General features: G+C 41.4%; 1 protein-coding gene across 1 annotated transcript; it reads left to right on the top strand.

The window, feature by feature from the left end:
• Positions 1-37,261: 37,261 nt before the first annotated feature.
• Positions 37,262-59,097, top strand: LOC117354894 (coiled-coil domain-containing protein 17-like). The gene is made up of 2 exons (XM_033932849.1): positions 37,262-37,356; positions 58,014-59,097. The coding sequence occupies exons 1-2, from the start codon at positions 37,262-37,264 to the stop codon at positions 59,077-59,079; spliced, it is 1,161 nt and encodes a 386-aa protein (XP_033788740.1). The 3' UTR covers positions 59,080-59,097.
• The last annotated feature ends 12,992 nt before the right edge of the window (positions 59,098-72,089 follow it).

The raw sequence follows: 72,089 nt of genomic DNA, 5'->3' as shown, positions 1-72,089 counted from the left end.
CCCCCCCCCATGTAAAAAAATTTTTTTATTTTTTTTTTGCAATAACCATGAAATGGAATAAATGGTCAGAATAGAAACAGGCAGTGAAAATTTTCTTTTATTGAACCTCATATATGTAACCATTATTCCAAACATAACATAACATAAATTATGTCTAAATTGTCATGACATTAGAAGTACATATGGAGTAGTTGCAGGTGATGCTTGGGACAGTTCTGATTGTGTTAGTTCGGTTTTATGTGTTTTTTGAATAGAAGGGTTTTTATTTCTTTTTGAAGGTTTTGCAGTCTGTGGTTGATATCAATTGGTTGTAGAGTTGGGGGTCGAGTGTTGCAGCTCGAATGGCTAGGAGGTTGTCGAACAGTTTTTTTCTTTTGACGTTTTTGGTTGGAGGGTGTGTGAATGGTGCACAAGTTCTCCTATGTCTGTTTGAAGTGGATTGAATTATTTAGCTGAAGAAATTAGTTACCCCCATTCCACACACATTAATTCTCTTCCATTTTTGTTCCCATTATAAAAAACACTGATAAGTTCCCAGAAAAAAAATACATTAAAATAAGAAGTGAAAACAAAGGCCCCTACAGATGAGAACATAACATAAGAATAGCCTAACTGGGTCAGACCAATGGTCCATCATGCCCAGTAGCCCATTCTCATGGTAGCCAATCCAGGACACTAATACCTGGTCAAAACCCAAAGAGTAGCAACATTCCATGCTACCGATCCAGGGCAAGCAGACACTTCCCCATGTCTTAATAACAGATTATGGACTTTTCCTCCAGGAATTTGTCCAAATCTTTCTTAAAACCAGCTACACTATCTGCTTTTACCATAACTTCTGGCCACTTCATTTTTAAGTTTAGATCTTTCCTTTCAAACAGAGACCTTGCTAGATGTCAAATACAGCACAAGGTAACTTCACATGGACTTAGCTGTGCAGGAAATGTGAATCTCCTCATACACCCACCATATAGTGCAAAAATGTGCAAAGGTCTGTTTTTTTCTTTCGATCACTACATAGCCTAATGCCACACAAGCAGCGCTGTTACAAACATATTCTGTAGGTCAATGCTAAGGATAACAAAGTTTCCTTCCTTGGACCAGAAGGAGATAAACCACTGGAAGAGATCCCAAAACAACACCCAAAGACCCACTCAGTGTGTGAATCAGTTGAGTGGAGTGGACTAACTGGGGGGTGGAAATGGGCCCAGAGTTTGCTCAGCAGAATTTCCCAGACCACCTCTTCCTCTCAACACATTGACACGCTGCCACCATCCCCACTAGGAACACCTCACTGGGTAGGCCAGCTATGCTATAAACTTTATAAAACACATTATTATATTTTCTTATAAAGCACATATTTTAACTGACCTCTCTGACATCCTCAGCCTTTCCATTCACAAAAATAGAAGGAAGAAAAGTTCCCATTTCCTGCTGTCTCATGTCCCCGGCCTATACAATATTTTTTTTCTGCAGACCCTTCAAAAGTGTGACCAAATCCTCGTTTCACTTGCATTATAAAGTACTGAGGATGCCATCTCTCCCCAATCCCAGGTCCTAAAGTCTAAGACAGTAGCACAAACTAATGCTGCCAGATACAGGAAAAAAAAATTTTGATTCGATTCAGCCCTATTGAATTGGTTTTTCAATTCGATTTTCCTGCCCAGTTGGGTGATTTTTTTCAAAACTCCTGGTGGGTTTTATAGCTTTTTCACCCCCTTTGGCTTCTCCTAACCACACTGGCGCTGTGGTGTAAATAAAATAAAGAAACAAAAAGGACTTTTCCTCTTTCTGTTAAATCCTAGCTCACGTTTGCAGTCCAACACCAGCTCTGGCAGGATACACATTTCAAATCTGACATGTTATAATCACAAAACAGAAAATAAAATTAATTTTTCTACCTTTTGTTGTCTGGTTATATTTCAAATCTTGTTGGTCCAAGGCTCTGGTTTTCTTCTGATAACTTGCTTGCCAGGGTCTCCTTCTTTCTGCATGCTAACCATCCATCTGCCAACTCTGTCCTCCCTTTCCATTTCCCTTCCCTTCCCAGGAAGTCTGGTATCTTTCCTTTTTTTCATCTCCCTCCACAGATCCACCTTTTCTTAAATACCCTTTCATCCGGCATCTCTCCCTCCTTCCCCACCATCCCAGAGTCCACCATCTCTCCGTTTCTTTTCCTAATTACCCTCCTATCCAGTATCTCTATCCCTCCTCCACACCATCCCTTGTGTCCAATTTCTCTCCCTTTCTGTTCCTTCCCTTCCTAAATCCCATGGTCCATCATCTCTCTCCCTCTCCTCTATTTTCAGACCCATTATTTCTTCCCCCCCCCAAAGTTTGGCATATGCATGTCTCTTTGAACACCCCCTTCCCTCCGTGTACTTCTAAATCATGGTCCCCCCCCAAAGGCCTGTCCCCCCCTTAAAGGTCTGCCTGTCCCACCTTGAAGGCCTGCACCCCCCTTGAAGGCCTGTCCCTTCCCCTTGTAGGCCTGTCCCCCCCTTGAAGGCCTGCCTGCCTGTCCCCCCCTTGAAGGTCTGCACCCCCCGAAGGCCTGCACCCCCCCGAAGGCCTGTCCCCCACTTGAAGGCCTGTCCCACCCCCTTGTAGCTCCTCCCCCCCTTGTAGGCCTGTCCCCCCCTTGAAGGCCTGCCTGCCTGCCTTTCCCCCCCTTGAAGGCCTGCACCCCCTTGAAGGACTGCACCCCCCCCCCCGAAGGCCTGCACTCCCTTGAAGGTCTGCACCCCCCCGAAGGCCTGTCCCCCCCTTGAAGGCCTGCACCCCCCTTGAAGGCCTGCCCCCCCCCTTGAAGGCCTGTCCCCCCCCTTGTAGGCCTGTCCCCCCCCTTGTAGGCCTGTCCCCCCCCTTGTAGGCCTGTCCCCCCCTTGAAGGCCTGCCTGCCTTTCCCCCCTTGAAGGCCTGTTCCCCCCCTTGAAGGCCTGCACCCCCTTGAAGGTCTGCACCCCCCCAAAGGCCTACACCCCCCCCCGAAGGCCTGCACCCCCCTGAAGGCCTGCCTGCCCCCCTTGAAGGCCTGCACCCCTTGAAGGTCTGCACCCCCCCCCCCCGAAGGCCTGTCCCCCCTTGAAGGCCTGCCTGCCTGCCTGTCACCCCCTCCCCCTTGAAAGCCTGCTTGCCTGCCCGCCCGCCCCACCCTGAAGGCCTGATGCCCCGACCCACCCCGAAGGACCGCTCGCCCCCCTGGCCTCCCCGCACCACCTATGAAGCAGCCGCAGCAGGATCGCGAAGTCAGCGTCAGCGATCCCTGCGCTGCTTCCTGCGCCACGGTCCCGCCCCTCCTCTGACGTCAGAGGAGGGGCGGGATCGCGGCGCAGGAAGCAGCGCAGGGATGCTGACGCTGACTTCGCGATCCTGCTGCGGGCTGCTTCACAGGTGGTGCAGGAAGGTCAGTGGGGCGAGCGGTCCTTCGGGGGTGGCGGGGGACTGAACGGCAAGGCCGGGAACACCCCCTTAGGGCTGGTACCCGGGGCGGCCCGCCCCCCCCGCCCCCCCCTAGGTACGCCACTGCATGTACCCCTTCTTCCATTCCCTTCTGCAGTCTAGGACTGGCCTAAATCTGTCAGGGGTGTTGGGTTATGTGTGTGGGGGGTGTTGCCAGTACTGTCAGGGGTGTCGAGTAATGTGGAGGATTGTTGCCAGTGCTGTCGGGGATGTCAGGTAATGTGAGGGGGTATTGCCAGTGCTGTCAGGGGTGTTAGATGATGTGTGTGTGTGTGTGTGTGTGTGTGGGGGGGGTGTTGCCAGTTCTGTCAAGGGGTGTTGAGGGATATTGGGGGAGGGGTATAGTGTGGGGGCTCTCTGTGGAGGAGTTGGGGGATCGGTATTTGTGAGGGGGGGGGAGAGAAGAATCTCCCTGCCAGTTCAGCTGATCATGGCAGAGGAATCCCCATCAGCTAAGCTGGCAGGAATCCTCTGCCCCAATCAGCTGATAGCAAGCTCTCAATATGCTGCTTCTCCCCCCTCCCCTGATCTCTGGGTAGTGGGAGGGGGTTAGTGACCACTGGTGGAGTAAGGAGGGATCATTCCTTAATCCCTCCAGTGGTCATTTGGTCAGTTTGGGCTGCTTTGGGGCACTTAGACACACCTAAAACAGGTCTAACTGCCAGCATCTAAGTGCCCTGTAGGAAAGCTTTGATTATCGCTGCAGTATATCCAGGTTTAAGCCCGCCTGATTCCCACCCATAACATACCTCCCAATATGCCCCTTTGAGCTCTGGACACACAGCAGCTTAGAAGTGCTGTTGCACGTCTGGTTTTGATTATTGGCACTTGGACATCCCTGCTATTAGGCTGCTTTTTGAATGTTTCAAAGTTTTGATTATTCGCCTCATAGGTTATAAAATATGAACCTACATGCGTACTTTAGCTGCATTTATTTACATCTGCTCCAAGTAGGTGTAAATGTAAGTATCTGCGATTCTGAGAGGTTTTGTGAGGGTGTTCTATAAATAAAGGTGGAGGGGCATTTTCAATATAATGTCTAAATCCAAGTTTAGACGTTTTGAAGAACACGGACATGACCATTTTCTGAACAATAAAGCATCCATCTTTTTATTTCAAAAATGGTCATTTCTCAGATGTCTTGTTCTCGGTGCATCTATCTTTTAGAACCATTTAAAAAAAAACAAAAAAAAACCCATTTTAAATAAAAGTGCACAAAATAAGCCATTGGGATGTAGGAAGAGCCAGCATTTTTAATAGACTGGCCAAACAGACATCCTTGCAGAAGAGTAGGGTACCTTAGGGGGCACTGCAGTGAACTTCACACAAAATGTCCCAGGTTCACCTCTCATATTGTATGGTGAACCCTCCAAAACCCACCCAAAACCTACTGGACCAAACTGTACACCACACCAATAGCCCATATGCCTGTAGATGTCACTTATACAGTATATGTAGGTACAGTGGGATTGGGGTGGATTTTGGAAGGCTCACATATTCTACCATAAGTGAGGTAGTTAGAGTGGGATATGGGCCTGAGTCCCTATCTCTAATGATCACTACAACAATCACCAGGCCACTCCAGGAACCTATTTGTTGCTCTAATAGGACATCTGAAGCTATCATACAGGCAGGTGTTTACCGTTTCTTTCACATCTTTGGGGATGTGTGAGAAGGGGGTCAATGACAACTGGGGAAATAAGGTGGGATCATGCCTTCATCCCTCCAGTGGTCATATGGTCAATTTGAGCAACCTTTTGGCACTTATTCATTATGAGACAGATCTAGCTTCAGACATCCAGATTTTGTCCTGGATATACTCTTCAATGTTCCATATTAACGTAGAACAAAATCTTTTTCAGAGAAAGGAAAATGGTAAAACCAGAGGACATAATTTGAGGTTGAGGGGTGGTAGATTCAAAGGCAATGTTAGGAAATTCTACTTTACGGAGAGGGTGATGGATGCCTGGAATGCGCTCCCGAGAGAGGTGGTGGAGAGGAAAACGGTGACTGAGTTCAAAGAAGCATGGGATGAACACAGAGGATCTAGAATCAGAAAATAAGATTAAATATTGAACGAAGGCCGGTACTGGGCAGACTTGCAAGGTCTGTGTCTGTATATGGCCGTTTGGTGGAAGATGGGCTGGGGAAGGCTTCAATGGCTGGGAGGGTGTAAATGGGCTGGAGTAAGTCTTAACAGAGATTTCAGCAGTTGGAACCCTAGCACAGTACTGGGTAAAGCTAAGAAGAAAAGATTAAAAAATTTAAATTGAATCAGGTTGGGCAGACTGGATGGACCATTCGGGTCTTTATCTGCCGTCATCTACTATGTTATTATAGCAGAAAAATGTCCAAATCATAAGCCCATCCTATTCTCAACCAAAAACACACTTCTGACATGCTCCCTTGAGATTAGACACACTGTGGATAAACAGCATAGATATCCATCTACAAGTTTGTCTTTTTTGAAAATGATCCCCCAAGGCACACATGTGTCTATAAAATACCTCAAAATAGGTACATATTGGGATTTGCTACCTGGGTGACCTACTATAAAATTATTTTTCATGTGGGCTAAATATCCCACTTGCAGTTTCTAGCAATGACTGGGACAGTTTAAGGCTCCTTTAAATGGTCTTCATCAATGTTAAACATTCACCATTGGTCCAACATAGAGTAAGAACATAAGAACATAAGAAATGCCTCTGCTGGGTCAGACCCGAGGTCCATCGTGCCCAGCAGTCCGCTCACGCGGCGGCCCAACAGGTCCAGGACCTGTGCAGTAATCTTCTATCTATACCCCTCTATCCCCATTTCCAGTAGGAATTTGTCCAATCCTTTCTTGAACCCCAGTACCATACTCTGCCTTATAACGTCCTCTGGAAGCGCATTCCAGGTGTCCACCACACGTTGGGTAAAGAAGAACTTCCTAGCATTTGTTTTGAATCTGTCCCCTTTCAACTTTTCCGAATGCCCTCTTGTTCTCTTATTTTTCGAAAGTTCGAAGAATCTGTCCCTCTCTACTCTCTCTATGCCCTTCATGATCTTGTAAGTCTCTATCATATCCCCTCTAAGTCTCCTCTTCTCCAGGGAAAAGAGACCCAGCTTCTCCAATCTCTCAGAATATGACAGGTTTTCCATACCTATTATCAGACGTGTTGCTCTCCTTTGAACCCTCTCGACTAATGCCATATCCTTCTTAAGATACGGCGACCAATATTGGACGCAGTACTCCAAATGCGGGCGCACCATCGCCCGATACAACGGCAGGATAACTTCTTTCGTTCTGGCTGTAATACCCTTTTTGATTATACCAAGCATTCTATTCGCTCTCTTAGCGGCCGCTGCACACTGTGCTGACGGCTTCATTGTCATATCCACCATTACCCCCAAGTCCCTTTCCTGGGTACTCTTATTCAATAACATCCCTCCCATTGTATAGTTGTACCTCGAGTTTCTGCTCCCCACATGTAATACTTTACATTTTTCAATGTTGAACTTCATCTGCCATTTCGCCGCCCATTCTTCTAATTTGTTCAAGTCCCTTTGCAACTTTTCGCAGTCCTCTGTAGTCCGAGCTCCATTAAATAGTTTGGTGTCGTCCGCAAATTTTATTATCTCGCACTTCGTTCCTGTTTCTAGATCATTTATGAAGATATTAAATAGCAGCGGCCCGAGCACCGAGCCCTGCGGGACACCACTCGTGACCCTCCTCCAGTCGGAGTAGTGACCCTTCACTCCTACCCTTTGTTTTCTACCCTCCAACCAGTTTCTGATCCATCTATGTACGTCTCCTTCCACCCCATGGTTCTTCAGTTTCCGGAGTAGACGTTCATGGGGCACCTTGTCAAAGGCTTTTTGGAAATCTAGATATATGATGTCTATGGGGTCTCCTTTGTCCATCCGTTTGTTGATCCCTTCGAAGAAGTGCAATAAGTTCGTTAGGCACGATCTTCCCTTGCAGAAACCATGCTGGCTGGTTATCAGAAGTTCATTTTTTTCAAAATGTTGATCGATGTTTTCTTTTATCAGTGCTTCTGCCATTTTCCCCGGAACCGAAGTCAGGCTCACCGGCCTGTAGTTTCCCGGGTCACCTCTTGATCCCTTTTTAAAGATGGGCGTAACGTTGGCTATCTTCCAATCTTCCGGGATCTCGCCTGTTTTCAGGGATAAGTTGCAAATTTGCTGCAGTAGTTCCGTTATCTCCTCCTTTAATTCCTTCAGAACCCTTGGATGTATCCCATCCGGACCCGGGGATTTGTCTGTTTTTAGTTTTTCTATCTGCCTACGAACGTCCTCAAGGCTCACTTCTATGGATGTTAATTTTTCTGCCTGACTTCCGTTGAAGAATTGCTCAGTAAATCCTTGTATATTATTTCCTCAGGATGCATTGATCATTGCTATTGTTTGGGAAGCATTGAGTGAGGTAGGAATGCCAGCATACCTGATCAAGTTAATCAGATCACTCTATTAGGATCAAAAAGCTACAGTATGAACCAGGTATGGATATGTGATGAGGGCGAATTCATTAGAAAAGGAGGTGCTATTCGGAATGGTCAGTGGTAAAACGAAGCAGGATAGACTAAAGGCCCATTGACTGGATACCATCAAGAATGACACGGGAATGAACATCAAGCAATTGAAAGAAACCATGGAAAATAGGGACGCATGGCGAGGACTGGCCTAGAATAGCTAAGGGTCAGTCATGACTGACTGGATAGTAAGAGTATAGTTTGACCACATCATTTCCTCTGTTACTGGCAAAAAATTCCAACTATTGCATCTGAATGAAATAAATACGTTACCTTTTGCAGATGGCTTGTTGGTGTGAAATATATGCTTAACTTGAGAGAAGTTTGTTGGATAAAGTAATAGTTTAAACTTATGGTTGGGGGGATTTAGGAAAACATGTGGGTCTGGCATAGAGTAAGTGAAAATGGATATTTTATTTTAAGATTTCTGGATTTAAGTGATTTACTTTTGTCTCTTATGGATGTTCTACTGCAGGGCTGCCCAAGTTCGGTCCTCAAGATCTACTGGCAGGCCAGGTTTTCAGGATATCCACAATGAACATGCATGAGAGAGATTTGCATACCAAGAAGGCAGTGCAGGCAAATCTCTCTCATGCATATTTATTGTGGATATCCTGAAAACCTGGCCTGCCAGTAGATCTCGAGGACCGGACTTGGGCAGCCCTGTTCTACTGTATCTCACCTAAATCACATAGATATATGTGATATATTAGGGCCTCTTTTACAAAGTCACAATAATCTCGTGGCAAATGCACAAAAGCCTATTCAATTCCTACGGGCTTCAGTGCATTTGCAATAGGGAATCACTACCATGGCTTTATAAAAGGGGCCCTTAATCTCAATACCCATTTATATGGTCTATGCAAATTTATTTATTTTTGGCATATTATCAAATGCTTTCAATAAAAAAAGTTATTTCTATTACTTTAACCCTCATCGTACTCCTCCTAAAAATACTTGAACTTGTTAGTGTTCTCTCTGATTTTAACAGAATGTCATGGTAGGTTTGTAATACCAACAGAATATAATAATCATACCAGCCAGCTTACAGAGACCCAACAGACCTATCATTGATTGCCTTTTATACAAATTTTCTAGCATTAATATCTGATTTATTTTATAGTTCTCAAATCCAGTGATTTTGTTTTACAAAGCTGTTTATAACACACATCTGTTTCCCACATGTACACGAGTTCTTGGGATGCTGTTGCACATCTGTTCTCTTTGGGGGAAAGCAGTCAATCTCCATATTTGTATTTATGAACAAAATTCCAGACAGAAACACTGGGCTTAATCATTAAAATTCCAGAGTTCACAGATATTAGTATGTTATTAAGAAATACTTAGCAGTACTGGCTATTGTCTTAACAACAAGCTACAGCTGTAAGTTGGATATTAGTGGAATGTCATTTTCCCTTGCAGCTCTTCATTTCTTTGCAAGAGGGGAAATTGTCAGCATAGATGCTCAGGCTGCTTTTTCATGATGTTCCAAAACTGTGTGATCACAGAAATGTTTATGTTTTCTTTATGCAATATTATGACTAATGAGTATGCAAATGATGTGGTAGAAGATTCAAATAAATGCTAACCACCTTTTGATCAGGCATAAAAAATTGTGTTTTAAAAAAATAATGTTCTACATAAGAACATAAGCATTGCCTCTGCCGGGTCAGACCAGGGGTCCATCGTGCCCAGCAGTCTGCTCTCACGGCGGCCCCCCAGGTCCATGACCTGTAAGTGATCCTTTACCTAAATCGTGTATTCCCTATTCATGTTAGTGTCCTGTATAGTTACCCTCTATCTGTATCCTTCAATCCCCTTCACCTTCAGGAAGTCATCCAATCCCTTTTTGAAACCCAATATTGTACTCTGTCCTATCACCTCTTCTGGGAGCGCATTCCAGGTGTCCACCACCCTCTGAATGAAGAAGAACTTCCTAGCATTCTCTCTGGGATTTAAATTGATATCGACAAAATGTGCAAAGCAGAAATTTTCCTCTTTCATTTCTTACAGCCATGGGTATTTATATATATATCTATATCTATATCTATATCTATATATATATATATTTTATTTTTTTTTTCAAAATACCCATGCAATTCAGATTTCATATAGTTCTGGTATTTTATAGATTTTTCAAATTCATAATGTCTTAGTCTTAACCTTTAACAGCCTGCCTTGGTCTCTGTGTCACATGCTGTTACATCTATATAAGATTCATCTTGAACTAGTTACAGTGAACAAAATGAATTGTTCCTCTAGTGAAATATATATAGACAGATGAGTTTACCAGGAGCAAAGAAGAAGTGGGGAACTGTACAGGTCAGTAAGTCTTACCTTTTTAGTAGGAACAATAATGGAGATGCAATTGAAGGAAAGGATGGTTAACTTTCTACCATCTAGTGGGATATAAGATCAAAGGCAATATGGCTTCCACCAAAGGTAGTCTGTGTCAAAAGAATCTTCTTTAATTGCCTAGTAGACAAAAGAACATGCGCTAAATATTTTTTTCTGTGAGTGTATCAATGCTTCAATTTTTAATAAAGTTGGGCATCTAGATTTTGTTTTTCTTAAACATTTTAACTGTATGAAGTGATTATTAGAAGGTTTAAAGGTAGAACCTTTGGCATGATCAGACCATTTTTTAAATTTATTTCTTACTTTATGACCATTTCTATTGTGTTCTGCCTGTTTTAGCTTCTGATAACTTTGTAGGGGAATAGTAAACTTGCTGGAAAGATCATATGGGGAAATTAAATATTTTTAAGGATAATGAATTTGATATACTTCAAAATGTCCAAAAACCTGCATAAGTCAGCACTTGAAGGGGAAAGCCATTATGAAGACGGGCCTATCATAGAAGGTTGATGTCGGGGTGGAGTGTCGGGGTGGAATGCTGGGTGTTCGTGGAGTGCCGCTAGTTTGGAGTAGAGACATGGTGCATACTACCAGGACATCCTCTTGACGCAGAAGCTGTTGCCAGTGATCCGTCGCATGTTGTGAGACTATTTTATCTTCAAACAGGACAATGCCCCAGCACATTGGGCAAAGGATACCATAGAACTACTACTTCAGGAGACCCCAGACTTCATTGGTCCAGATCTCTAGCCTGCGAATTCACCAGACCTAAACCCAGTTGACTACTGGATCTGGGGGCTGATACCGGAACATGTCTACCAGACAGCAATATCTGACATTGAAGACCTTAAACAGTTTCTCATCTCTGGGATAAGCTGAAGCAGAGTGCCATTAACAAGTCCATAGATCAGTGGCAGCCAAGACTGAGGGCATGCCTTCTTGCAAAGGGAGCACACTTTGAACATCTGCTTAACTGAAACATTATTTTTTGACCTTACATTTTTCTGCAAGATACGCCATAAAATGTTTTGATGTGTCTTTATTCAGTTGACAATTCATTTTCACAAGGTAGTGTTGTGGTGCGGTAGGAAATATTTTTAACATTTTACCTCAACTTCATTCAGGACACAATACATTACCCCCCCCCCCTTATATAAAAGCATTGCATTGTTTTAGCGCCAGCCATGGCGGTAACAGCTCCGACGCTCATAGAATTCCTATGAGCATAGGAGCTTTTACCACCGTGGCTGGCACTAAAACCCATGCTACACTTTTGTAAATGGGGGTGTAAATTTGTTAAGAATCTGTTATGTTCTGTGGAAGATACAACCAAAAACATTTTTGTGGGTTTTTTTTTTTTTGGTTCACAGTATACAGATCAAGGTGGTGTTCAGAATAATTTAAAAGAAAAAGAAAAGGAATGCTGACATATCAATAAAGTAATCACATATGTTTAGACATTCATGTTCTAATTTTTTTTTAAAAAAAGCATAAGAAGATGATAAATCAGCTGAACTTTTTATTATTGCTAGTTCTTAGAAAGATCCTCCATAGAGCCTCTATTTAAAACAGCTTACAGACAGGAAGTAAAGAGGTCACCGCAAATATCATTGCCTCTTATTTTGTTAGAAAAATACAATAACAAACAGACCTTAAAAGAAGTAGGACAAAATTTAGAGGTTACCACACAAAATCAGTGAGAATCGGTTTTAAATGGTATCAGATCAATGGAGGATAGAGGATTAGCAATTGTAACATCAGAGCAAGTGACATTTAATTCTTTGTCAAATTTCCAATTAGTTCTAAGTGCAGTCCTGCCAATGTGGTTCCAGTTTATGTAGTTAAAAAGCATGGGGATCTCTGGTTCTACTTATTTCACCATTAATAATCTCCTTTCTTTGAGAGGAATTTTTTCTCTGGAGCTTTTAAGATGGCAGTGGTTTGTCCATTTTTTTTTTTTTCTGTAAAAATGGATTTTCTGATTTAAGGCTAAGATTCATTTCACATTTCACAAATTTGAGTACATGAGTGGAACAGGTAGCACCAAAGAACCAATGGGAGCATTTTTCAGATAATGGCTCCCTAGCTGTGGATCAAGCAGGCTTCCATGAAAGGCACCACACAGAATCTGCTCTAGCATTGATAGATGCCTTATGGTGGCAACTGAATGCTGCTCTTGACATGGAGCTGCTTTCGGTAGAGTAGACCTCAATATTTTATTCATGCAAATTGAGGGCCTGCGGTATTGAAGGCAGGACGTAAAAGTAATTGGTGCTCTTGTTACCAGAAAGATTTCATGTTTCTATGGAAAAATGAAGCATCAGATAACAACATTATTTTTAAAAAAATCAGGTATTTCTCTCCGTTCATCACTTTCACCTAATATAGTTATCATGCATATGAACTAAGGATGTGTGTTCATTTTGTACCATCTTTAACCCAAAACAACTGGGGAGAAAAAAGCAAACTGTAGGATTTTTTCCCCCCATGTCATCACTAGTTTGCCCTGTTAAACCCCATTGACCCCCTCTTTTACTAAGGTGCACTAGATTACTGTAATTCCATCTACCTAAGTCTAACTAAAAAGAGTCTTCAAAGACTTCAACTAATTCAGAACACTGCGGCCAAGTTGATCTTCGCAAAACGTAAATTTGACCATGTTTCCTCACTTTTGTCCAAACTCCACTGGCTCCCAATAATCGTCAGGATTCATTTTAAATGTTCCTGTCTAGCTTTTAAAATCCTACACGGCATCCTCCCTCCCCTAATCCCTCTATCTTTGAACTCCCCGAATCCCAACAACACCAGGCCCACCCAAAAACTTAAACTATCTTTTCCCTCACTAAAAGGTATCCTCCATGCGGGAAAATTGGGAAAATCTCTCTTCTTCAGAATCACAGGGCTTTGGAATAACCTTACTACCCCATTGCGGAATCAGGTCTCCTTCCAACTATTCCGTAAGCACCTGAAAACTAGGCTTTTCACAAAAACCTAATGCTCTCCTCCCCCCTTTACTCAACCACCAAACTTAATGTGTTATACTTTCCTTTATTAAGCTCTTGTAAACCGTGCCGAGCTCTATATTCATGGAGAGGATGCGGTATATAAACCTAAGGTTTAGTTTAATATATAATGGATGCGTTAGCATTTAGTGCGCGCTAATATTTAGAGCACACTAAATCAGCTAGCGCACCTTAGTAAAAGGACCCCTGAGTGAGCTGGCTGCTTATAGGCAGCAGCATTTAACTGGTTATTGCCACTAAATATTTCTGCTAATCAGCCATCCCCTAACTTGTTAGGTTAGGGATGGACTGGAGGCAGAGGTGGGGCAGAGTGCTAGCCTTAGCCAGTGGGCAGCAATATTCAGTCAGCTAACCAGCAAAACAGCTGTCTTAACTTTATGTAGTGAATTAGCAGGGCACCAGCCTGAATATTGGCCAGTGCCTGGTTAATTTCCTGGTCAGTGGATATATCTGGGTATTCAGTACCAGGAGCCCTGGCATTAAATATCCAGAGTTATGTCAGACTGATGCTGGAAGCAGCTTATAAAGTGCTCATTGCTGTGCACTAAGGCCCACAGGTTAGGTGGTGGTTAGGGACGCCTATGGGTGCCTAAGGCTGGTGGGGGCGTGGTTTGTGCTGGAAATGGCCTTAGGCATCCATAGGCATCCCTGCGCGCCTCCATAGGCATGAGACCAGCACCTTAAATGTAGGCCTTTAAAATGCTGACCTACATTTAAAACGCCTGTTTTACAAAACAGCTGTGATTCTATAAATGGTGCCAGTGCGTGATTGACATGTGACTGGCGGCCATTTCTTAGGCAGCTGCCAATACTGGCGCCGTCCATAGATTCTTGCCCTAAATATCAACCCATACAAAGAAACAAACATTAATGTTGCCATAGCTAAATTTGAGGTACGCCTTTAACCCCAATCCTAATTGGGCTGGAACTAGACCTCCCCAGTTTAATTCTATTAATATGTTAGCATAATCAGAAATCACAGCACTCTGGAACTTAACTTAATATTGTTATTAAAAGAAACACTTTGAAAATGAGAAGATAATCAACGTACGAGAATGTTTCATGAGAAGAATTGAAAAAAAAAAATACATGAATCTTTTCCAGATTAAAGTTTTAGTAGGCTTATCCTTTTAACAAGAAAATTGGCATAAATCACAATTCATTAAAATCACCCTCTACAATGCTACTTTATGAGTTGGGATTGGAAAAACTCCAGAGAACCTAGTGAAAGATTGCTGACTATAAATTACCTATCACTTCCTCCTTTTTACTAAGCTGCGATAGCGGTTATTAGCACAGGGAACCACGTGGAGCATTAAGCGTGGCTCCCTGCACTGTTAGGATTTTACAAACCTATGCTGCTGTTAAATGCCAAGCCGCCCCTAGGAATAGAACAAATGGTTCAATATTTGGCATGCACTGCTTGGCAGTTCAGCTTGTTAAAAGGAACTGGCTGTCTCTTCTCTAGCTTGGGTTACCATTCCATGGATTCATCTATACTCACTTTGACACTAGAGAAACTAAGCACGGTAGAGTTTCTTCCCGCAGGCCCGCAAGGTAAATGCTCTGACACTTACTCAATTCATCTGAGCATCGGATCATTTACCTCGCCAGCCTGCAGTAAGAAGCTCTACCGTGGTTTAGTAAAAGCCAGGTTAAATAACCTAAAGGGATTTTTTATTATTATTTTTTTTAATAAACATGGTCATGCCTATCTAATAGAGGAAAGAAAGTGCATTTAATCAGCAATCCCTCTCCAGTTTCAAGAATTCTTTACACGAAAGGTGAATTTCTTACAAAAATACCACATTAGGCTTTAACTTATTTAAATAGCTTAGAATCTTCTCTTGACTACAGCCTTATATTTAACAAACTCTGAATTCATAGCTCAAGAATACGAACACCAGAATTCCAGTTGCAAGGTCTTAAAAGTTTTAACACAACACAATTTCACTTTGGAATGGTATTCTGTATATCAAATAATTTTATTAATAACCCAGACTAAACATGTGGATCACTAAAAGGATAAATGGCACTTTTCGGCTTAGTAAACTTCACAGAAATCACGTAACAGAATTTCTAAACATATCTCTGCCATATATTTATCATCTTAAATCCCCCAAATACAAGCACCACATATCAATCTGTGTTTCTAACCTCACTTACAATTGGGCCTTAACAATTTTTTAAACTGTATATAAAATTAATATTATAAGCTATACAGCTGGCCTAATTTTATAACTTGGCACTTAATATTAGATTGAAAAATGCTGTGAACTGATGAGGAAAAAGAAATGTGCTAAACAAATAGTCCATTCTCGTTATTCGCAGTAGTATGGTTTACAAAAATGTTTGCAAACTGCAAAATTGTGAATAACAAAACGCTGAGGGGCTCATAATTGAAAGAGAGATACGTCTAAAAACCTGCCTAAGTCGGCACTTAGACGAACATTTCTCAAAAACATCCAAGGGCCGATACTAAAAATGGGTTTTGGATGTATTTCTAAACGACCTAGGCTTTCATAGTGCCGCTGAACGACCAAAGCTAAACGGGGCGTTTTGGGAGGAATGTCGAGGGCGGGAGTTGGGTGGGACGTGGACCGGCTTAGACTTAGTCGTACAGCATGTATAACCAAAAGTTATAAAGCCCACAATCGACGGAACTTGGACGTTGTAAAACATGGTCTAAGTCACAAAAATCCACCTAAACTCACCAGATATGCACTGAAAACACGTAACACAGACCCCTCCCTCACAATACCCCAGTGATCACCGATCCCCTCACCCCCCATGAAAATATTAATCACACCTTTAAAATTCAGCCTCCAGACCATCATCACCTGGCCGCCTGGCATAGGAAAGCCTAGTTGTCCAGCACAGAGGCAACTTAAGTCATCTTAGGGGTAGGTTAGGGATTCATAGAGAGGAGGACCCATGCCCATAAGCCCCTGTAATCACTGCATTGATACTTAAACATGTGCACTCCCCTATTCACCCCCCAAACCCTTTTTTACTGGCATATAAGTTGCTCCTGTAGCCATAAGGGCTATTGGGGTGGTAGATAAGTGGGTCTAGGGGATTCTGGAGGTGGTCTGGGGGGCTCACCATAATCTATAAGGGAGCTGTAGGGAGGAGAAGACATGGCACCCTTTTTGTGAAGTTCACAGGAGTGTTCTGTAAGGTACCCCACTATTTTGGTGGCATGTCTGTGTGTGCAGTCCATCACTTTGCAGACCCCTCCCACGTCCAACAGGGCTTGTTCTAGGCATTTTGGACTTGGACGAAAAGTTGGATGAAAATGTGGTATAAAGATGGACGATTTAGTGGTTTGGACGATCAGATTGGCAGGACCTATAATTAGATGATTTTCGAAACAAAAAAAATTTTGGACGTATTTTTCAAAAATGTGTTTTATGCTCTTTTTTACTTTGGACGACTTGAGAGTTGGACGTAAATGGACTTAGACGTCCCTTTTGATTATGCCCCTCCACATCTATGGGAAAATAGAGGTTAGGTTCCAGCAGTATACCCTGTGCCTCAAAACCAGCTTCCTGCATGAGAAAGCACTTGAAGTACCTGTAATTCACTCTCTGGTCACTTGGGGACTAAATCAGGAAGCAAAGCTTGACCATGAGGTAAAAGTGAAAGCAAAAAAAGCTGGTTTTGTGAACATCAGTCTGCAAATACGTGAACACAGCAGTGCAAATGTGGAATATTGGATGCAATTGATGCAACCGTGAATATGTAAATTCACGCATTATGAAAACATGGACTGTACTGTGTTCACAGAAGAAAATCCTGGAGAAGAACCATGATTGGCTGGCAAAGGTACATATGACATTCATGGAAGAAAGTGTTTATGAACAACTTGAAAAGCTAAAGTTGGACAAAGCCATGGGATCTGATGGGATCCATCCAAGGAAAGGTTCCATACGATTGGAGAAGATATAAATAGAAATACAGAGAGAGAGGCTGTCACATGAAGTCTCATGAGGCTGCCACATGAAACCATTTTGAAAATCTTCAGACCAGTGACTGTAGTGGCTCTAGCAGGGGCAGAATACAGTTGGGCTCCCTCCCTCCCTCTCTCCCCTGTCAGGCACTGAACTCAGCCCTCTTCCCTCCCTACGTCCCTTATCAGGCACATCACCCAGCCCTCTTCCCTCCCTCCCAGACTCTGCACCCAGCTCCCCTCCCTCCCAGGCTCTGTACCCTGTCCCCCCTCCCTCACTGTCCTCGTACCTCCTCTGTTGATCTCTGGTGGTTCGAAAGTGCAGCAGGCAGGATCGAGCTTTCCACGCTCCTGCCCCGCTGCTAACCTGGTCAGTGGTGGCTGCCGCGAGATCGTGTTTCTTCAGCTGCTGAGTGGAGCAGGAGCACACTTTCGCACTGCTGCTCGGCGCTGAGCGGCTTTCTGACTGGCCAATCAGTGACTTCCTTAGGTTCCGGGGAGGGGCCTAAAGCCCACTGTCATCATCAAGGGAGGACTCAGAGGAGCAGGAGGTTTTTTGGTACCTCCTGCTCCCAACTTTTAAGGTACGAGGCAGGTGAGCCTGGAGGGGAAGTGGGCACCTTCATAGCAGGAGGGAGTGGGCATTCCTCCTGGCTTTTTTGGGAGGGAGTGGGTGCCTTCATGGCAGGAGGGAGTTGGCATTCCTCCTGCCATATGTTTCAGGCAGGGGGAAAGGGCTTCTTTGTGGCAGAAGGGAGTGGACATCCCTCCTGCCTTTTTTTCGGGGGTGGAGGTCCATCATGGCAGGAGGGAGTGAGCTTCCCTCCTGTCATTTGTTTTAGGTTGGGGGGTCACTGCGATTGTCGGGGGCCATTGAAAAAGCAATGAAAAACAAAACCAAGCAGACCACTCGATAACACAGTTACCGACAGGTCTAGAGCAATCAGGTTTTTGATTGGCTAAGTTCTAATAAATTAGCATTAAACATTCAAAAATCTAAAACTATGTTCTTCACCTGGAAAAAAGACTTAATACCAAGGTCTTCGTTCATCTTAGATAATATTCCCTTAGAGTTAGTACCTACGCTAAAAATTCTAGGAGTAGTGGTTGATGTTGACTTATCATTTCATAATCACATCAGTCAAATATTTAAATCTTGTTTCCATAAACTACCTCTGATACATTCAATCTCTACATTTCTAGACCCTAATTCTGTTAATATACTAATCCATTCTATGATCATAGCTAAAATCGATTACTACAACTCCCTTCTAATCAACATAACACAAAAAGAAAAAAGATGGCTTCAGATAATCCAAAATACGGCAGTAAAACTTATTCATAAAGCGAAAAAATACGATCATGTTACACCATTAATGATTAAATCACACTGGCTTCCTATTAACCACCGTATTAACTTTAAGATATTATTTCTAGTATTTAAAGTTCTAACCTTCAATGAACCGCAATTTATGACAAGAATGATTATTCCTTACAATGCCCCTCGCTCTCTTCGGTCGTCTTCTTTAAACTTATTAAATGTCCCCTCTCTGAAAATCGTGAGCACAAGAAGAAGTGACATATTTTCTGTTATGGCTCCTAAACTGTGGAATTCATTGCCACATTATATCAGAAATGAAAAAGATCTTACCTCTTTTAAAAAACTTTTGAAAACTTTTTTGTTTCAAGATGCTTTTAATACTTAATATTTTTTATTTTGGATTCTTCATACTTTGTTTCAGAAATCAACTCTTTTCCCTCCCTCTTGTTTTTTTCCCTTTTATGTATTTTTCAATATAGAATGAATTGTAACTTTACCCCCCTTTACTTCTTTGATCATGTCTGTCTTTAATCTGACTGCAAGAAAAATTGTTAGTTGTTATATTTATTATGTACGTTGTCTTTTGTAACCTATTATTTGTTGGATCACTAACTAGTGGCTTTTTAAGTTGTTCATCGCTTAGAAAGTTTGTATAAGCGATTCATCAAGTGGTAATAAAACTTGAACTTGAAACTTAAAACCTGATGCTAAATAGCCAAGCAATGTTTGTGGGCTATTTTGCATGGGGTTTTACTAATTTGCATGGGTCGGATCGGATCAGATTGGGTCATTAAATTGTTGATCGGGGGGGGGGGGGGGGACACTCAGTTCAAGTTAAACCAAGGGATTGTAGCCCTGAGGAAACCCCCAAAGGGTGAAGCATGTTGGCGAACTTGTCCTTTGCTGTTTACCACATAAGTACAACATATTTCTTTAACTAAGAAAAGTTGATGGTTTAATCTAATCTATTTGGAGTTAATATAATGTTTCATAAAGTGACCCGATGAAGATTTGGATGCATAAAGCCAAGTGTTATGAAATTTTATTGAACATTTGGTGGCATTTCAAAGGGCCTGAAGAATTATAAATAGAAGGCATTTCAGGGGTGGCTAAAGATACCCTCCCCTAAAATAAAGATCTTGGTCAGACCTTCTATTCAGAACTTACTGTCCAAGCCTAATACAGAATTTATTATTGAGCACACATGAAAGAAACATATGAAAACATAGAACTGCTATTAAAGCATAACCAGTACACAGAGTACAACTGGATTATATGCGGTGATCTTAAAGTAGTAGCTCTGCTACTTGGAATGCAGCTTGGATATACCAAGTACTGTTTTATTTGTGAATGGGACAGCCGTGCTAAGGAGTTGCATTACATTCAAAAGAACTGGCCATTCTGTAAGGATTTGGTTCCAGGACTTAAATATGTGATACATGAACCACTTGTTGACCCGAAAAAGATATTTTTGCCTCCTCTTCACATAAAACCTGGACTGATGAAAATTTTTGAAAAAGCAAAGAACAAGGAAAGCAAAGGTTTTCTTTATCTAAGACAGATGTTTCCAAGAATAGCTGATGCCAAGATTAAGGAAGACATTTTTGTCGGTCCACAGATCAGACACGTCATCAATGACGAGAAATTTGAAGATCTGTTAGTTGGGCCAGAGAAAATTGCCTGGAAAGCATTCAAGGATGTCATTGGGAATTTTCTTGGCAGTTAAAGAGCACCAAACTATATTCAACTCGTTGACAAACTTCTTAGAGCATACAAAACTATGAAGTGCAACATAACATCGGATTTCTAGACCACATAGCTGTTAAGTTCAATGCGTTTTACAAAAGATTAATAAAAAGAAACACAAAGTGAGAGGACATCATATAGGTAGAGTCTGGTTAGCTATAAACCTAGAAAAAAGAAATGTTTTTTTTTTCAGTTCAAAAAGTTTTTTATTGAAAATTTTTTTACAAAACACAAAAATGAAATATTCAGTACAAATTTGTTGCGCAGTGATACAACAGTCAAAAGGTCAGTGGGATAAAAAAATATGGAGAAATGATCAAAAACAGATACACTTATTAAAGTTAAAGCAACATCTGTATGCTATGTAATACAACATTATAGATGTGTACAAATATGCCAGCCAATAACAGAGAGCGCAGCCTGACAGCTATAATATGCAAAGAATCATATAATACTACATGGATATTGTGTATGCAAGAAACTCATAGGGTTGTGCCAAGTGATAGGCCAGTGGAATCAATGAGAGGAGCCCACATCCGTTCAAAACGAATCAGAGATCCAGTTCTTTCAGTGTATATACGTTCAAATTTAGCAGTTAAACATACTTGGTTGTTATTGGTGATAATGGCTTTAATCTATCTCTAACTAAGGAACAAGACTGTATGCTGCACTTACTAATCCTCATAGCCATTAAACATATTCTTTCCAATTGGAAAACGTTAGAGAATGTGAATTATCAAAATAAATGTTTTTAATTGTTTTCTAAAGTGTGGGTAAGAATGGTACGAAGGGTGGGGAGAGGGGAATGCATTATTGTTTGCTATACTTAATTATCTATATTATTGAAATTAAATATATACTTCTTCTATTAATTATGGTGAGGAGGGGGGAAAAATGACAGTTTTTTAAATTATTTGTGTATTTAAAGTGCGTCCTGTGTAGTGTTTATGTTTAAATTCATTGTATGGCACTGTTAACATTTGAAAATGAATAAAGATTTATTTTAAAAAAAAAAAAGTTGTTTAAAGTTTTATCATAAAAAGCTGCCTGAAAGGCAAGAGTGTGATTGTGGTATTTTCTTTTTAACTTTTGAAGCCCTTATCAGATGGAAATTTTAAAAGGGCATTCACACTTGGACTTCTTCCCTGCAAATCTTGGTGCAGTCAGTGACGAATATGGCAAAAGGTTTCATCAGGACATTGCCACTATGGAAAAAAGATATCAGGGCAACTGGAATCCATCAATGCTTGATGACTATTGTTGGACACTGTAACGAGATGCACCAGACACAGTACAAACAAAAATCAGCAGGAAAACACTAAGTATCACAGCGTATCAGGAACTTTGTGCAATAAAACATGTTTTAGTCAATTAAAGATACTATCATGTTTCTCAAAATTCCTACATGATACAGTCAGTGGGAAATTATATTTGTGTTTGTTTTGAAGGGTCTATCATAATCACCAGTTTGTTTTAAGGAAGCAAAACTTTTGGAAAAATTTGTTGGTCCGAGTCTCTTTAGACCTCTGCTATGGTTTTCTTAAAAAAAAAAAAAGTTTTTAGATTTTTATGAAACAATGATCACTGTTACCAAGGTGGGCACACATGTGGACACTAGACACACATTTTTCATTTGTGAGCATCAGATCCAATGTTGTGGGTCCCATCACCATTTGTCTGAGCAGAGCACTTTGAAGGGCATCCATAATCTCTATGCTTATTTCTGATTCTGCAGTTGAGACATTCCAGTCCGCATCATGAATGTTGAAATCTTCAAGTAGGAGCACCTCCCCTTTCAGATTCAGTTTTTGGATAGCTGCTACCAGCTCTTTGTCCAGCTTCTCCGTTTGCGCTGGAGGCCTTCAGATGACTCCTGTGTATATAGGTGTTTCAGCCTCTCTCTTCAAGCTGATCTATAACTAACGTGGCCATTTATTTTTTTCATCAAAACTGAACATCTATTAATATTCAGACCCGCCCCCAATCCCACCCTAGACATGCCCCAATCCCGCCCTAGCCCCGCCCCCAATTTCTTCCATTCATTTTTCATGTACACACAATATCTTATTAATTCATAATGGTAAACATAAAATTAAAAAAAAAAAATACAAAGCACACAACGCAGAGAAAATGTTAATTATCATTTATGAGTTTCAGATTTTTTTCAAAGATGTCAAGGCAGATGAATTTAAAATATGCAATGTCACCTCAGTAACTATAGAAAAACAGACAAATATAGTGCAAAATAGACAGCAGATATAAATTCTCAAAACAGACACATTTTGATCACTAAATTTAAAATAAAATCATTTTTCCTACCTTTGTTGTCTGGTGATTTCATGAGTCTCTGGTTGCACTTCCTTCTGACTGTGCATCCATAGTAACATAGTAGATGACGGCAGATAAAGACCCGAATGGTCCATCCAGTCTGCCCAACCTGATTCAATTAAAATTTTTTTTTTTTCTTCTTAGCTATTTCTGGGCGAGAATCCAAAGCTTTACCCGGTACTGTGCTTGAGTTCCAACTGCCAAAATCTCTGTTAAGACTTACTCCAGCCCATCCTCCTCCAAACGGCCATGCACAGACACAGACCGTACAAGTCTGCCCAGTAACTGGCCTAGTTCAATCTTTAATATTATTTTCTGATTCTAAATCTTCTGTGTTCATCCCAATCTTTCTTTCTTTCGCATCCAACATTTCTTTCACAATCCAGCCCCATCTCCTTTGGGTCCAGGTTTCTCTCTCTTTTCCCTCTTACCCTCCCCAGATCCAGTGTCAGTTCTCATTTGTACCTTTGTTCCAGGTCTCCCTCTCTCTCCCTCCTCTGTTATTATCTTAAATCTCCCTGTTCTTCCCCAGGGTCTCTCCCTCTCTGTCTGAACTTCCCATCTGCTTCCTGTCTTTCCCTTGTGGTCCAGGCCTTTCTCTGTCTAGTCTTTCTAATCTGCTTACAACCCCCCCCACCACCACACTTTCTCTGCCTCTTTCTCACCTTTCTCCCTCCCTTCTTCCCTCTCAGCAGATTTTAGCTTATCTCTCTCCTCCTTTTCTCCTCTCAGATCTGGTATCTGTCTCCTTCCTCTTTTCCTCCTCCCAGGTCTGGTATCTGTCTCCTCCCTTTCCCCCCTGCTCAGGCATCTCTCTCTCCACTCCCTTTCTCCTGTTCTTCCTTCTCAATTTATTTTCTGCCTATGTCTAAATTCTTTCTTACTATTCAGTCCTCAATTTCTCTCTTTCATTGTGTCTACCTATAGCTTGTCACCTCTTTCCCTCACCCCTTCCAGTATCTAACTCTTTCCTCTTCCATCAATCCAGCATGTGCCCTTTTTTCTTTCTCCTCCCCACTTCCTTCCAGCGTCTGATCCCCCTCTCTCCCACTTCCATTCAGTCTTCCCCCCTCTCCCCCACACTTCCATTCAATGTCTGTCCCTCCTCTCCCCACACTTCCATTCAGCATCTGTCCCTCCTCTCCCCTACACTTCCATTCAGCATCTGTCCCTTCTCTCTTCCACACTTCCATTCAGTGTCTTTCCCCCTCTCTCTACCCCTTCCATCTACTGTCTCGCCCCTTCCATTCTCTGCCCTCTCTGCCCTTTCCATCCAGTGCCCGCCCTCTCTCTCTCTTCCATATGGTATCTTCCCTCTTTCTACATGATTCATTTCAGCTTCCCCCCTCTCCATTTTTCTGTCTCCCTATGCTCTGGAATCTCTCTCTTCTCCTTTCCTTCCTTCCTTCCCACTCCACCCCATGGTCTGACGTCTCTATCTCCTTCCCTTCCCTCCCCTCCCCCATGCCCTGGCATCTATCTCCCTCCTTTCCCTCTGGTCTGGTATTTGTTTCCGCTCTCTCCCCCCATGCTCTGGCATCTCTCCCTCCCCCTCCATGATCTGGTATCTCCTTTCCTTTCCCTCCCTCCCATGGACTTGGCATCTCTCGTTCCTCTCCCTTTTCCTTCTCTCTCATTTTGTGTCCAGCATCTCCCACCTGCCTTCTTACTCCTCATGTCTGTTTTTGTTCCTTCACCCTAAAACCTTCATGTCCAGCATCTTCCTGTGTTCCTTTTTTTCTTCCTTATCTGATTTAGCAGCTTTCTCCCCTTTCCTGAGCCAGCCAACCCACTATTTTCCCACATCCCATTCCAGTATTTCTCCTCTTTACCCACAGGGAATAAGCCCTTAGCTTAATTTAGAGGCAAGTGTTCTAGTGCTGCTGCGAGACTGGAGGCAATTCTTAGCTGCCATCAACCCTGCCTTCGGCTGCACCGGTAATGCTAAACTGCATGGTAAAACCAAAGAGAGAAGCTGCGGGACTTTCCCACTTGCCTGCATTGCTCGAAGTTCTGCCGCTCTGGATCCGGCCCTCAAAAACAGGAAGTCACTTCAGAGGGGGGAGGGATCAAGAGCGGCAGAACTTCAAGCGATGCAGGCAAGTGGGAAAGTCCCGCGACTTCTCTCTTTGGTTTTACCGTGCAGTTAGCATCACCAGTGCAGCCGAAGGCAGGGCTGATGGCAGCTATGTGAGCTGCCTGGATTGCAGGACCCCTTGCCATCTCCTAATGCCGGCCCTGATAATAGGGAGGGTGATTTCGAACCTGGCAGGCCCCCCCTGACCATTTCGGAGCTGTAGGGAGGGAAGGAGGGAGGCAGGTTTTAGCGCAGGAGGGGAAGTGATCACCGGTCCGTTGTCCCCGTGCACAGCTTCAGGACGCTGTCCCTGAAAATGGGACATTTCGGCATCCCGAAGCGGTGGGTCGGGACAACTGGACGGTCGGTCCCGTAATGGGACTGTCCTGTTGAAAACGGGACGTATGGTCACCTTATCTATAACGCCTCTATTCCCCAAGACCCCTGTATTTCTACTGATTTAATATCATTTTTCACATATAGTGCCACACCCCTACCCTTTCAGCCATATCTATCCTTTCTAAAAAGGTTATAACTAGGTATGGGTATATCCCACTCATGGGAATCATTGAACCAGGTTTCTATGATAGAAATAATATTCAAGTCTGCTTCTAACATCAGGACTTCAAAACTTCAACTTTATTAGCTAAACTACAAGTGTTTGTACTCATTGTTTTCCAGCAACATTTTATTGGTATTCTTTGTAATTATTGTGGCTGTCTGGAAATTTCCATGTCTGAGTAAGCGTAACCAAAGATTCAACCATTGCACTTTGGCTTTCTGCAGGGTATCCTGTGAGGTCTACAGTTTGACTTTATATAGTGGGTTCTCAAACCAAATTAGTTGGGATTTGAGGTAGGTGGTTTCCTTAGGAAGGTGGGCAATTTTGGTGGTGAAATTGAGGTGGGAATGTCCATTGGTCACAAATTGGAATTCTGGCAAAAAAGTTTGGTTGTCACAGCATACCCTGAAGAAAGCCACAGTGTAATGACTAAAACATCAATTCCACTTGCTTGGACGTGGCAAGACATGGAAAACTACAACAATCACGATGTCAGCTGTCAGCCTAAGAGAACACACAATAATAAAATGTTACTTTTTTATTGGACTAACCTAATACATTCCTTGAGTAGGTTTACTCTGTTCCCCAGACCAGAAAAGAATGACTAAGAGATTCATTCTGTTCTGACCTGAGAAAAATGCTTTTAACATAGAAACATGATGGCAGATAAAGGCCAAATGGTCCATTTAGTCTGCCCATCTGCAGTAACCATTATCTCTTTCTCTCTCCGAGAGATCCGGGTGCCTATCCCTGATGAATACTCAAAAGATGCATTGCCAGACTAATATAAAGATACCACCTGATTTTTGGTTTGTGTTTTCTTTTTCTTTTGTACTTTTTTCTAATCTTTTTTCTATGCCTATAAATAGACTAGTACAACAATTATACAACTTTATTCAAGACTGAATATTTTGGGCTTCACCTCATGTCCAATTGTTCTGGACCTCTGTTTTCTCCCACATGGAGCTCATGTGGCAGATCTGATGGCACTGCAATTGCTACAGTCTGTTCTGGATTTTTGATCTGCAATATCCCATAGTTCTGAGTTTAGGACTTTCTGGACTCTCTTTAAGTATTCTGATTATGTTTTATCTTTAACTAAATTAACTAAACTAAACCTTAAGTTTGTATACCGCATCATCTCCATAAAGATAGAGCTCTGCACGGTGTACAGGTAAATTCAATAAATGAGGGAAGGACATAATAAGAAATTAGAGGTTATGAAGAGGATAGCTAGCTTTACATTTTAAATAGATAGCTTTACATTTTGGAGAAAAACCAGGTTTTCAGATTCTTTCGGAATAATTGGAATGAGCCTAGGTTCAGCAGCGGGGCAGGGAGGTTATTCCAAATCTCAGTGAATTTCAAGAAAAGGGATTTCCCTAATTTATCTGCATACATGATGCCTTTTAACGAGGGGAAAGATAGTTTGAGTTTGTGGGTGGATCTGGTAGTGTCAGGTCTCGAAGAATTCCAGGATAGTGGAATTAGGGGAAGAAGAATGCCATGTAGGATCTTGAATATTAGGCAGGTACATTTAAAGTGAATCCTAGAAATCACTGGAAGCCAGTGAAGTTTTGACAGAAGCGGGGAAACATGGTCAAATTTGCTTTTTGCGAAGATCAACCTAGCCGCAGTGTTCTGGATCCGCTGAAGTCTTTGAAGATTTTTATTGGTTAGATGGAATTACAATAGTCCAGTCTGGAAAGAATGATTGATTGTACAAGGACAGCAAAATGTTGGCGAAAACAGGTTCTCACTTTCCTCAACATTTTTTTACCAGAGAGCTGAGATGATCATTAAAGGAAAGTGTAGAATCAATAATGATGCCCAAAACTTTGCTTGAGAATTCAGTCTGCAGTGTGGGACCAGAAGGTAGTGGAATGAGCAATATTAAAATTCAAAAAATAGGCGCCCCTTTAGCTCGTCACTGTATTGAAAAAAACCATGGATTTTTTTCATTAAAAGCAATCATCATTGAGGTTGTTATTCAGAGTTATAGAGGGGGTGACTTCAAACGTTATTTAGCCCAGCACGAACAACGCTGGATAAATCGTTTAGGCACTTTAGAACCTGAAGGCCTGAATGTAAATATAGAATGGCAACATTTCTATTAAAGATCAGGTTCTTACTGTCCAAGTTACGAATACTTGTTATCTGTGAGTTTCACCGTGTGTTGTCTTTTTAAAAAATGTGACTACGTAGCAAGAGGAAATCATGTGACTCAAAAGGTTGCCAGTTGTATAAAACGAACGCTGTCGCCATTTTACCTTTACCTTTGTTCGAGTAAATTGGCAGGTCTAAAAGCACGCTGTAAGTATTTGGTTGTGCTGTACTATAACATACTATTACTTTAATAACGTATATTTTATTCTATCGTAGATGCCTTAATGCCTGTGGCTAGTGGCCCTGACGCAGTGGAGTACAATTGATTTCCACGAAACGCTGGCCGCGTCGGCTCAGATAGACGAAGGCTAAGGCTTTAACATTCAAGTCTCTATTAAGATAAGTGATCTGTCTGCTTGTTAAAAATTCGGATGCTTTGTATTTCACTTGAAGATATATTTAGTATAAATATTTTAGAATGCACCTAGAAAATTTTTAGAGTATAAGAGTAGTGCTGTTTTGAAAATAAGTAAAGAAAATAAGAGAAAAAGATAAAAAGTACAAGAAAAAAGACTTTTTGATAAATTAGAAGTTAATAAACTAGTGCAGTTAGGAGGCCTATGACTGGAGTGTGGAGCTTGGAATACGCTGATCGTTTAGTCCATGATAGGACTTCGCGTATGCTCCGAATCTGAGGCCTCAGTGTGATACAGAGTATACTATTAAGTGGTTATTATTAGATACACGAGATAATATCAAAGGCCATAAATAGATCGAATTGTAGTAGGATAGCAAACTTATTATGAGATTGAAGTTGTTGGATCTTTGAGATTATAGAGGCCAGCAGGGATTCAGTGCTGAAATTGGATCTAAAGTCATATTGGCAAGGTAATAGAATAGAGAATCTCTCCAAGTAAGATGAGAGCTGAGTGGATATAATAGCTTCGAGCATTTTGGTCAGGAGAGGAATATTTGCTATAGGACGATAGCTGGAAGGGGAGGATGGGTCTAGATCAGCTTTTTTCAGAAGTGGGGTCAGGGCAATGTGTCCCATATATAACTTAACTGTATGATATAACATAACATATAACATAATATAATATATAACATAACTATATGATTTAACTGTTTCATACAAGATGTTATATGATTTCCTCAAATTTCTAGGTACTTTTAACTGTTGTCTGTGGGCAAAACATTTTACCAGTTTTCCCTTTCAAATTGTACCCCTTCTGTTTCCTCGATTTTGACTTTCTTTATACTGATTAGTGCATACTTTTCAAACACAAAATCCATCTTTATGTCTTTACTGTAAATTCTTACTGTTCTTAGCAGTGATTCAATATCAACTCAACTTTTTTGGAGATCAATGGTATCCATCATGCGGTCCCTAAAATCTTCCATTGCAATCTGCAAATCTTGTGTGCATTTCCTGAGGATTATGAAGAAGGGATTCATCTTTTAAGTTCTTATTTGTCTGCTATTGATGTATGGGTGACTACGAATTGTTTATGTCTTAATATGGAAAACCCCCAAAAATCCTTTGGCTCTCTGCCTCTGGTATGCTGGGTGCTCCAACATTATTTGTGTACAGTGGACTACAGATACCTATTGAATTAGTGGTTAAGAGTTTGGGTGTGTTGCTAGACTCATCTTTGTCATTTCACCATCAAACTGCAGCTGTTGTGAAAACTGTGTTTTTTAAGATGAGACAGGTGGTGAGGCTGTGTTGTTTGTTGTCTGAGTCAAATCTTCAACAGGTGATGCAATGGTTTGTGTTGCCGCATTTGGACTATCGCAATGCTTTGTTTTGTGGACTTCCTCAAAAGACACTGAAGGTGTTGCTAGTGGCCCAGAACGCTGTGGCACAGGTTACTGGGGGCCTACCACAAACGGCCCACATTTTCCCTTTGCTGGTAGAGCTCCATTGGTTTCCAGTGTTCAGATTAAACTGCTGCTATTGGCTTCCAAGTTTCAGATTAAACTGCTAGTATTGCTATATAGGGCAATTTTCCCTCCTGTGTTGTCCGATCTTTTGTCTCATATCAGTGTTTTCCCAAGTTGGTCCTGGAGTAACACCTTGCCAGTCAGGTTTTCAGGATATCTACAATGAATATGCATGAAGAAGATTCATACAACTGCCTCCACTGTGTGCAAATCTCTTTCATGCATATTCATTGTGGATATCCATAAAACCTGACTGGTAAGGTGGTACTCCAGTACTGACTTAAGAAAAACTGCCTTATATGCCTGCAAGGAATTTACACGGGATCAGCAACTGTTAGTTGTACCTTTGATTCGTCAGGTATGACTGTCATCCAAAAGGTTGAGGATATTATGGGAGGCAGGATCATGGTTGTGAAATGATTTGCTAGAGTTGGTTTGACGTGTATCTCCTCTTGCAAAGTTTTGTAGGTTTTTAAAGGCCCATTTGTTTCAAAGGGCCTTTCCTTCTCTGGATAATAGATGAGTGTATTTTTGTAAGAGTCTGTAGTAATGTATGTTTTGTTTTAATTTTCTATATATGACTTTTTTGCATTTGTATAGATGTGTGATATAAACTCTTTAAATAAAATAAATAAATAACTTATGGCCCTGAAGTACTCTTCAAATCCTGTAAATGTCTTAATTTTAAACTTGCCCATTTGATGCCGCAAACAATCTTTTTAGTGTATTACTCAGGTGTCTCATTTATGGAATTTGTTACTGTTGGACAATCCAAATAAGGTTTTTAAAATATATCCTTGAACTGTTGTAGAATCAATATTAGTATTAATTTTTAATGTTTAATACCCAGTCTGAACAAGCAGGTCAAGGCAATTTACAAAATTGAAATATTTTGGTGGTCCTTCAGAGCTTTCTCGTATTCACATTGTGGCCCTTTACATGAAAAAGGCTGGAGACCACTGCTTAGATCATGTATATACAATAAGTGGGATATTTTTCCACTCTGTTTTGATACTTTCTAGCCTAATTTTGTCATATGTAGGATGCAATCAAATGGACAAAAGCAATACCAAATAGCAAATGTGCTTTGTAGTATTCTAAGAACATAACATAAGAATAACTTACTAGGTCAAACCAATGGTCTATTTAGCCTAGGGTTACTAGACGTCCATATTTACCCGGTCATGTCCTCTTTTTAGAGCATGTCTGGGTGTCTGGATGGCTTTTCAAAACCCAACACGGGTTTTGAAAAGCTTCCCACTCAAGACCACGTCAGGAGGGCATCTGCGCATGCATGGATGCAACATGTTGACATCAAGCACATGTACACATACATGTGACATCATCACGTCATGCCTGCACATGTGCAAATGCCCCTCCGACGCAGCTCCAAGCACGAGAACAGGTTGAGTGGACAAGGCTGGGTTTTTGCCAGGAGTTTTGCCAGGTACTTGTGACCTCGATTGGCCACTGTAAAGATGGAATACTGGGCTAGAAGGGGTGGTGGGGCAAGGCTGATGCAGAATAGGGTGTGACTTGAGTGGAATGGGATGGGGCTGGGTAGAATTGGGCGGGCCTTGGGGCAGGGCAATGGGTCCAGATTTTACAATAATAAAATCTGGTAACCCTAATCTAGCCCAGAATCTTATTTCCACAGTGGCCAATCCAAGTCAGAAGTGCCTGGCAGAAACCCAGATAGTAGCAACATTCCACCCTATCAATCCCAGGACAAACAGTGGCTTCCCCCATGTCTCAAAAGCAGACTATGGATATTTCCTCTAGGAACTTGTCCAAACCACATTTCTCAATTATTATCCATTTACTAACAAAATTGTGTTCCATGTTCCATGGATTTTTCCAGCATATTCTGACTGTTTTCCCTAATTCTAAGCATTCTCAAACACCAGTATCCAGATATGAGGTAGTAAGTTAAAAGCCTTCTTGTAGTCTAAACAGGGCTTTTGTAGATTTGTTCATCATCTCCTATAATTTTTCAGTGTCATTTTGTTGTTAAGCAACTGGTTCTTCATTCCACATGAATCTCAACAAGAGAGCACAAAGAATTTCCAGACATATGATTCAACATTGTGATAGCTAAAATTCCAGATAGCAATTGCAATATCTTCTGCAAGCATATATTTGTCTGTAATTGCTTGCTAAAGGACCTTTGGGGCAGATTCTGTAAGTGGTGCCTGACACAGCAGGTGCCTACAAAATGGACAGTTGCCACTTCCAGAACCATGGCTTGACGGGACCCTAGGCACCAGAAATGTAGGCCAGGAATTCACAGGCCTACATTTCCGGCACAAGTTCAAGTTCAAGTTCAAGTTCAAGTTCACTTTATTTTTGATGAATCGCCTATTTAAAACATTCTAAGCGATGTACATTTAAAAACAGATTATAAGAGAACATTCAATCATATTAGTAAAACATTAAAAACAACAAAACAAATATTTGTTAAATAGTTAAATAATACATTAAAAACAGACATGAAAAGGGGGGAAAGGGGGGAAAAGTTACATATTTTTCTAATGGTGAAGGAAAAAACATATATTAGGAAAAAAACATAAAGTGGGGATAAAAAACAAAAAAGAGAAGAAATTATTCATTAAAAGCATCATTAAATAAAAAAGTTTTTAAGAGTTTTTTAAAAGAGATAATATCTCTATCCTTTCTAATAAAAAGAGGCAGAGTCCAGTCCAGTCAGAATCCAGTCAGAATCTCAGCCAGTGGTGCACAGTGATGCCAAAGTCCAGCACCACCCCTAACCCTGACTACTTCTGGGCTTCGGTGTCACTATCCCCCTCTTTTACTAAGGTGCGCTAACCGATTAGTGCACGCTAATCAAATTAGCAAACACTAAATGCTAACACATCCATAGACTAAAATGCATGCGTTAGCATTTAGCGCATGCTAAATCGATTAGCACGCGCTAATCGGTTAGCGTACCTTAGTAAAAGAGGGCCTATGTGCTACTAGCCGCCAGGGACCTAGACATCAGTCTCGGAGGCCAAGTAGCTGTGCCTTTTTTGTAATTACTTTTTAATTTGATTTAAACAATGCGGTCAATTACCATGTTCTTTAGCATCAATTAAAATAATTAAGTTAGGCCTAACATTTGGCGTCCTAACAAGAATCCGGGCCTTTGTCTTTATCTTTCATGATCAGTTTCTGCCAGGTGTCAATAATTTCTCTTCTTCCAAAGCATAATATTTTGTTAAACTACAAAGCTGTCATCTCATGGAGATTGATCAGATGTTTAAGCCAGAATCTATGCACTTTGTCTATGCACTGGCTCATTTCAGTTCTTAACCCTTTCAGGACCAAGGGACATATTTGTCCCATAACTTTAAAATCCTATAAATTTTGATTGGGATAGTCTACAGTTCTAAATTTGATATGTACGGATTCCATATGATACTGCCTTTATGTAAACAAACTGGTTCCGACATTCATTCATTAGCGTCGTTGCTAGATTGACGAGAAGATTCACTTGCCACACTGTCCATAAGCCAGAAGTGTGATTTTTTTAAATAAAAATAATGATATTTCACAAAAAAAATCAATTTTTTGGCATCTGCAAGCCCTTTTTACCATAAAAATGTCGTCAAAACCACAAAAATTGGCCTACGATCCTTATGGTCCTGAAAGGGTTAACCTTCCTTGCTTTGTTTCCTCATCACCTCAGCTGTTATCACAAAATTGTTCATTTTGATAGGCTCACACTTTCTTCAACTTGTTGGATTCATGCAGTTGCTACATTATGTTCTTGTGTGTTATCCCAGATGTCTTTCCTGAATATCAAGATTTCATCTTTGTCAGGGCAAGCATTGACACTTCCTCAATCCCCCAGCAGTCTCATGTAGAATAAATACTGTTTTCTTCAAAATTGCTGATTTTATCAAAATTAGTCAATTTAGTATGGACATAGCACCATGAATCAATGAAAGATTTATGAGTGAATAAAAAGGTTTAAAGTGGGAAGAACAGGTGAAACTGATCAAGGTTGTTCTGATTGCCCATCAACATCATACACAAGAGCACATTGACTACGGCAGCGACAGAAGAGACAATGCTTGGGTTCGAACGTCTTCTACATCCTCCTCCTGGATCTGGTGCCTACAGGGCAGGATTAACCAATAGGCCAAGTAGGCATGTGCCTAGGGCCCGAAATGGTCAGGGGGGCCCAATGAAGGAAGGCATCAACATTGTTTTTTCCAAATGGTGATGGGTCCCTCCAGCATCGAACGGCAATGTGGGGCCCCCTCCCCAATAGGCAAAGCGGGCCCCACCCCGATCGGCAACGCTGCCTCCCATCGACGGAAAGTAAGACAAGCAAGCAACGTGGGTAAGAAAGGCAACGGGAACTGTAATTGTGCAAGCGGTGCTGCTTGCCCAAAGCTTCCCTCTGACGCAGCTTCCTGTTTCTGCCTGGGTGCATGGTGGGGTGGGGCAGGGCAGGGGGGCCCAGGGTACTTGTTTGCCTAGGGGCCCTCGACAATTTAATCCTGCCCTGGGTGCCTAGCAATTATCATATCTTTGGTCTACTGAAGGAGATACTGAAAGGTCACAGATTCACCTCTGATGATAAAGTAAAGGAAGTGGTGCTCACCTAGCTTTGGGAGTAGCTGAAAGACTCTGCATGAATGCAGAAACTAGTTGAATGATATAACAAATGCGTCTTCTTGCATGAGGACTATGTGAAAAATGATATGTTCAGTTGCTCAAAGTTACTTCTATTAAAGTCATTAAATGCATTTTGCCTTTACTTTTTGATTTACCCTCACATCAACATCGGTTGCACATGGAATAAGTACTGGAGTTGTTTCACCAATAAAATTATCATACAGCAAAGTTCTTTCATATATATTCAGTTTGGCTGATATTCAGAAGTATTTAATTGACCAGAAATGCCTCCTGGTTAGTTAAATAAAATTTTAGCGCTTAATTGTGGATATTCAGTGAAAGAAAGCTGGTTATCTCTCGCTCAATATCTGTGGTTACCAGCTAGCTGCTAACCGGCTATATCGTACAATTTATCCAATTAGGCACTGATATTCAGCACCTAACCTGGATAAATTTAGCATAAATACCATGTTTCCCTGAAAATAAAACACTGTCTTATATTAATTTTGGGCCCATAAAAGGCACTATGTCTTATTTTCAGGGATGTCTTATTTATTTTCATGTATAATGATCATCTCTTCCTTCCTCTCCTTCACCCCAATTCTTCCTATTTTCTTTCTCTCCCCAACATGTGCAATTTATTTCCTCCCCTCTCACCCATGCCCTTGTGCAGCTTCTATGTCTCCCTCTCTCCCATCCCTTGTACAGCAGAACCCTTGCAACTTCTATCCCTCCCTTTCATCCCTTGCAGCTTCTATTCCTCCCTCCTTAATCCCTTGTGCAGCAGAATCTTTGCAGCTTCTATCCCTCCCTCCCATCCCTTTCAGCTTCTATCCCTCCCTTCCTCCCATCCCCCGTGTAGCATCTTTCTATCCCCCCCCCCCGCCACTGCTGCATCCCCCGCTGACCCATCTCTCCCTCCCATCCGAACCGCAAAACAGAAATAAATACCTTATAACAAACTGGCAGCATTAGCAGCAATCTAGACAGGCTGCTTCACGGCCTTCTATCGCCTGGGCATTCCTCTGCTGCGTTGCTGATGACGTCATGTAGATAGAATAGAATTGCTAATCAGTGCGATGGATGTATTTGTTTTTGAGTGCAAATTAACTCAAAACACGGCTCGACAGTCGACAAGCAAACACACATTTCATCACTCACCATTTACAGTCATTTTCATTTTTTAAAATTTAATTTCTGTCAGAGCTGAAAATCCAAGTTCGCAAAGATAAGAATGCTCACATTTAGATAAAAAATATGCAACTAAAATTATTTGCTGTTAGTTTTCAAGGCCCAATCACGTCAAAGAATAATGCTTGTCTGGGAAGTTGTTTCCTTGCACACATAGACACACTTAATATTGACAGACTCTTGTATACTTATGAAGTGAATTTTTAAAAATAAAATAAAATTTTGGAATCTCTCCTGGCACACCCAGAATCTCTTCAGGGCATACCACTGTGCCATGGTACACAGTTTGAGTGACACTGGTTTAGAGAATCATTCCAGATGAGATAATCAGTTTGGATAAGCAGTTCTGAAAAATTTATTCTCTTCCTAAATGTCAACTTTCCCTCCATCTTTATGGGTTTTGCCAGGTTCATGTTTATTACTATATCCTAGAGGCATGATCCTGGCAGCTTGGGAGTCCCATATTTCAGAATATATACTTGTTTATATTCTGAGAAAATACTCACCCACCCAACTCCCCTAGTTAGCTTCTTAGCTTTCTTATTGAATTGCAGGTTCCATGAGCTGACATCAGGTGGGAAGGCACCAGCATGCACATAGTAGTAGTGGTCCTTAAAATTTAAAGTGACAGTATACTTTTTGATTGTCTGTTCCAGATTCCATGGATTATGTCACACATATGTGAGAATATATACCGCCTGTCCTTGGAGAGCACATGCTACAGGTGAGAAATTTTGCTATACCTACTATGTTCAGATATTTTTATTGATCTTTCAGTATTGCTTCAAGGGTGCAATTTACTACACAATTGCAAATTTACCCCACAGTCGTTCAACTCAGTTTTGAAGTCCTGGTATTTTGTCATCTTCTCCACCAGTTTATGTTCAACATGGCTGTCTGCTAGTATTCCACATACAATCAACACTTGCTTCTCATCAACCACAGTGATATCGAGAATATTGTTTAGCAAGTGGTTACCAGTCTATATACTGAAGTTCCAGAGAATTTTACCTTGTTTATTTTCTACCATGATTTCAATTTTGAGGTCCCACCAACTTGTGGTCACAGGAAAATGATACGTTAGACGGATTTTTCCACTATTTATGGTACCTGCAGCTGGCATTGGTAATGGAAATTTAGGTGACCTAAAGCATATGATTTATGACTGCCCAAATATTTAACAATTTGGGAGATCAGTATGGAAAACCATAAGCACTATACTTCCTATTTCTTCACAGTTATCTTTTGTTCTTTTGCTTTGCCTGATGTACTTGGCAAATGGCATTCTAAGTTACTCAATATTCTTATGGCTCTTACTCTACAAATGATTCTCTCACACTGGAAGTCAGCTAAATTATTAAACACCTCTTTTTGGTGGGCTACGGTCATGATGATTCATAAATATGAATGCAAAGCAAATTTCCTTACTAATAGGAGCTTTAAAACTAACAAAATATGGTTTCTAATAACAAATGTCTCTTCTTATTTTTGAGGTAATTGTTAAATTTCAGCTGGTAACTTTGAGTATAATTTCTTATTATAATGTTTTACTTATTGCTTGGGATGCATAATTTACTAAAATGAGTTCTAATCAAATCTTATCTTTGGTCTTTACCTAATCGTATGGTTACATATGTATATTTAAAATTGTCTACTGTGACAGGGATCTGGCTAGTCCTGCTGAATCCAAGGGGAAAGTCCCTGTAAGCTCCAGTAAAAACCCAGTGACCAGGTCTAGGAAACATCCTGAGCGAGGGGAAAATCCTGTGAACAGCTTTAGGAAAGTGCCTGCCCCTTTAAGAGCATCCAAAGCTCAGGCTGTTACTGAAAGGACATGGCTCTTTAAGAATTTGGCTAACCCTGCTAGGAGGGGGCATGGCTTGTTGCCGAGGCTCCCATTTACAGAGCTTTCCTCGTCAGATAGGGAGGAGAGGCAGCTGGGACAGGAAGCTGAAGAGAAGCTGGGAAGGAAGCCAGTCCTTCCAATTGAACCACGGCCAGCACAAGAAAGTTTCCCTGCAGATTGAGAAATGGAGGAACCAGAAGTCCAGCCTGAGGAACAAGACATGGAATGCCAGGTGGACTATGACCTGCCTAACTGGGAGGAACACTTAATGGAGTGTGAGTAGGCTATTAAGCCCAGAAGTTTTCCTTGTTTTTTTGAACTTTTGAATTTTTTATGTTTTGGAGCAGCTTGTGCGCTGCTCTGACTGGTGCTGGGAGTGCAAAAGTTACACCAGAGCTTGTCTATTGGGAGGGCAGCAACACCTGTGGTGAACAGGCTCCTCTTCTCCCAATCTGTTAGGGTTTTGGCTCCACCCAACAGGGACACAGTCAGAGCCAGAGCCAGAGAGAACATTTTACAAGGAAGTGGTGCTTGGTGCTTGGACTGTTTTGTTAAGCCATGAGTATGGCCAGAAGACTAAATTAAGGATTTTTGTATTGATAGCCAGGACTAACTCTGGAAGCACGGTTTGTGCTGGAGCGGGACTTATTTGCTTCCTTAAGAAGAGTGAAGGAAATTCTTGAAAGTTTGTTTTTCCACTCGTGCCAAAATTCTGACATATTTTTGGTGTTTGAAGTTTTATGTTACATTAAAATGTTTTGTTTTGACCAACCAAGTCCTTTCCAGTGTGCAATTCTTGGGAGACACTGGGAAACTGTGTTCCACTATCTTGATTTTAAACTCAGGACTAGGATTCAGCAAAGCCATTTGGCCTAGCCAGGATCCTTATCCCACACTACAAAGATGCTTTTAGTCTTCTCTGCATCTATGTTTTACATTTATAAATCATTTGTTCTTTAAAATCTCATTATATTTTATTTAATCACATGTTATATGTTAAACTTCAATTAAAAAAATCTTTTAAATGAAAAATGTGGTACAAAGATAGATATCCTGGTGGTCTGGATGAACAGTAGTCTGGATGTCCAGATTGACGATTTTCAGAAAAAAAAATCTAGACGTATTTTTCGAGAATGGGAATTTCCCCGCTGCCGACTTTGGGTGTCTAGTGCCATACAACCAAATTAGACTTTGATGTATGTTTTGATTATGCCCAATATAATTTTGGTGGTCATGATCTTTGTGTTTTTCAATCCGAAGTGTTAGGCTCTGCATGAGTCAAAATTCACAATTCCCACACTATATCCAATGACAACTATGATCCAGATGGTGATGGCCTTGATGGTATTTCTTTAATTAAATTTAGCCTTTAAAATTATTCTAACCATTCTGATTTTATTTTTATGTATTTTCAAAACTTAGATCTTGCCTACATAATTCTAAGTGGCTTACATAAAAACATACATAATAAAAACAAATTCACAGGAAGAGAGGACAATAGCCTTTCCTATGAAGATTGAATTTGAAATAACAGTGATGTGCTTGATGTTTTGTGTGTTTGATTTGTTGCATTGTAACTCTTACAGATTTGTTGGTTTTCCATATTTATGAATGTGGATATTGTAACCTGCTTGGTATATAAGCGGGATAAAATTTTTTTTAAATAAATAAATAATCAAACAGTCAATACATAGGGCTCCTTTTACTAAGCTGTGATAGGGCTTTAATGCGTGGAATAGCGCATGCTACAGTTCCGCGCACGCTAGACGCTAACACCAGCATTGAGCTGGCGTTAGTTATAGCTGCGTAGCGTGGGATTATCGCGTGCTAATCTTCTGCGTGCGCTAAAAATGCTAGTGCACCTTAGTAAAAAGAGCCCATAATATAACATCAGCATAAATCAAACATCTACTTAAAGAGAATTTACCACCTGCTAAGACCTACATTATCATAAAAATTTTGATATGAAAGATCTGTTAATAATACATACTCTTACACATTGCAGAAAGTCTGAAAAAAAAAATTCTTTTTCAATGCTTTCTTAAATTGCATAAAAGATGAACCTGCATGCAGTGAACCTGGTAAAGGATTCCACAATAATGGCCTGATAATCAAATACTACACTTGCCTCACATTGAAAACTTGTACTCTCCAAGTAACATCAGATTGTAAAGATGCATCAGAAAGATAAATTGCACCATTTTTTTCTAAATATTTTGGAGCAATGGCCCACAAACTCTGAAACATCAGGGTCAAGATCTTATATTGAATTCTTTAGCTCACAGGGAGCCAGTGCAATTGCTTCATCTTCCAGGAAACATGTTCAGATTTATCCAACCAAAAATAATCCTAAACTAAACTAAACCCTTAAGTTTATATACCGCATCCTCTCCATGAATATAGAGCTCGGCACGGTTTACAAAAGTTTAATAAAGGAAAAGAATAGCACATTGAGTTTGGTGGATTGAGAATAGGGGGGGAGGGGAGCGTTACGTTTTTGTGGAAAGACTGGTTTTCAGATGCTTACGGAATAGTTGGAAGGAGACCTGAGTCCGCAGTGGGGTAGTAAGGTTATTCCAAAGCCCTGTAATTCTGAAAGAGAGAGATTTTCCCAATTTTCCCGCATAGAGGATACCTTTAAGTGAGGGGAAGGAAAGTTTAAGTTTTTGGGTGGGCCTGGTGTTGTCGGGACTCGGGGAGTTCCAAGATAGAGGGATTAGAGGAGGGAGGATGCCGTGTAGGATTTTAAAAGCTAGGCAGGAGCACATTCTGAATTACCTGCAAAGTATGGATCTTACATTGCAGCATTACTTAAGTCTAATCTCTGCATTACAAGATATTGCACAACCATATAAAAATCAAACAACTTCAGCATGGGTTTCTGATAATATTCTTTGGTCACTGTGTTCTTTACCTCAGTACTGTATGCTTGATGTTATTCACCTGTAGGATGTCCAGATATTTATAGATTCCTCCACTGTCCAATCCCGTGATGATTTTATATAGAACATTTTAATGCTTTCTACATCAACCAGTTTTCCCTTTTTAATAGCAAAAATGGCATCTTTCTTTAATCCAAATTCCATTGCAATATCCTCACTGAATGTTTAAATGGTATACAGCATTAATTTGATTTACAGTTTGATATTTTATAGAGCTTCAAATCATCCATGTACAAGGGATGTGAAATTTTTGGAGATGTCTTTCCAGCCTGGGAGACCTATGAACATCATTGTAAATTTAATAAGTCTTTTGTACTTTTTATGCCAGCAAAATGTTTTGTTACATAACATTCAGACAAGTGTCTCCTTAATGTTTCTTAGTCATCACAAAACATAACCTACTGTTGCATGTTCTACCTGCCAGCAAAATTTGTATTCTCCCTTAGTTACTAATTAACCATTATTGGAATTTTTGAATATAATTACTCATTGTGGGAGTGAACATCTTTTTTTTTTCAACAGCCAAACCAAATCAGTGTTGTCTTGATACACACATACTTTGCCAGAAATATTGAGTGATTATCAAGATGATTGTGTTATTATGTGCCTAAAATATTTAAAACTTTGAGGTTGTTTGAATCCAAACTTTACTTCAAGCTGAAGTTTTCCAAGGTTTGATATTGCCACACCAAGGCCACGACATCTGTAGAAATATAAAATTGCAAATATTTTGTATTTGAATGGCAGTTTTAAAGATCTAAAAAGTAGTTGCTTTTCAAGAGCAGAAATGAGGGAAGACATTTTTTAAAGTCTTTTACATACCCAATACAACCTACACTAAAATTGCTAGGAATCACAATTGACAGAGGCTGCACCATGCAACCCCAAATTAACAAAATAATAAAGGCATCGTTCATAACCATGAAAAATCTAAGAAAAATCTGAACATTCTTCGAAAAGAAGCAATTCCTACTATTGGTACAATCTCTTATCCTTGGGATGATAGACTACTGCAACATACTATACCTACCTTGTCCCGCGACCATGATGAAGCAATTGCAGACAATACAGAATACAGCCCTGAGACTTGTATGTTTCCTAAAAAATATGACCATATCACAGAGGCATACCATGACTCGCACTGGCTTCCAATAGAAGCGAGAGTACACTTCAAATTCTACTGCTTACTTTACAAGGCTCTCAATGGAGAGGACCCAGGTGACAGGAAGTATCAAAAAGAATGTCACCGTGTGGTTCGAAAAGCTAAAAGAGAGTATGAAGAGAAGTTAGCCAGGGAGACTCGTAATTTCAAACCGTTCTTCAGATATGTTAAAGGGAAACAGCCAGCTAGGGAGGAGGTGGGACCGCTGAATGATGGAGTCAGGAAGGGAGTAGTGAAGGAGGAGAAAGAAGTCGCGGAAAGACTGAACATGTTCTTTTCGTCTGTATTTACAAACGAAGACACAACCAACATACCGGAACCTGAGCAATTCTTCAATGGAAATCAAGCAGAAAAATTAACATTCATGGAAGTGAGCCTTGAAGATGTGCGCAGGCAGATAGATAAACTAAAAATAGACAAATCTCCAGGTCCGGACGGAATCCATCCAAGGGTTCTGAAGGAACTAAAGGAGGAGATAGCAGAACTACTGCAGCAAATATGCAATCTATCCCTGAAAACAGGTGTGATCCCGGAGGATTGGAAGACGGCCAACATCACGCCCATCTTTAAAAAGGGATCAAGAGGTGACCCGGGAAACTACAGACCAGTGAGTCTGACCTCGGTTCCCGGAAAAATGGCGGAAGCACTGATAAAAGAAAGCATCGATGATCACTTGGAAAGAAACAAACTTCTTATAACCAGCCAACATGGTTTCTGCAGGGGGAGATCGTGCCTAACCAACTTACTACACTTCTTCGAAGGAATTAACAAACAGAGGGACAGAGGTGACCCCATAGACATCATATACCTTGATTTCCAAAAAGCTTTTGACAAGGTGCCCCATGAACGATTACTCCGGAAACTGAAGAACCATGGGGTGGACGGAGACGTACATAGATGGATCAGAAACTGGTTGGCAGGTAGGAAACAAAGGGTAGGGTTGAAGGGACACTACTCTGACTGGAGGAGGGTCACGAGTGGTGTTCCGCAGGGCTCGGTGCTCGGGCCGCTGTTATTTAATATATTCATAAATGATCTAGAAACAGGGACGAAGTGTGAGATAATAAAATTTGCAGATGACACCAAATTATTTAGGGAAGCTCGGACTAAAGAGGACTGTGAGGAATTGCAAAGGGACTTGAACAAACTAGGAGAATGGGCGACAAAATGGCAAATGAAGTTCAACGTTGAGAAATGTAAAGTATTGCATGTGGGAAGCAGAAACCCGAGGTACAACTATACGATGGGAGGGATGTCATTGAATGAGAGTACCCAAGAGAGGGACTTGGGGGTAATGGTGGACAGGTCAATGAAGCCGACTGCACAGTGCGCAGCGGCCGCTAAGAGAGCGAATAGAATGCTAGGTATAATCAAGAAGGGTATTACAGCCAGGACAAAAGAAGTTATCCTGCCGCTGTATAGGGCGATGGTGCGCCCACACCTGGAATACTGTGTCCAGTTTTGGTCGCCATACCTTAAGAAGGATATGGCGTTACTCGAGAGAGTTCAGAGAAGAGCGACACGTCTGATAAAAGGGATGGAAAACCTTTCATACGCTGAGAGATTGGAGAAACTGGGTCTCTTTTCCCTGGAGAAGAGGAGACTTAGAGGGGATATGATAGAGACTTATAAGATCATGAGGGGCATAGAGAGAGTAGAGAGGGACAGATTCTTCAAAATTTCAAAAAATAAAAGAACAAGAGGCCATTCGGAAAAGTTGAAAGGGGACAGATTCAATACAAATGCCAGGAAGTTCTTCTTTACCCAACGTGTGGTGGACACTTGGAATGCGCTTCCAGAGGACGTTATAGGGCAGAATACAGTACTGGGATTTAAGAGAGGATTGGACATTTTCCTGCTGGAAAAGGGAATAGAAAGGTATAAATAGAGGATTACTGCTCAGGTCCTGGACCTGTTGGGCCGCCGCGTGAGCGGACTGCTGGGCAAGATGGACCTCAGGTCTGACCCAGCAGAGGCATTGCTTATGTTCTTATGTTCTTATGACCCAACCTACTGGAATAGCCGACTAAATCAATCTTCCTCAATCAGACACAGAAGATCCCACTCACTTTTCTCTCACCCATCATCCAAAGATGTCAAACGAAAAAAACTTTATGACAACCTAATAGCCTCTAAAGCAGCTAAACTGGACAGACAAATCACTACTCTGTTATCTTCGACTTCAGACTACAAAGCCTTCAGAAGAGATATTAAAACTATACTCTTCAAAAAACACATAAAACCTATCCAGCACAACCAATCTCAACCAAATATCTAACACTCTATTTACCCTTAGATCTCTCTAATACTCTTTTATCTATCAAATGTTATCTAAAACCCATAATTTCACCCTATTCTTATCTCCTAAAGACCTCCACTTCCCTTTGGTAACTCTTTATCCAATATTTATTACCTTAAAAAATTATATGTCATCGCTTATTCTATTCCTTTTAATTTGAATGTAATTCTTGTTTTTAGTTTGAATGTAATCCGCCTTGAACTGCAAGGTAATGGCGGAATAGAAATCACTAATGTAATGTAATAAGTGGTTATTGTGGTAGGTCTAAGTCCTGTAAGGCTGTAAAAAGGGTGCCTTGTCACTAAGATGCCACAAGAGGGAGCTCCAAGTTACAGGCAATTGAAATAAAAGAAACTGATACTTTTCATTAAAGTAGTAGGGGAGGAGGAATTAGGGAAAACAAGCTCAGCAGAAGGAAGATTCTAAAAGAGTGGGGGCAGGGAAGTCCTACTAGCTCCACAAGAAATATTTCCTATATTGGGAAGGTGGTGGGAGGAGCCCGGTGAGAGACTAATAGGACAGAATGGAGATTAGCCTATGAAGTGGTGAAGATTCCCATGAGAACGGTGGGGTATAGTCCCAAAGCCCAGAAATAATAAAGGAAGAGAAGCCCGGAAAAGAAGATACAAAGGAAGATTCCACAGCTGAGGAAGAGAAGAGACTGCATGGCCTGAGCAACTCCAGTTCTGAAAGCCTGTAGGGGAAAGGTCCACAGAGACACCAAAATGATAAGGTGCTTACCTTAAAAGGGGGGAAGAGGTTCTTTCTTTGAACATTTGATTTTGAAAGTATTTATTGGGGGGTATGGGAAGGACCATTAGGTCATGTTGAGTGTTATCCTGTCCAGAGTATGGTGACTGTTTAGCTGCACTCCTGAATACGGTGCAAAAAAATAGTCAGTCTGATTTCTGAGAAGTGAGATAAACTGGCTAAAGAAATCCCCCATGAGAAAGTGCCAGTGTTTGCTGAGAATGAGTTCATTTGCATAATTGGTGGAGTTAACTGGGCTATTTTGCATATTCCACAAACTCCCTAATCCAGTTTGGACCTGATGGGAGGAGATGTATAAGGGTTGGTCTTCTGAACTCAATTCAGTGTTACAGTATGTGCTGAGTCTATTGAGAGACTTTAAACCTGGGGCTGCTGGTTATCAAGAATTGACTCCAATCCTTAATCCAGTTGATGAAAAGATAAAACAAATAATCACTTACAGTTACATTGAGACGGATTAGAATTCTATATATATTGTAGCGTGGCCGGCTCTTGGGCCTAGCGATAACCAGCACACACCAACAATATCGCCCTGGCGTGCTTCCCCAAGAAGGAGAAAGCCCTGTTGGGAGTACCTTACTCTGTGTACCAAAAGTCAGAATGACACAGTTCACGTAAGTATCCAAAATAAAGAAATTACATTTATTGATGATCCAGATAGGGCAAAACCAAAAATGCAAGAAAACAAAAGTCCAAAAGCAACTATTATGTGCCCCAAAATAATATGGTTTTCACCAGCCTGGTCTGGTTCATGCTTCAGTGTTTTACTTATGTTCCAGGTAAGTCCTACTTTGAAGTAGTGGGAACAGCACAAAGTATAAATGAGTCTCAGGCAGTCTTTAGTCCAAACATAAACTCTGAACTGTATAATGTTCCAGTGCTTCTCCCTTCCCTCCAAGCATTAAGGAGCGGAAGGTTATGGGATTTGTCAATTCAACTCCTTGGCAAAGCAAAGCACACACAAAAAAAATATATTCCACAAACCTCACTATCTGGATGTCTGGGCAAACCAGCACCCAACCTTCATGGTTTTCACCGCGCTCAAAACAATGCCTTATCAATGTGGCTTAACTGCTTCTAAGCATTGTTCACACAGCAAGCCAGCCAGCACGTCAAAATTAAAAAGAAAAAACAGCTCTGTAAGGCAAACACACAGTCAGATCAGCTCACTTCTATGGCTTCTGGACAAGCAAACTCTGGTAGAGAACTCCATTCCATGTCTTCCAATACCTGGTTCTCCTGTGTTTGCTCCTCTGCCTCTGAGTCAATCATTTCCACATCCGTGGATTCCTGGGCTGGTGGAGGTTCCTTCTACCTGGGAACTTCCCTCGCCTTACTCTCTCCCTGGGACAGCCAGCTTTCTAACTGTTCCAAAGCTGCTGTGCCACACCTAGCTCTACTCGGGGGCAGGGCTTTCTTCTGCTGAGTCTGCCTCCTGCCCTCTTTGGCCAGCCCTTTACAAAATGGTGGATTTAAAGGGGCAATGCCTGTTTTCACAGGGCTATGGTCTAAGCTCTGTTCAAACACAGCCTGCGCTTCCTGATCCAATTCCTGTTTTGCAGGCACATAGTGATCAGCCCTGACTAATTTCACCGGGCGTTTTTTAAGGTTCTTCACTGGCACAAAGCCATCACTGGGATCGGGCTTGTGACAATATAGAGTAAGTCTGTGCCTGTAATCAGCCTCTCTTTCAGAGAGGAAGAACTGTCAGTATCTGGTAATTTGAATACTGGCATACAGGACTAACAGTGTCTGCACAGCAGCCGCATAGGTAAAAAATCACTATGAATTACTACCTTGAGAGGAAAAAACAAGCAGCAATTTTCTGTTTCAACATGGAGAGTTCAAGCCCTCTACATATTGGATCTATGAACTAGGTACAGCTACCTTATCTCTCTTAAATTTACTCAGTCAGAGTGAGGAATTCTATTCTTCCCAGCATGCTTTGAGGCAGGCAGCAATGACAAAGTTCAAAAAGGCCTTGAGAGCAGAAAATAGATGTTCATAAAGGCTAATCACAGAGGACCACAGAAATGCAGGTTTCTGGTTCATATATATAACTTAATCACACTCAGACAGCACAATCTTCCCCCAACTGGTTTCTTACACAAAAAAGAGGATGTCAGACAGAAAGAGGTCCAACTAAAGAATGCTGTGAATTCACCCTGAGTATACAGGGGACAGGCAAAGAGTTCTACTTCTGTTAAACCATGTTGAAGTTCTACTTCTGTTAAACCATGTTGACTATCTCTGAGCTTTTTGACTTAGAGACAAAGACCCACACTGTTACTCTGAAGGATTGCTGACTGGAACCTTGTCACACTTTGGTGGTAGGGATCACTGTTGGACAAAGAGTCATATCATACTACTTATGCATCTAAATCGTGCCTACTGTCCTTGTAGCTAAATACATGTGCATTATTCCACATCGAGGTAATCATTCTGTATAAAAGGTAGAGGCTAACTGAATTTTTGGTTCAGCACCAAAATGACTGCATTTTCAACTAAAACTGAAACTCCCCATTCCGTGATCACTCTTTGCCTCCCCCCCTTGGGCCACCAGACCACCTCCCAGTACAGCTGCTGCCATCCCCCCAACACAGCACTTCTACCCTCTTACTACCAAAAGACCCTGTCCAGGCTGTCAATTGGTGCTGCCCCCTTGGCATTCCTGGGCCTACCTTTTAAATCTGCTAGTGATCTAGTGGCCCAGTCGCTCTTGTCTTTGTCAGTTCCTTAGTCAAAATGGTTGCCAGAACTTCCCTTGGCAGCCTTGCAAGACTGCCGTGGGAGGTTCTGTAGCCATTTCAAGATTGGAACAAGCATACATTGGAACGGGAATGACTAGAGATGATCCTAAATATTTAATTTCCTTTAACCATATCATTTGTACTTTATTCCAGGTATGTGGAAATTTTATACTGTAATCCATCTCAAATTTTAATGGACTATAAATAAAAGAATAGACTAGAACAAACCCTTTGATCACTCAACAGACCTTCCAATGACATTATACAACCCCCCCTAATCATCTGACAAACTCCCTATCATATAACCCCCCATGATTACCTGACTAAACTCTGATCATAGAACACAAGCTCCCCAATCACATAACAGACCCCTGATCATAGCACACAAGTCCCTGATCAACCAACCACCTGACAGACCCCCAAATGATGTGATCCAACCCCTCCAGATAAAAGCACCACCCTCCACTCAAGTTGGTGCTATCCTCCAAAATGGCATGCCCCCCCCCCTAGCTGTAGTCTTGTAGTACTACTGCTAAGGAGTCAGCATTATTTTGAAGGGGAGTGCCAACCTAGGTAGCAGCAGAGAAGGATCCCTGCCCCCAGGGACCACTGCCCCACCAATGATACAATACATTGCAATATAAATATTTATTGTCTGCATCTTACTGTAAGGTTTAGTGTGGATTATAAAAGAATATCACAGAAAAAAATCAATGAAATATACAAGTTCAACAAAATAAAAATTACTTTTGAGCAGTTAAAAACTTCTTAAACAAAAAATATTTCAGTAATTTCATAAACCTCAGGTAAGACCATTCCAGTCTTTTCAGAAGGCAAAGAGTTCTAAATTTTTATGTCCTGATATACAAAAGAGGTAGTATAGTCCCTTACGTATCTCACATGTCTGACTAACATCTATCTCAGTTTGGACCCAAACTTCCTGATTGAGACAGTAGGCAGGAAGAGTAAATACTGTCAGAGAAGGGTTCTAGAATGACACACCTATCTACTAGAAAAGGTATTAACAAGGTAAGAACCTGATTTTTTTTTCTAATGCAATAGGTGTGTCATTCTGGACAGTAGGGATGTACAAAAGCAGTCCCAGAGATCTAGAGTGGGACCTCTATGCCTGTTCATAACACTGAGGATGCACAGACTGTGTCCTTCCGTGCTGCTATGTCCACTCTGTAGATCATCTCAAAAAATTATATGCAAAAGACATGTGCAGCATATAGCTAGGGGCAAAGTCAAGCAAAATCACAGATATCATTGTAAAAAAGATTTTTTAAAAATGAGCATGAACAGCTAACTGATGAAGTTTAATTAAGAGATGAGTTACCTTCTCCAAGAGAATTGCTTGAAAAGTAGTCTAGTTGCAGCATTTTGCAAAATTTGTAAGCACGCTGTAACATATAAAAAGTTGCAGTAGTCTAAAGTGGACAAACAATAGGTTGATCTAATACTTTCAAATGATCAAAATCTAATCTTAGATTTATATAACAAATCATCCCTAAAAAAATAGGGCTCGATTCAGTTTACAATTTTATAAAAATGATAACATTACAGACCTTAAAAATTATTGTTTAAGAAATGTTGAAACAACAAGGTTTTTAAGATTTTTCAGAAGACCTGAAACAAAATATAAGATCTTATTTGAGAAGGTAGATCATTCCACAATGCAGTTAATAAAAATGAAAAAGAATGAGTAATTTTACTGACTGATCTGATACCTTTAACAGAGGGAAAGGAGTGTTTGTATATATGAATGGTTCTTCAACCCAAAAATCTTGACACATTTAAAGACAAAGGAATCAAAGAGTGCATGTATAATTTTAAATACTATACAGGCACATTTGAACTGGACTCTAAAACAAAATGGAAGCCAATGTAGGATCTTTAGCAAATGTGACACATGATTGAATTTTAATTTCCCAAAAATCATCCTTGCAGCTATATTTGAATTAACTGCAACCTTTTATCACTTCCTTTACTTAAACTAACATAGATGGAATTGCAATAGTCTGGTTAGGATAATCACTTTTAGTTTATAAAAGTCTCCCTGGGTCAATTTATTTATATGATCTCTTATTGTCAAAACAACCCCTAAAACTAACAGAGAAGATTCAATAGTAAAATATGATTTTATCAGTTGGTAATGATAAGTTGTCATTAGGTGCCATCGACTCGTGTTTGAGTCCTAGCAACTTGATGAACATCATCAAGTTTTCATGACAGAATACAACAGTAGTTGCCGGACCTTTCTTCTGCAAAGTATAAATTCAGTGTTGTCACCATTGTCGCATCAAACATGATCCTCTATCTCCAACACTACCCATCTGCTTCCCAGATGGGTTATACATCTTTAGTCTGACATCTCCACTGAAACCTTTCAGCTTCTCAGATGCGCACAAGCCCCAGTGGCATGACAAGCTCATGTCCTATGAATGGAGGAACGATGTACTATGATAGGTAAAAAGGGCCAAACCAGATATACAGTGCTTATTTTTACTGATATTCAGCTTTAGACAAATAAAGTTTGCCCAATCTTCTCCAATTTTAAAACTTTTGAATTTCAGATATTATTTCTTTATAAGAGTAGAAGAATTAAAAAAAAGAGTAATAAGGTTATTTTATCTGCATATGTAAAGAAAAATACATTTAAATTTCTCAGCTCTTGCCCAAAGGTTGCAATCATGATGTTGAAAAGGATGAGAGACTGGGGAATCCTAAGGAACACCTTATTTCACTGTCCATGGCCAAGAGAACTCATTTGTCCTTTTGTCCTTCTAAGTGTTAAAGGTTTAAAAATCATTTAAAATTTGCAGGCTCACCTGGACTGGAGGACTATAGTGGCCCTGTTATAAAGCTAAGATGACTGGGGACTTATTCCAAGTCTGGTGAGGCTGGCCAGTTGGGACACAGGTAAACCATGGTGATCTTCATGCTGCTGCGCAATGATGTGACTGACAATGGGTTTGGGGGCTACTTTGGAGCTTGACAGGGTTTGGGGAGGTATTGGGCACATTATTCCTGCTGAGGAGATGTTGTAAACATGGCCATGAGGTGGTGGGTTCAAACCCCACACAGCAGTCACTTCCCCCCTCTTCTACTAAACTGCGCTAGCGGTTTTAGCATGGGGAGCCGCGCTGAATGGCCCACGCTGCTCCCGACGTTCATAGAGTCCTTATGAGCGTCGGGAGCAGCGTGGCTCCTGGCACTAAAACTGCTAGTGCGGTTTAGTAGAAGAGGCCCATAATCCTCCACTGCCCCAGGTACATTAGATAGACTGTGAGCCCACCAGGACAGATAGGGAAAATGCTTGAAGTAGCTGTAAGTAAACTGTTTTGAATGTGGTTGCAAAACTACAAAAAGATGATGTACAAATACCAATAGAAATATTTATTTACATTTATTGACTACACGATCCAAAAGTATTTGGTGGTGTACAAATTGAGTTAAAAATAACACATAAATAAAAAAAAGTAAATCAATTAGTTGATAGATAGATAGATCCATCAAATATGCTGCTGCTTTCAGTACAAAATCTTATCCCTTCTGAATGAGAAATACTTTGGGCTCCTTTTACAACGTTGCGGTATGAATTCTATGAGCATCGGAGCATTTACCTCATCGGCCCTTGGTAGGAAACCTCTACCGCAGCTTTGTAAAAGCCAGCGTTTATTACTGAACTTGCACTGGCTTTTACAAAGCTGCAGTACAGGTTTCTACAGTGGGTGGGTGAGGTAAATGCTCAGATGCTCAAAGAATTTAGACGAGCACTGGAGCATTTCCCTCACTGGCCCACAGTAGAAACCTTTACCATGACTTTGTAAAAGAAGCCCTTGATTTCCAAATGCCTGTTGAAATTTTTTTTAAAAATGTTTCTTAAATTCTGCACTGCTTTGCAGACCACGCAAATTAGATAGCTATCCAGTCCAGAGTTTTGGACCTGCAACTTTGGAATATAGAATGATATTCATTTAAGTTGATGGATTTGCAAGATTGTATTTCAAGTAGGTTCCGATTAGAAGATGGTCTGAGCATTCTCACTGGCTGATGAGTTTATAATGTTGTAGCGAAGATAGGTGAGACCAGGTTGTTTAGAACTTTGAACACCAACAGTAGGGGGTTTAAATAAATTGTTTTGTCAGAAGCCAGTGCAATGACTTCAAAACAGGCAGAGAGAGGGGAGACCTGATTGAGACGTTCAAATATGTCACGGGCCGTATTGAAGTAGAAGAAGATATCTATTTCCTTAAAGGACCTACGGCAACAAGAGGGCACCAGTTGAAAATCAGGGGTGGGAGATTTCATAGTGATACCAGGAAGTATTTCTTCACCGAAAGGGTGGTTGATCATTAGAATGATCTTCCACTGCAGGTAATTGAAGCCAGCAGCGTGCTAGATTTTAAGAAAAAATGGGATAAGCATGTGGGATCACTTCAAGGAAGAACTTAGGGGGGGAGGGTCATTAGAGTGGGCAGATTTGATGGGCCGTGGCCCTTTTCTGCCGTCATATTCTATGTTTCTATGTTTCTAATATGGCAGAACCTAGGGAAATCACAAACAATCCTGGCTGCTGCATTCTATGCAACTTGTGCTATAACCAATTTGTTATTGACATCAATGAGTAAACTGTTACAAGAATCAAGGTAAGGCAGTACTTTGTACCATCAGTCTAAAGGATTAGGAGGACCACACAATCACCTTATCAATTTTAATTAGCAAAAAATGTATCTAACAATTTTGTTAATTTGTGGCTTCATTGATATTGATGAGTCAAAAGTAACTCCTAAATTACACATAGAACAATAGGGACTGTTGAATCATTGATTGAAAACTCCTTTGGTACATCATCGATACGATGGCTTATTAAAAATATTTCATATTTTTTTGCAATGTTCAATTTCAGGTGATTTCCATTTAGCCATTTGTTGACATATGAAAGGCAACATATGAAAAAAAAAATGCCCCAAAAGGAAAAAATCAGGTACCGGTGCTTGAAATTCACAATGATATGAACAGGGTATGTCCTAGGGCATTGCAGGCAGTACGATTCCCTGACCTCCACACTTAAGAACAACATATAAGCTTCCTAAGTTAAAATTGTAAATTGAAGCTTATATGTTGTTCTTAAGTGTGGAGGCCTTTTTAACATACAATAGACAGTCCCTGCTCAGAAGAGCTTACAATCTAATTTAGACAGGACATTTCAGGGTTGGGAAGATTATAGTGGGTATAGGCATCTGACAGAAGGAGTGGGGCTCAAGGGATGAAATCCAAATCAAATTTGAATAATATATTATTTTAATAATAATAATCTGACAATTTTTTAACAATAATAATTATATATCTGATACTTCTTCCCAAACAATTTTTAGATCAATATCTTGACTTTTTTTCTCCAAATGTGCTCTAACCATCTACATTCCCTTTTCAAGTGAAGTAAATTATCTGTAAACTAAGGGTTGATAGTTTGTTTTGGGATTGGGCGTTGTGTCAAAGGAGCTATTTTGTCCAAACAAGTTTAGGCAGAAATATTCCAAGCCTGAAGAGATTCAAAATCATTGTTAGAACATGTAGAGTTAAAAAAAAATGATGTTAACCCAGACCAAAATAAGTCAGGAGAAAACATGTCTCTAGGCACACAGAGATTTTGGTTTTCTCTAATCCATTCTCATCTTAATTGCCAATTTATATTAAACTCTAACAAATTATGTTCAGTTCAAATGAAAGGGGATCAACAAATTCCTGTTGGATGAAGATTAGATGAGGGTAGTATAGCGGAAGCAAAAAAGTCCAACTGATTGCCTTTAACATGACTACATGTAGAATGTATTAATATAGCAAAACAACATAAAAGTCAAATGGTAATCTATTAGCAAAATAAACAAATATTAAAGACCATTTGCAAAAAATAAAAAATGAACACTGATTCTATATTTAACTTTTAATTTAATTAATTTAATTTAAATATTAACCTTTTGAACAACTCAATTTAAATTCTACGAGGACACGCCTCAGATTTAGGAGTACATCTTTCCCAAACTGGGACTTCTTCAAGAGAAAAATGAATTGTTCTCTTGCCTCCTTATAACATCACTGGCTTATTCCCCATCTCCCTACCAACTTATTAATTTATTAAGAACATAAGAACATAAGCAGTGCCTCCGCCGGGTCAGACCATAGGTCCATCCTGCCCAGCAGTCCGCTCCTGCGGCGGCCCAAACAGGTCACGACCTGTCTAAATCACCAGAAGGGGCCCCCATGCCGCCTTGGTTTCCCTTCCTAGCCCTCCGGTCTTGCACATGCACGACCTGGGTTTCTATACTTATTTTCTGGTTAGCTTTCTCAATATCCCATGATCCCTTTATCCTTCAGGAATCCGTCCAGTCTCTGTTTGAATCCTTGTACCGTACTCTGCCTGATCACTTCCTCCGGTAGCGCATTCCAAGTGTCCACGACCCTTTGGGTGATTAACTTATTTTAAAATTTACATAACCTGCATAAATTATATAACCTACATTAATTTTTCCATATAAATACTTTCTAATTTTATTCCCACTAATTCAATAATTTAATCCTTAAAAACTTATTAAATTTAAACAGAACTTAATTAATTATTTTGGTATGAGGTACACATAAACTCTAACGAATCAATATGCCATCTTTGAAACTCAAGACCAACCCGTACTTCAGCTTCTTAATTCATCTAATAAATCTTCTTTGGGATTATCTCATCCAAATTTTTCAATTGATTTCAATCCATTTCATTTCCTCTATATGTTTTTGGCATATCATTTCCTTACTAGTTGAAAGTGCTAAAGGTGATTAAAATGCAAAAGTGCATAGTGCAAAGTGCTCATATATTCCTGTACTATGTGTAATTCATTTCTTCCGTTCATACTCAATTCATTTAAAAACATACAATTCATTTCAACTTATTACATCCAGTTCAGTTCTGTTCAATAGATATTTCATATACTTTTCCAGGTACTTAGCTCAAATTGCTCGATAAAGCCGTCAGCGTCGTTGCTTGTAACCAATTGTCCGACAAGGCGTGGCACAAGTTATTTCTCTGATGCAGCGGGTGATATAAATCTATCCCACGAAACAAAGTGTTCATTTTTTATTTTTTGCAAATGGTCTTTAATATTTGTTTATTTTACATGTAGAATGTGACGGTAGAAATCCAAAACTGCAAAAATAATTAAAACCTTTCCCTACAAACCATTTAAGACATCTAAAAGTAGATTCACATAACCTAATGTAATACAATTCTGGAGATTCATTTTAATTTTTGATAAATTTATAAAATACTTCTTGACGAGCTATCCAGTTATCAGGTGGCCTATAAAAAGAATATATTCTGAACTACAAGGGGCCAATGAAAAGTTTTCAGCCCAACCAAGAAGAAAATGAAGTGGAACCATGAAACTTATATGTTATTCCACACTTTTCTTGACACTTTTTGTTTCAAAGATAGGAAATGAAGCAAAAAGTATCACAAAGAGAGAGGAATAACTTGTAAGTTTCATGGCTCCACATCATTCTCTTCTTGGTTGGGCTTAGAACTTTACAGCAGCCCCTTGTATCTTCCAAACAGCAATCAATAATCTCACATGCTAAAGCCTCAATATCAGGATTATTCAAATAATGTTATTAAAAATAAATTTTTATAATTACAATTCCACCCCCCCAGTGACCTAAGCCAGGTTGGTGGTATATAATTTTGTATCCTGGAAGGCAAAGCTCAAGAACTTTAGGCTTGCAAACAGGATTTGCATATTTTGCATCTCATTACTACCTAACCCACAACAACTTAAATATCATTTCAGTATTTTTGGTCAGGCAGCGTTGTGGAAGTTTAAGTCATGATAAAGCCCAAATAATGTGACTTAAGGCCATGACACTGCTTGATGAATTTCCTCCTCAATGGAAGCATTCTTTTTTAACAGGCATAAAGTTTCATTATACCATTTTCAACATGTATTTAATTTTTCTGATAAACCCATTAATTTTCTCTACTTGTTCTGTCCATCAATATATCATTGGTGGTGGATCTTCAGTGTCATTCTTTAAAAACTGAGATATTTTAAACCAGAACAGGTCTTGATTTATTTTCCTCCTGGTAAAATGTTTTATTATGTTTTTGATTTTTTTTTTTTTATTGTGGATCTCTACAGCCTTCTTATTTACTCCTTCTTTTATGAAGCTATGTGAGCATTTTTTATCGCCGGCCATGACAGTAAATGTTCCAACACAGCATCATAAAAAGGCAGGTTAATGTGAATTCTAATAAATAATGGTCTGACACAATGGTTTCCAGTTGATATATGTAATGGACAACTCTTTCAGTATATTGGTAGTACTAGCAAAAAATGAGCAAGATGATGACCCCTATCATATTGTATATGATAGTAATAGGAGAGAAGTATGAGCCCATAGATTTCATGAAATTTATAAAATCATTTAAATTGGATTATTCAGTTTATCTAAGTTTAAATCCCCTAGAATGATATAATTGTCAAACAGTAGAGTTTGGAACAAAATCACAAAGATAGGACTATCTTGCCAGGTCACAGGGTGACAATAGAATAATATACAGCTTAATTTTCCCTCCAAAGATTTATCACTAATCTCACATAACAGAAATTCCCTTTTTTTTTTACTTTACAAAAGTTTATTAATCTAACATCAAAAAATTTTGTGTACTATCTGTAAGCCTCCACTCCTCTTATCTTCTTACTGTAAAGGTAAAATCTTATAGCCTATGGGATCTTCTTGTGATTGGTGCCATGTTTCTGTAATGAAAATCAAACCTGGTTCACTTTCTTCAATCCAGTCATTAATTATTTCAGCTTTGTTGCAAACTGATCTGGCATTAATACTAAAGCAAGGATTAGGTTTTACTGACAAAGGAATCTGAAAATTATCAAGGCAATTAACTTGTGCAAGTACTCAGAACTAACTAATAATTCTAGTTCCAGTGTAACCTCCATAGCATTGCTTTCAGCATTTTACTTGAGCAATCAACTAATTGTCACAAAAAAAACTCTTGATGGATAGTTAGGTTTAAATGATGGATGAATGCTGGAATACAAATGAGAAATAGTTCTAATTTCAGTTGACCTGATTAAACTAGATACCCACAAACCCCAAGATGAAAGGAAATAAACTATTAGCCAATTCATTGTGACATGCATTTTAAAATTAGGTAAAATTCAAAGATAAAATTTCTCTGTCTTGGAGTGATGATGTCACTAGTGGGTTTGGCTCCTCCTCCAACTACTGAGATGTGATGCTAGGCTTGCAAACAAAAGGTTTGCTTTGAAGGGGTTGGCTGCTTGGGCAGCCTGCATTTACAGGTAGGGGGCTCATGAACCATTTCCTCAAGAGCTTAGCTTGCCCTAGGTTCATTTACTAGTGGGCTTGAGTGCAGGCTGTATGACTTCATGGCAGTTTGTTAAGGATCGGTGTGGATTTTAGCCATGGAGGTAACAGCTCTGACGCTCATAGAATTCTGAGCATCAGAGCTGTTACCACCATGGCTGGCGCTAAGAACCGCTCCACAGTTTTGTAAAAGGGGGGATAAAATAGAAATACATAGACAAAGGTTAAATTGAACCAGCAAGAAGCTGGACTCTGCATACAATACTCCATAGAAACAGTGACACATGTCTCCTAAAGCAATAAATAGAAACATTTTTTCTACCTTTATCTTCTGTGGTTTCTGCTTTCCTCATCTTCTTGTAACTTTCTTCCTTCCATCCACTGACTGCCGTCTCTCTTCCCCTATATGGCATCTTCTCTCCTTCTATGCCCCTTCCAGAAACTGTATGCCTCCTCCTTCTATCTCTCCTTTCACCCCATTGGTTGGGCATCTCTCTCCTCTCCTTCCCTCTCCCACACCTCTCCTCTGCAATCCCTTTCCCTTTTTTCCCTAATTTTCCTTTTCAATTTATTTTCTGCATCTGTCTAGATTATGTTCTTACTACCCTCTCATCAATGTCCTTTTTTACTGTCTACCTAAAGCTTGCCACCTCTTTCCCTCACCCCTCCAGTGTTTCCCTAACTCAATCCTTTTCTCCCCATTATGTGCCCTCCTTTTATTTATCCCCTCCTTCCATCATGTACCCTCTTTCTCCAACCCTTCCATCTAGTACCTTCTCCTCTCTCTGTCCACTTCCATCCAGTATCTGCTCCCCTCTTTCTCTCCTCCTATTTCCTTCCTGCATTTGCTCCCTTATCTCTCCCATCTGCACTTCCATCCAGCATAGGCTTCCCACTACCATCCAATGTCTGCCCTTTCTCTCTCCATCCACCCCTCTTCAATCAGCATCTGCCCCCTTTCTTTCCCTCCAATATCCTTCCCCCTTATGTCTCTCCCCTTTCTCTGTACATCAATTTCATCAGCACCACCCTTCCATACCACCCTGCCACTTTCTTTCCCTCCACCACTCTTCCATTCCAGTCCTGCTCCTTTCTCTCCCTTCATGCAGCAAGGTCCCGTGATGACTGTAGCTGCCGGCTGCCAGTCCACCCCTTCTGACGTACTTGCTTTGGAGCAGCGTCAGCAGCCGCATGCTGGAAGGTCCCGCGCTGACTCGTCTGCTGGCTCTGCTCTGGAAGAAGTAAGTTACGTCGGAGGGGGTGGACCCGGCAGACACAGGGAGTTGCGGCAAAGTCCTGCAATGACTGCGTCTGCCGGGTCCACCCCCTCCAACGTAACTTACTTCTTCCGGAGCAGAGCCGGCAGACGAGTCGTCGCGGGACCTTCCTGCACCTCAGCGCGACTGCCGACTCTGCTGCAGAGAAAGTAAGTCAGAGGTAACGTGACCATTTATTTTTTTCATTAAAAGGGGATATCTCTGGAGGTAGGTCAGATGCAAAGCACTGATTTCAGAAGACAAGCTACCTACTCCATAAAAGTGAATATAACCTTGCTGTAGAAGTGGCTGAATCTTCTTTTTCTGTTTAACACATACATGTGAGTCACTGTTTTGGATCAGTGCTTTGCATCTGACCTACATCCAGAATGGAGGAAATGATCCAATGATCTTACTACACCTGCAGAACCTTCTCACAGAAGCTCAGCACCTTGAACAACAAGGAAGAGGAATAAGACAACCACAGAAAAAGAAACGAGAGAATGGAACAGTAAAACATGATCTAAACATGGAACTCATTGCACTAGAAATAGAAAATCAGTGCTTAGAAGATGAGATCCTGAAACTGCAGTTGAAAAGACAAAGAAGTGACCAGTGGTTTAAAAAATCATCAAGAAAAAGAGACTTGCCATTGTTTCTGAAAGACAATCCAAAATACAAGATGAAGACTCTGAGTGCTGAAATAGGTCTTTTGAGACAAGAACTAGAGAATCAACGGCAAAGGCACTGTATAAAGACAACATACACTGCAGATGGACAAGAGGAAGCAAGGCCTCTGACTCCAGCTCATACCAAGCATTTTGTTGACATTAACGATGATCTTGAACCGGTGGCATATGATCCAATTTCTGGCTTTGTAGTGTTTTTTGATTTCCTGTTCGGTCTGGACCCTTCTTTTCAAGTATGTCGTATGGTAGTGGGTCTCTATAATAATGGGCAAGAGATAGGACATCCTTTTTCCCTTCCAGCTGCTTACTGTGAAATCAACAGCGTGTCTACATTCCCTGAAAATAAGAGACGAAACATGGCCATTCTGGCCACCAAACAAGCTATAACCAGGGTCAGACCTTCTCCAAACATCGCGCTCATCATGGAGTTGCAAGCTTCTGGGGGATATGATATTTATGGGCAGGAAGTGAACCATTTAGTATCACGAGGTTGGACAAAAATGGATATCTTTGACCATCAAAATTGTGTAATTAGTGGACACTGGAAAGTCCCAATTCGTGTTCTTCCTGTGAAGCCATTACTGACTACCGGGGAAATGAATGCTGTGCCTCAGTTGGAAAGTGCAGAGTTGTATGTTCGCCTTGTTAATGCAAGAGATGCAGATGTTCAAAGCACTATGCCCATTGAACCTAACAATGCTGTGTTCTACAAGTACCCTCCTTTGGTAGGTTACTACTAGTATATTTCACCAAGATAACAGTCTCTGTAATGTAAGTTAGTGGTCACCAAATAAAATCTAACCCTATGTGTTATTTTTTTCATCAAAACGGGACATCTATTAATATTCAGTCCCGCCCTAGCCCCACCCACAATTACTTCCATTCATTTTCATTTACACACAATATCTTATTAATGCATAATGGTAAACATAAAATATATATTTTTTAAAACCCACAAAGCACACAGTACGCAGAGAAAATGTTAATTATCATTTACGAGTTTCAGGGATTTTTTCATAGATGTCAAGACAGATTACTTTAAAATATGCAATGTCACCTCAGTAACTATAGAAGAATAGACACGTGAAGTGCAAAATATAGACACCAGATATAAATTCTCAAAACAGACACATTTTGATCACTAAATTGAAAATAAAATCATTTTTCCTACCTTTGTTGTCTGGTGATTTCATGAGTCTCTTGGTTGCACTTCTTTCTGACTGTGCATCCAATCTTTCTTTCTTTCTTTTGCATCCAACATTTCTTTCATAATCCAGCCCCATCCCCTTTGTGTCCAGGTCTCTCTCTCTTTTCCCTCTATTACCCTCCCCAGATCCAGTGTGAGTTCTCCTTTGTACCATTGTTCCAGGTCTCTCTCTCTCTCCCTCCCTCTCTGTCTGAACCTCCCATAGTCCTGCATCTTCCTTCTATCTTTCCCCTTTTGTCCAGGCCTTTCTCTCTGTAGTCTTTCTAATCTGCTTACAACACCTCCCCCCCTTTCTCTGTCTCTTTCTCTCTTTCTTTCCTTCCTCCCTCCCAGCAGATTTTAGCGTATCTCCTCCTTTTTTCCCCTCAGATTCAGTATCTGTCTCCTTCCTCTTTTCCTCCTCCTAGGTCTGGTATCTGTCTCCTCCCCTTCCCTCCTGCTCTGGCATCTCTCTCTCTCTCTCTCCGTTCCCTTCCTCCCGTTCTTCCCTTGTCTTCCTTCTCAATTTATTTTCTGTCTCTGTCTAAATTCTTTTTTATTATTCAGTCCTCAATTTCCCTCTTTCACTGTGTCTACCTATAGCTTGCCACCTCTTTCCCTCACCCCTTCCAGTATCTAAATCTATCCTCGTTCCTAAATCCAGCATGTGCCCTTTTTCTTTCTCCTCCCCACTTCCTTCCAGCATCTGCTCCACCTCTCCCTCACACTTCCATTCAGTGGCTGTCCCTCCTCTCCCCCACACTTCTATTCAGTGTGTGTCCCTCTCTCTACCCCTTCCATCAACTATTCACCTTCTGTCTCGCCCCTTCCAGTCACTGCCCTCTCTGCCCTTTCCATCCAATGTCTGCCTTCTCTCTCTCTCTCTCTCTCTTCCATATGACATCTTCCTTCTTTCTATGCTCCTTTCATAACTATCTATCCTGTGCCTCTTCTCTCCTTTGTACATGATTGATTTCAGCTCTGTCACCACCCCGTCCCCTATGCTCTGGCATCTCTCTCTTCTCCTTTCTTTCCTTCGCACCCCACAGTCTGGTATCTTCCCTTCCCTGATTCTCTGGCATCTCTCTTCTTTCCTTTTCTTCCATCTTTCCCTTCCTCTCCATGCTCTGACATCCCCCCCTTGCTTTTCCCTTAGTCTGCCAAACCTTCCTCCTTCCCTCCAAGCCCTGGCATCTCCTTTCATTCCCTCCCTCATCTTCCTTCTCCCTCCAGCTGGGTACAGAAACACTCTCCCCTGCAGCTCTGGACTTCCCCACACCTGCTCCCCCAAAATTGCCGATGCTTCGGTTACTCTTCTTTGTTCCTCCCTCCCCCCGCAGGACCCTGCAGCACCATCAGCTCTTACTCCCTCTAACGCAGGCCCTGCAGCTCTGGACTTCCCCACACCTGCTCCCCCCTGGATCACTATTATTTTAAATGCTATGGCAGCCACGGCACTGTATCTATCAGAGGAGACTTCTAACCTCGGCCTGCCCCAGAACTCTTCCTGCGACAATGACTTCCTGTTTCCACCTAGGCGGGCAGCTGCTGCAGGAAGAGTTCCAGGGCAGGCCGAGGTTAGAAGTCTCCTCTGATGGATACAGCGCCGCGGCTGCCATAACATTTAAAATAATAGCGATCGGGGGGGGGAGCTGGTGTGGGGAAGTCCGGAGCTGCAGGGCTGGCGTTAGAGGGAGTGAGAACAGGACAGCTAAGCGTGCCGATCCAACATCGCCTTCAAAACCGGGGGGGGGGGGAGGGGGGTTGAAACGGTGGCAAGCAGCAGCAGCAGGGGCCAGTCCGGGGGTGCAGGCTTTGGCGCTAGAGGGAGGGGAAGCGATCGCCTGTCCCGTTGTCCCCACGGACAGCTTCGGGACATTATCCCTGAAAACGGGACATTTTGGTGTCCCGAAGCTGTGCGTGGGAACAACGGGACAGGGGATCTAAAAAGGGGACAGTCCCGTTCACCTTAGGTAAGACTGCAGCGGCACGGACCGGAGAAAAGGAAGGAGGTGCTGAGGTGCATGTACAGTTGCACAGTAGGGCAGAACCCGGACCCGGACCTGGCTGGTTGTGCACCTCCCCAAGGCGTGCACCCAGGGCACAACTTAGGGTGCCGAGGCTGTAGTTTTAACCACTGTGCCACACTGTGCACCCAAGCATCCTTCTAGCTTTCATCATCGTCTTTTCAACCTGTTTGGCCCCCCTTAAGATCATCACATTGCTCATGGAGTTACACTGGCTCACGGTAGAAAAGCGAGCCACTCAAGCCACAAAACTGGATATCCAGATTTCCAACCTGCTGATGACCACCTCAGACTACAAGACATTCAGAAAAGAAATAAAAACTATACTTTTCAAGAAATTCCTAAATCAGCCCTAACTTCACGTACTATTAACAACGCTATAATTGACATAAATCTACCCTTACTACCCCAGCAATAACAATTATGCTACCAATGTAACCTCCATTTATACAGCCCCGAAAATGTCAAAAGATCTACTATTTACCGCTCTAGTATATCAGCCGTTCTTCCATTGTAACCCCCGTTTATAAATCTTTTGTAAGCCTCCTTGAACCGCAAGGTAAAGGCGGAATAGAAATCCCTAATGTAATGTAATGTAATATTTTAGATCTTACTCGTATATGGAGATGCTTCTGATATTTTCTCTAGATTTACTGAACTGTTAGGCAGATTTATAGAACATCATAACTCTGATCATTTGACTTTATCCTTTCCATCTCTGAATGGTATAAAATACAAGTCAATTCATTCAATTATCAAACTACAAAACTTTGAATTCACTTCCCATAAAGATTTGTATTACTCCTATGCATGCTCTGTTTTGCAAAAATCTAAAAACCTGGCTTTTTCATAAAGTCTTTGTTAGAGGTTTAATTTGACCTTGACTCTGCACTGTATGTTTATCTTTGTGTAATGAAAATGTTGTTTGTAATCCTCTCTTAGAAGTAGAAGTCTATGTTAGGAATTTAGACTGTTTTTGATTTTGCACTGTATGTTTACCTTTGTGTAGCGACAATGCTGATTGTAACCCACCTCGAACTCTGCTTAGCAAAGTTTTGACAGGATGTAATATTACATATAACATAACATAATATTACATACTATCATACCCAAGTCCCACTACTCTTTTATGCACAAAAGTTCTTCAACCTCTAAACTGTTCTGTTCCTTCCGGGGAGAGGGGGGGGGGGGGGGGATGCAGCCTAAATGCATGACCTTGCATTTCCTAGCATTAAATTTTAGCTGCCAAATTTCAGGCCATTCCTCAACTTTCACTAGGTCTTTTTTCATGTTATCCACACATTTTAGAATATATCTAGGGCACAATTTAGATGTTTGAGGCTAGACCTGTTTTAATAACAAAAAGTACCATAAAGTTGCCTAAACATAGAAACATAGAAACATAGAAATTGACGGCAGAAAAGGGCCGCGGCACATCAAGTCTGCCCATACCAATGACCCACTCCCTGACTTTTACTCCCCTAGAGATCCCACTGGATATCCCATTTTCTCTTAAAATCTGACACGTTGTTGGCCTCAATCACTTGCTGAGGTAGCTCGTTCCAATGATCGACCACCCTTTCGGTGAAGAAGTATTTCCTGGCATCACCATGAAATTTCCCTCCCTTGACTTTCAGCGAGTGCCCTCTGGTGTCCGAGGGCCCTGTAAGACAGAAGATATCATCCTTCACCTCTATACGTCCCGTAATATACTTAAAGGTCTCAATCATGTCTCCCCTCTCTCTTCGTTCCTCCAGTGAGTACATCCGCAGTTTTTTTAGCCTTTCTTCATATGTGAGATCCCTGAGCCCCAAGACCATCTTGGTAGCCATTCGCTGAACCGACTCAATTCTCAGCACATCTTTCCGGTAGTGTGGTCTCCAGAATTGAACACAATACTCCAGATGAGGTCTTACCATGGATCTGTACAGCGGCATTATGACTTCAGGTTTTCTGCTGACAAAACCCCTACGGATGCAGCCCAACATTTGTCTTGCCTTGGACGAAGCCTTCTCCACTTGATTGGCAGCCTTCATATCATCACTGATGATAACTCCTAGATCACGTTCCACCATGGTCCTGGTCAAGGTTTCACCATTTAGTGTATAAGTTCTATGTGGATTTTTTTTCCCTAGGTGCATCACTTTACATTTTTTAGCATTGAAGCTTAACTGCCAAGTTGACGACCACTGTTCCAGCTGTCGTAGGTTTTGTGTCATACTGTCAGGCACACTGCTTTTACCTGTGCTTCGGTAATAGTATTTTTTAGTAGGGACCATGCTTGCTCTACCGTTTCGATTTCAGCTATCCTTTTTTGATCCGTTTTCTTACCATGGCTCTCATGTTGTCGTATCTTCCTTTTTTAAAGTTAAAGGTTGTGGTTAGGGTCTTGGTTCGCTTCCCCTTTCCGATGTCGAGTTTAAAGTAGATCATACTGTGATCGCTCATCCCCAGCGGGACCGTGACTTCTACTTCTTTTGTTTGCCCAGTTATGCCATTTAGGACCAAGTCCAAGGTGGCGTTTCCTCTTGTCGGATCTCCTACCATTTGTTCTAGGAAGCAGTCACCCATCATTTCCAGGAACTTTATTTCTTTGCCGCAGCTTGAGGTTACTAGGTTCCAGTCTATTCCTGGGAAATTGAAGTCTCCCATGATCGTTATATTGCCCGTCCTACATTGACGTCTTATTTCTTCTATCATCTCAGAGTCTGTTTCCTCCTTCTGACCTGGAGGTCGATAGTAGAGACCTATTTTTGTGTCTGCTCCGTTCTGTCTGGGGATCTTTACCCAGAGGGACTCTAGTTTCTTTTTCTCCTCCGCCTTCCCTACTCCAGTAGATTCTACTCCTTCCTGGACATATAGAGCAATGCCTCCCCCTTTCTGTCCTGTTCTGTCTCTTCTGTAAAGCTTGTACCCTGCAGTACTGTATCCCATTTGTTTTCCTCATTCCACCATGTTTCTGTTATGCCAATTATATCTATTTCTTCGCGTCTTGCTAGTGTCTCCAACTCCCCCATTTTATTTCTCAGGCTTCTGGCATTCATGTACATACATTTAAGCTCCCTTTGTGCTGTCTTCTTGGACTTTCTGGGCTTCACAGTCCTTATTGTGTCTTTCACGGCTTCTATTTGCGCTCCATTGTTGTCTCCCTCATTTGCTGCAAGTTCTTCCCCTTTATCTGAGTGGATGTCCTTAGTGCCTGCTGTCCGGGCCATCGACTGGTTGTCGACTGTCCGCTCTCCCCTGATCTTCAGTTTAAAGTCTTCTCAATGACCTTCTTCATGTTTCCAGCCAATATTCTCGCCCCTTCTTTGGTGAGGTGTAGTCCGTCCTTCCTATAGTACCTGCTCTTTCCCCATAACGCTGTCCAGTTGTGCACGAAGTCAAAGCCTTCTTCCTCGCACCATCGTCTCATCCAGGCGTTGATTTCTCGCAGTTCATCTTGCCTCTTCGCATCTGCTCTCGGTAGATCTGCAATTTAATTTTAAAGTTTTTTTGAGTACCATGGAGTATATACCATCTGGTTCAGGTAATTTTATTGTTTTTAAGTTTCTTGATTTGACCTATTCAGAGAACCTTCTAGGTTCTCTGAGATTTGTTTCATTTCCTTTGAGTTGTCACCATTAAACATATTTCTGGCTTGGGTTGTTCCCTTACTTCTTCCTTAGTAAAGACCCCGTAGCCCTGTCCTTCCTCAATGATTCCTTTTCCCCCTGATTATGTAGTGGTATAATTGACTTACTCCCTCGGGGGAGTCTTCCTTTGTATGCATAGTGCCTGTATCACTCCATGGTGTAACCTCACCTTGAGTATTGCATTCAATTCTGGTCACTGTGTCTCAAAAAAAGATACAGTATAGTAGAATTAGAAAAGTTTTAAAGAGTGACTGAGATGATATAGGGGATGGACTCCTCTCGTATGAGGAAAAAATAAAGAGTTTAGGGTTCTTCAGCTTGGAAAAGAGATGGCTAAGGGGAGATAATGATTTAAGTCTACAAAATCCTGAGTGGTATAGAACAGGTACAAGAGAATCAATTTTTCACTCTGTCACAAATTATAAAGACTAGGGGCCACTCAATGAAGTTACAGGGAAATACTTTTAAAACCAATTGAAGGAAATATTTTTTCACTCAGCTCTGGAATGTGTGTGATAAGAGTATGTGGTATGTAGTTAATATATCTGGTAAAAAAAAAAAAAAAAAGTTTGGACATGTTTCTGGAGGAAAAATCTATAGTCTGCTATTGAGACAAAAATGGGGGAAACTGGGATCGGTAGCATGGAATGTTGCTACTATTTGGTTTTTTGCCAGGTACTTGTGACCTGAATTGGCCATTGTGGAAACAGGATACCTGGCTAGATGGATCATCATTCTGACCCAGTATGACTGTTCTTATGAGTTTTTACCTCTACAATAAGATTCATTTCGGGGGGAGAGGGGTGTTGCCTTCTTTATTAATGCTTTTCTTCTAATTTTGCAATACTTTAAGATGATTTAGAAACATAGTGTATGACTGCAAAAAAGGGCCGACAGCCCAACAAGTCTGCCCACTTGGATAACCCACCCCCCTAAGCACTTCCTTGAAGTGAACCCACTTGTTTATCCTATTTATTCTTAAAAGCGAGCACGTTGTTGGCCTCTACTACTTGAAGTAGAAGATCATTCCAATGATCAACCACCCTTTCGTTGAAGAAATGCTTTCTAATGTCTCCATGAAATCTCCCACCCCTGATTTTTAGCGGATGCCCTCTTGTCACCGTAGGTCCTGTAAGGAAAAAGATGTCTTCTTCCATCTCCATACGGCCAGTAACATATTTGAACGTCTCTATCATGTCTCTCCTCTCTCTGAGTTCCTCGAGAGAGTATAGCTGCAAACTACCTAGACGTTCTTCATATGGGAGATCTTTGAGTCCTGAGACCATCCTAGTGGCCAATCTCTGAACCGACTCCATTCTCAGCACATCCTTTTGATAATGTGGCCTCCAAAAAAGAGCACAGTATTCCAGATGTGGTCTCACCATGGACCTGTAAAGCGGCATTATCATTTCGGGCTTTCAGCTGACGAAACTTCTCCGGATGCAACCCAGCATTTGTCTAGCCTTGGATGAGGCTTTCTCCACTTGATTGGCAGCCTTCATATCTTCACTAATGATTACTCCCAGGTCCCGTTCTAGTTAAGGTCTCACTGTTCATAGTGTAGATTCTGCAAGGGTTTCCGTTACCAAGGTACATAACTTTACACTTCTTGGCATTAAAGCTCAGCTAATATAATGAAAATAAAGAATCCCTTATACAAACAATCCAATTAATCAAAAACTTAAAACCATGAGTATAATGTATAAAACTTATCATCTTATAACCACTTTAATACTTTATTACCTTAATTAATATAATTCTAATCGTCATCAAAACACTTAAAACACATACAGCCATAAGATTAAAAAACAAAAATGCAAACAGACATAGGTACAAATACAAATATAAATATAAAGATGGCACACAGGATAAGAACATAAGAAGTTGCCTCCGCTGAGGCAGACCCTAGGTCCATCCTGCTCAGCGGTCCGCTCCCGCGGCGGCCCATCAGGCCCATTTCCTGAGCAATGGTCTATACCTATCTATACCCCTCAATCCCTTTTTCTTCTAGGAATCTATCCAAACCTTCTTTGAAACCATTTAATGTTTTCTTGTCTACAACAGCCTCTGGAAGCGCATTCCACGTATCCACCACCCTCTGAGTGAAAAAGAACTTCCTAGCGTTTGTTCTAAACCTGTCCCCTTTCAATTTCTCCGAGTGCCCCAATAGACAAAAAATAAACAGATACTTAGCTGAAAGGTCCAATGAACTAAACGTAGCAAAAGAGCGACCCAGCCATCTTTGGAAAAGGCAAAACCAAGTCAATTCACTTCCAAGTTCAGAATCCAATCGAAAGCTAAGTGCTGTTGTGAATGATAACTCCAATTATGTGCAATAGTAATTCCAGTGATGTGAAGTATATCTTGGTGCAAAGATATACTTAAAAGACGTTCCACAGTTGTCCAAACACAAGACAGGGGCCTGAACGGCAACAAGTCTCTTGCCCTTCCTCAACACAGGCCTTGTTTTGATAAAGTCTTTGTCACTAGGGAGACAGGATTTGTAGAAACTGTGAAGGACTGCTTCATGGAGCAACTAGTCAAAGAACCGACGCGAGGGGGTACTACTCTTGACCTCATCCTAAACGGATTAGGGGGGCCTGCAAGAGGGGGTAGAAGTGGGAGGACCACTAGGCAACAGTGACCACAACACGATCAGATTCACATTAGAAAGAGGGACACCCATAGTTAGGAGGACCGCAACAACTGCGCTGAACTTCAAGAAAGGGAACTATGTTGCTATGAGGGAAATGGCGGGGAGGAAGCTCAGAAAAATCTTTAGGATGGAGACTGTGGGAAGCGCCTGGACCCTATTCAGGGACACCCTGCAGGAAGCACAGAGAATGTACGTCCCAATTTCAAGAAAGGCTGCAAGAACAAGCGATCAAAGGACCCGGTTTGGATGTCAATAGAAGTAAAGAGGGCGATAAAGGACAAAAAAGTATCTTTCCGGAGATGGAAAAAGGACCCAACAGAGGAAAATCATCAGGCGCATAGGAAATGCCAAAAGGAATGCCACCGGGAGGTTAGACAAGCAAAGGGGAAGTACGAAGAGGGGCTGGCCAGGGAGGCAAAAAACTTCAAGGCATTCTTCAGTTACGTTAAGGGGAAACGACCAGTGAGAGAGGAGGTAGGGCCGTTGGACGATGGGGACAGGAAGGGAGTGATTAAGGAGGAAAAAGAGGTAGCTGAGAGGTTGAACACGTTCTTCTCGTCGGTCTTCACGAGCGAAGACACATCTAATATACCAGACTCAGAGGAGCTCATGAGTGGGGAACAGGCTGAAAAATTAGAGCACATAGAGGTAAGTAGGGAGGATGTCCTCAAACAGATAGACAGGTTAAAATGTGGCAAATCACCAGGCCCGGACGGGATCCACCCAAGGGTTCTGAAAGAACTAAGACAGGAAATAGCGGGCACAATCCAACATGTTTGCAACCTATCCTTGAAAACTGGTGAGGTACCAGAGGACTGGAAATTGGCAAATGTCACACCCATCTTCAAGAAGGGATCGAGGGGTGACCCCGGGAACTACAGGCCGGTGAGCCTGACTTCAATTATAGGGAAGATGGTGGAAGCTATGATCAAGGACGACATTTGCGAGCACATTGAGAGGAATGGCCTACTGAGAATAAGCCAGCATGGATTCTGTAAGGGAAGGTCGTGCCTAACGAACCTTCTGTACTTCTTTGAGGGAATAAGCAGTCGGGTGGACAATGGGGAGCCCATAGACATCATTTACCTCGACTTTCAAAAGGCTTTCGACAAGGTGCCACATGAAAGGCTGCTTAAGAAGCTGTGGAACCACGGGGTGGGAGGGGATGTGCACAGATGGATCAAGTACTGGTTGTCGGGTAGACTGCAGAGGGTTGGAGTAAAGGGTCAATATTCTGACTGGCGGGGAGTCACGAGCGGTGTGCCACAGGGATCGGTGCTGGGGCCTTTACTCTTTAACTTATTCATCAATGACCTGGAAAAGGAGGCAAAATGTGAGGTTATAAAATTCGCAGACGATACCAAACTGTGCGGCAGAGTTAGGACCAGGGAGGAGTGTGAGGACATGCAAAGGGACCTGGACAAGCTGGAAGACTGGGCAAACAAATGGCAAATGCGCTTCAACGTGGACAAATGCAAGGTTATGCATATAGGGAAAAAGAACCCGTTGTTCAACTACAAATTGGGGGGGGTATTGTTGGGAGACAGCAGACTCGAGAGAGACTTGGGTGTGCTGGTGGATGCATCACTGAAACCATCTGCACAGTGCGCAGCAGCCTCGAAAAAAGCCAACAGGATGCTGGGAATCATAAAGAAGGGCATAGTAACCAGATCACGGGAAGTCATCATGCCATTGTATCGAGCGATGGTGCGTCCACATCTAGAATACTGCGTTCAGTATTGGTCGCCGCACCTCAAGAAGGACATGGCGGTACTTGAGAGAGTCCAAAGGAGAGCAACGAAAATGGTAAGAGGGCTGGAACACTGCTCATACGCCGAGAGGCTGGATAGGCTGGGGCTCTTCTCTCTGGAGAAAAGGAGGCTCAGGGGAGATATGATAGAGACCTTCAAGATCATGAGGGGCATAGAGAGGGTGGATAGGGACAGATTCTTCAGACTGAAGGGGACAACAAGTACGAGGGGGCATTCGGAGAAACTGAAGGGAGACAGGTTCAAAACAAATGCAAGGAAGTTTTTTTTCACACAAAGGGTCGTGGACACTTGGAATGCGCTACCGGAGGAAGTGATCAGGCAGAGTACGGTACAAGGATTCAAACAGGGATTGGATGGATTCCTGAGGGATAAAGGGATCGTGGGATACTGAGGGAGGAGCTGGGATGTAACACAAGTATAGGAAGTTACCCAGGTAATGAGTATAAACCAACCAGGTCGTGCATGTGCAAGACCGGAGGGCTAGGACTTCGATGGGAAGGCAGGACTTAAATGGGAAACCAAGGTGGCAAGGGAGCCCCTTCTGATGATTCAGACAGGTCTTGACCTGTTTGGGCCGCCGCGGGAGCGGACTGCTGGGCAGGATGAACCTGTGGTCTGACCCGGCAGAGGCACTGCTTATGTTCTTATGTTCTTATGTTCTTAAGAGGAGGAACTAAACTACAAATCAAATGTACAAACACTTATATAAAAACCAAATACATTATCTAAACAACACAAACTAAACCTAAATCAGAGCTACCATACCGGGTGGAGAGTCTAGGCCGGAACTCCCAACAACAACGCTGGGCTGGCGGAAATCATAATGGCTGAAAAAAGAGGGCGGGACATTAAATAACAAAAAATCAATTAGAATAAAATAACTTTAATGAGACAACAAAAACAGCCACTCAACCTCACAATTCAAGCCATTAGGAATGACAGCGTTGCTCATGATAAGTAAGTAAATGGGAAATATCACCCCTGGAAAAAGCAGAAAATTGTTTGAATACAAAAAAGCGCAGATTGGTGCTTAAAGAGTACTGGCAATACCTGCAAGCACCGACAAGGTTCTTATCCCTAATACTAATATACAATTCTCTTTAAATCAAAGAACGGATTGTAATTCTGCTCAGGTGGTCTACCTCTTGCACCAAATCCTGCATTTCTTTAAAGACTAGGTGCTCCTTTTATCAAGCCACGCTAGCGGTTTAACATGCATAATAGTGCGCGTTAAACCGCCGGCCACACTAGCCGCTACCACCTCCTCTTGAGCAGGCGGAAGTTTTTGGCCAGCACAGGGGTTAGCGTGTAATTAAAAGTCACGCACGTTAACCTCCCTAGCGCAGCTTGATAAAAGGAGCCCTAGGTCTCAAATAACTCCATCTCATCAGTTCCTAAACCAGCTGCTTCATAAAACTGCTAGTTATTTTATCTTGGAACTTTACTTTTGTAACATGTTCTGGCATGACAGTTACTTAGTCAAAATAATGTAGGCCTATCAAACAGCATTCTGAAAGAAAACTGTTAGCACAGACTTGATAACCTCTCTTTCACATACTCATATATTTAGCAGCATTATTAAATCACACAGTTTCGATGAATATATATTATCAAGTTTCAGGTTTTAAGTTTATTAAAAGTTTGTTGTACACGCAATATCAAATACTTCAATGCGTATGACAATTTAAAATTAGGAGACAAAAATAAAACAATTTGTACACATAAACATACAATGTATGTACACAAGTAATTAGCGATACAAAAGGGAAGAGGGTGAACTACAATATTTGAGGAAAGTAAAAGTACATTTAAGGAAAAAAACAACATCAGGAGGGTGATGAAGAATGTTTTGTAAATATGTAGTGGCGTACCAAGAGGGGGTGGAGGGGAGTCCACCCCGGGTGCATGCCCCAAGGGGGTGCACAACTGGCCACCCACTGGGAAATAGGCTGCCACCGGGGAATAGGCTACCACTGCCGCCATCAGGAACAAGCTGTTGCCAAGTTCTCCCTGCTTTTCTTCCCCGCTGGACTGACTAACTCTCGCCACCCGATGTCAATTCTGACATCGGAGAGGACGTTCTGAGCCAGCCAATCGCTGCTTGGCTGGCCCGGAATGTCCTCTCTGACGTTAAAATTGAAGTCGGGCAGCGAGAGTTGGTCGGTCCCGCAAGGAAGAAAAGCAGGGAGGGAGAACTCAGCGCCGGCCTGTTCCCGATGGCGGCAGTGGCAGCCTTTCCCCAGCGGCGGTGGCTGCAGCATGTTTCCCAATGGTGGTGGCATGGGGGAGGGCAGGGAGAAAGAAAGAAAGGGGGTAGGGTGAAACAAAGAAAGAAAGAAAAAAATGGGAAACGGAGAATGAGAAAGACAGACATAGAAAAAGAAAGGGGGCATGGAGAGAGAAAGAAAGAAGGGGGCAGGATGAAAGAAAGAAAGAAAGAAATGGGGCACGGAGAGAGAGAGAAAGACAGACAT

The sequence above is a fragment of the Geotrypetes seraphini genome, chromosome 2, assembly GCF_902459505.1.
Source record: "Geotrypetes seraphini chromosome 2, aGeoSer1.1, whole genome shotgun sequence".
NCBI classification, from domain to species: Eukaryota; Metazoa; Chordata; class Amphibia; order Gymnophiona; family Dermophiidae; genus Geotrypetes; species Geotrypetes seraphini.
This window is presented reverse-complemented; position numbering and strand designations above follow the sequence as displayed.

Bases quoted from the DNA above. Each gene is read 5' to 3' on its own strand.
- LOC117354894 (XM_033932849.1), top strand. From the start codon at position 37,262: ATGGAGGAACCAGAAGTCCAGCCTGAGGAACAAGACATGGAATGCCAG. The intron at 37,357-58,013 runs GTAGGCTATTAA...GTTTTGGATCAG, and splicing joins GAACACTTAATGGAGTGTGA to TGCTTTGCATCTGACCTACA.